This window comes from Labeo rohita, unplaced genomic scaffold (assembly GCF_022985175.1).
Source record: "Labeo rohita strain BAU-BD-2019 unplaced genomic scaffold, IGBB_LRoh.1.0 scaffold_468, whole genome shotgun sequence".
Taxonomy (NCBI): Eukaryota; Metazoa; Chordata; class Actinopteri; order Cypriniformes; family Cyprinidae; genus Labeo; species Labeo rohita.
The window spans coordinates 1-59,424 of record NW_026129388.1 but is presented as its reverse complement, the minus strand read 5'-3'; the positions used below and the strand labels follow the sequence as shown (position 1 = coordinate 59,424).

Genomic DNA, 59,424 nt, shown 5'->3' with positions numbered 1-59,424 from the left:
CCTGAGTTACAGCCACTTCCTTTTCATGGCGACACGTCAAAATTTGTCAGGCCGCCACGGACACGCCCCTCGACGAAAACTCAAAAGCTTCGCAATTTAACATCGCAAGGGCCTTATGATAACACTCAGCAAATTTGAAGATGATCGGATAAAAACTGTAGGAGGAGTTCGTTAAAGTACGAGGCCTGAAAATGGCAAAAACTGCACAAAAATCGTACAGGAAATTCGATATAACGGACTTCCTGTTGGGTTTAGGATGTTGTACCAGGAGACTTTTTTGTAGGTATTGGTGTGCTACACCTGTGTACCGAGTTTCGTACATGTACGTGAAACGCAGCTCGAGGCGCACTCCGTTGAAATTTTATAGGTGGCGCTATCGAGCCATTTTGCCACACCCACTTCTGAAAACCATATCAGATGTAAATTTTCACCAGGACTGATGCGTGTGCAAAGTTTCATGAGTTTTCGAGCATGTTTAGGCCCTCAAAAAGACTTTTTACTTTGGAGAAGAAGAAGAAGAACAATAAACAGAGCAATTCCAATAGGGTCCTCGCACTGCAGTGCTCGGGCCCTAATAAACGGAGCAATTCCAAGAGGGTCCTCGCACCACCGGTGCTTGGGCCCTAATAAAAATAAATAACTACACATAAATCTATGAATAAATAAATAAATAAACAAACATACATTGTGAATGTGTTGTTTGTCATTCTCTTATCAGCAGCTGCAGTATCTCTCAGCTGTATCAGTGCAGTCACTGTGACTCTGACTGATGGAGGTTTTTGTACGACTCTTTATCACTGTGTGAACACCCAGCTACTAGGACTGTCACGCTTGCACTTAGAAGAGACCAGAGACGGAAGTAAAACAGTATGAGTGAGTGTTTATTTAACAGATTAAGTGGAGAACAGCAAGTATGAGATGGCAATGGTTTAGTAGTTGAAATGACTTTCCTGAAATAAGAGTCCAAATGTAGCCTTGGGAGTGGAGTAGAGCAATCGGAGCACAAACCGGAGATTTCTGAGCAGGAGAGGGTCTGGAGCTAGCATCTGGGTAGTGAACGGTAGACCAGACAACAACAAAGTGAGGGAGCAGTCTATTTATAGGGCGTGGTAACGAGAGTCAGGTGATGCGAATCAGAACTCCGGTGAGGCAGAACGAGTGGGTGGAGCTGTGGGTGACGTGACAGATGGAGGTGGCTGTGGTGAATGCCTGACATTACCCCCTCCTCCAGGGGCAGCTCCCGACGCCCTAACACGACGCCGAGGACGGCCACGACCGCGAGGGGCCGGCCGATTGGGGTGGCTGCGGTGGAATTCCAGCAAGAGTAATGGATCCAGGACATCATCTCTGTTCACCCAAGATCTTTCCTCCGGGCCGTACCCGTCCCAGTCAATGAGGTATTCTAGGCGACCCCCTCGACGTCGTGAGTCCAGGATCTCTCGTACTGTGAAGACTGAGGGTTGTTCCAGTACTTCCAGAGGAGGGGGCTCAGCTTCAGCTCCAGGGGTGTCTGTGACAGAGGGAGAGAAGGGTTTTAAGAGGGATACATGAAACGTGGGATGAATTCTGTACCTGGGTGGGAGCTGAAGCTGATATGTGACGTCGTTGATCTGCCTCAGGATGCGAAATGGACCAATATAGCGGGGACTCAGCTTACAGCAGGGCAGGCGCAGACGTACATCACGGGAAGAGAGCCAGACAAGATCCCCTGGTTGGAAATGGGGTGCGACCCTCCTCCTGGCGTCCGCGAAGCTCTTGTGTCGTCTTATTGCCCGCTGTGGATGGTGATGAGCTGAGTCCCACACTCTCTCGCTTTCTCGAAACCAGTGGTCGACAGCTGGAACATTGGAGGGTTCCTCCGTCCAGGGGAACAGCGGAGGCTGGTAACCGAGTACGCACTGGAATGGTGTTAGGCCGGTGGTATCTTGGCGGAGAGAGTTTTGTGCGTACTCGGCCCACGGGAGGAACCTGCTCCAGCTGTGTTGGTCGTCATGGCAGTATGCACGGAGGTAACGTCTCCTGGATCTTCCTCTCAGTCTGGCCGTTAGTCTGTGGATGGTAACCAGATGATAAGTTAACAGTGATACCCAGTAGCTTGAAGAAAGCTTTCCAAACGTGTGAAGTGAATTGAGGGCCCCTGTCCGAAACGATCTCCTCGGGCAGACCATAGTGCCGGAAGACCTGGTGGAACAGATGTTCTGCCGTTTCCATGGCCGTAGGTAACCCTCTCAGGGGTATCAGCTTACAAGCTTTAGAGAACCGGTCAACAACGACAAGAACACAGGTGTTACCTTCAGATTCTGGCAGATCAGTGATGAAATCCACACCAAGATGGGGCCAGGGCCTCTCCGGGATGGGTAGAGGAACCAGTTTTCCTGTAGGGAGTTGACGGGGAGAATTAGACTTGGCACAGACTGAGCAGTTTTGGACGTACCTGATGGTGTCCTGGTGCATACTGGGCCACCAGTAACGAGATTGTATGAGCGAGAGGGTCTTACTGCTGCCTGGGTGTCCAGAGCCCGGAGTTCTGTGAGCTGTGCCCAGAAGTATCTGACGTTGGGAGAGGGGCACATAGGTCTTTCCTTCTGGGCACTCCGGCGGAGCTGGCTCCTGGAGAGTGGCTTGTTGAATGGCTTGATCCAGGTCCCAGATGATGGGGCTGACGATGAGCTCTGAGGGTATAATGGTTTCCGGGTCTGAGGTTGCTTCAGGAGAGAACTGTCGAGAGAGAGCATCTGCTGGTACGTTCTTGGAGCCTGGTCTGTACGTGATGGTGAAATTGAAGCGTGTCAGAAAAAGAGCCCAGCGGGCTTGCCTGGGGTTCAGACGACGAGCTTCCCTGAGATACTGTAGGTTTTTGTGATCAGTAATGATGGTGAATGGGTGAGTAGCTCCTTCCAACCAATGTCGCCACTCTTCCAGGGCCAATTTTAATCGCCAGCAGCTCTCTATTACCGATGTCATAATTCTGCTCCGCTGGAGACAGCTTACGGGAGAAGGCGGCGCAGGGATGGAGGACTGAGGAGTCGCCGACCGCTTGTGATAGCACCGCTCCCACGCCGATGGAGAAGGCGTCGACTTCCACGGTAAACGGATGTTCAGGGTCTGGGTGGTGTAGGACCGGAGCGGTGCTAAAGGTGGTCTTCAGCCGTTCGAATGCTTCGTGGGCAGCGGGGTTCCAGATGAGTTGTTTAGGTTTACCCCGCAGGAGGGAGGTCAACGGGGAGGTGATGGTACTGTAATCCATAATGAACCGGCGGTAGAAGTTTGTGAAACCAAGGAAGCGCTGAAGTTCCTTGACACTGTTGGGTAGTGGCCACTTCTGTATGGCATTGACTTTCCCCTGGTCCATTTGCACGCCCTCGGCACTGATGTTGTAACCTAAGAACTGGACAGTGGACTGATGGAACTCGCACTTCTCTAACTTAAGGAACAGACTGTGTTGGCGAAGTTTGTGAAGGACCTGCTGGACGTGCTGGCGATGTTCGGCCTGGTTCCGGGAGTAAATCAGAATATCATCGATATAGACCACCACAAACCGATGCAGGTACTCCCGGAACACCTCATTCATAAACGTTTGAAAGACGGAGGGACTGATGGACAAACCGTACGGCATAACCCGGTATTCATAGTGCCCCGTGGGTGTTATGAAAGCCGTCTTCCACTCGTCTCCCTTACGAATACGAATGAGGTTGTATGCACTCCGCAGGTCCAGCTTCGTGAAGACCTGGGCTCCACGAAGCTCTTCGAGGGCGGCAGGTACCAGGGGCAGGGGATAAGGCTGCTGAATGATCTGTGAGTTGAGTTGTCTGTAGTCAATGCATGGTCTTAAACCTCCATCCTTCTTGCCCACGAAGAAGAAGCTCGAAGCGGCCGGCGAGGTGGATGGTTGAATAAAACCCTGTTTCAAGGCTCTCTCGATGTATTCCTCCATCGCCTGGCGCTCCGGGATGGACAGAGGGTAAACCTTACCCTTAGTTAGTTTGGCTTCAGGCAGCAGATCGATCGCACAGTCCCATGGCCGATGTGGTGGTAGATGGGTGGCTGCTTGTTTACTAAAGACATCCTGGAACGCCATGTACTCCACTGGGATTTCTGGAGGATTTTCTGGCTCAGGGCTTTCCACTAGAGTCGACGACAGCATAACTGGAACAAAAAGTGGTTGAGGAATGTTGGAGAGACAGTATTCAAAACAGCGTTCGCTCCATCCAGTGACATCACAGGGATCCCAGCGGAGAGTGGGGCGATGTTGTTGCAACCAGGGGCGTCCCAGGATGATACTCACGGTGGAATCCTCCAGTACCAGGAACCGAATCCGTTCAGAATGAAACAGTCCAACTTGTAAAGTGATGTAAGGTGTAGAATGACGAATCCGCCCACGCCCAAGTGGTTTTCCCTGAATAGTTCGTACAGCATATTCGTGACAATGACGTTGACGGGATAGTTGTAGTTGATCTAAGCATTCTTGTGCAATGAAGTTGCCGGAGGACCCTGAATCAACAAGAGCAGAAACAGACAACGTACAATCAGCAGTACGTAATGTAACGGGTATAAGTGTAAGATGAGTGGTTTCAACGTCAGATTGAATGGTACTCACCACTGGGCGTGGGGGCCGAACTGGGCAGTTACGGATGTGGTGACCAGGTTGACCGCAGTAGATACATAATCCCATGGTGATGCGCCGGTTTCTTTCTGTGCGAGATAGTCGGGTGGAATCCACTTGCATGGGTTCTGGTACTGGAGAATAAGCAGCCACCGAAGCAGACTGAGGAGCGGTTACAGGTGACTGACAAGTGGCTAGTCGCTGGGAGACACGTGTGGTGCGTTGTAGGAAAGTCTCTAGTCCAATGGAGTCATCATATAAAGCCATGGAGGCGCGAATTTCCAGGTTGAGTCCTTGACGATAAGCTCCGAGCAGTGCAGTTTCATTCCAGCCACTAGCCGCCGCCAGAGTGCGAAAACGGAGTGTGTAGTCGTTCACCAAAGAAGTGCCTTGTTGTAACCTGAACAGCTGATCGGAAGTGGTTAGCGTGTCGGTGGCTGTGTTGAAGACTTCAGAGAAATGAGTCATAAACTGTTCAAATGAATTGATAATGGGATTATTAGCGTTCCAAATAGCTTTCGCCCATTGAAGGGCCTTACCAGTCAGGAGGGATATGAGAAATGCCACCTTCGCGCTGTCCGAAGGAAACTGTTGTGGTTGCATCTGAATAAACAAACTGACCTGGAGGAGGAAACCGCTACACTCAGCCGCTTCGCCCGCAAATGTTGCGGGCAGCGCCATGGGACTACCTGAGGCAGATGGCGGGGTAGGTGCTGGTCTTAAAGCCGCCTTGAAGGCATTCACCAATTCTGTTAGCGGATCTGTAGTAGAGGGTGTTTCGGTGCTCATAGTGGGCGTTAGTTGTGTAGGTCTGGTCTTCTGTCACCCTTGCACTTAGAAGAGACCAGAGACGGAAGTAAAACAGTATGAGTGAGTGTTTATTTAACAGATTAAGTGGAGAACAGCAAGTATGAGATGGCAATGGTTTAGTAGTTGAAATGACTTTCCTGAAATAAGAGTCCAAATGTAGCCTTGGGAGTGGAGTAGAGCAATCGGAGCACAAACCGGAGATTTCTGAGCAGGAGAGGGTCTGGAGCTAGCATCTGGGTAGTGAACGGTAGACCAGACAACAACAAAGTGAGGGAGCAGTCTATTTATAGGGCGTGGTAACGAGAGTCAGGTGATGCGAATCAGAACTCCGGTGAGGCAAAACGAGTGGGTGGAGCTGTGGGTGACGTGACAGATGGAGGTGGCTGTGGTGAATGCCTGACAAGGACAGTGTTCACTCTGACAGTAATAATCTCCTGTATCTTCAGTCTGGACTCCACTGATGGTCAGAGAGAAATCAGTGCCAGATCCACTGCCACTGAATCTAGATGGAGTTCCAGTGTATCGGCTTGTTGCATAATATATGAGGAGTTTAGGAGCTTCTCCAGGTTTCTGTAAGTACCAGTGTAAGTAATTTCTACCACACACTGTACTGCTGATTTTACAGTTTATTCTGACTTCTTCTCCTTGAGCTGCTGATATTGATGGACTCTGAGTAACAGTGTACTGTCCTCTACACTCTGAAAGAAAGAACAAGAAAAAAAATTAAGAAACAACAGTAAATAATTTGTATTTTACACTTTAAAGAATGAATATATATATATATATATATATATATATATATATATATATATATATATATATTTTTATTATTATTATTATTATTATTATTATTATTTACTAACATACCTTGAGCAAACAGTGTGAGTGTCCAGATGAGGATGATGATGTTGTTCATTGTTGTTGTTTTGTCTTGTGTGATGATGAAGATTCTGTTCTGTTCTGCTCTCAGTCATGAAGTGTTAAACTCACAGCACTATATGATTTACAACAGCCTGAGAAGCTAATAAGCTGCTAATAATATATATATATATATAAAGTTACTAATAAAATCATGTACGGTTTGATTTCAAGTTGATTTCATGCCCATTGTTGTCTTTTTTTAACATAAAATCAGTGCTGATACTTGCTGTATGAGAAATCTTTTCATGTTTTTCTCTCTCCATTTGTATAAAGATCATTAAGACACATAATTGTGTCAAATAAGTCTAGACTGAAAACACAGATCTGAAAAGTTCTGAATTACTGATTAATTTGTCTGAAGCTGCAGGTTTTTTTGTGAATCATGACGACTGAGCTGCACATGAAGAACAGAAGCATCATTATAAGAAACTACACAACCTTTTATCATCAATGATAAAAGAGGTCAAAGGTCAACTCAACTAGAGACACAACTAGCAAATGAATGAGAAATAAAGGATATATAGTCAGACTGAATCAAGTCAGTTGTAAATGAGATGATTAAAAAAACAGATTATGGAAAGAATTTAATAGTTATTTAAGCAATAACAAACAATTTGAATGTATTTTGTTTTTGTTCTTAATTTTTGAAAAGTATTTTGTCAAATTAAATGACTGAGTGTTGTCAACAGCTGAGGTGTTTCTACTATCAGTGTGACATTTTGTGTTCACTCGAGTGGAATATCGGTTTTTGTACAACCGTTTCATTAGATTGTGGTACACATTCGGTGGAGGAACTAAACTGGTGCTCAGTAAGATTATTTAATTCTTCTGTATAAAAACATTTAATTCAAAAAGAATTATTATTATTATTATTATTAATAATAATAATAATAATAATAATAATAATAAATGTAAAAAAAAAAATGTTAAAACAGCCAAAAATGCATAAATAAATGTTTAATTGAAAATTTTGTTGCATTAAGAACAGAATTATTTGAGCGCCTAAATCTCTTTTAAGCTCATTTTTACACTTTGTTCATAATTCTTCATTTTTTTGTTATAGATATACATGATGTGACATTTTAATAAAGATGTTGTTACTTTTGTAATTCAGTCAATGATTTCTCATGAATCTCATGTTGTGCTTATAAATCAGTGGTTTATATATCATGAACCTACAGAACGATAGTTTAAAAACAACAAAATACGCTTTAGGACTGGGCTAAAAATTGATTTCTCGATTTTAATAGACTCTCATTTTAATGAACCAATATCGATTCTTAAATCCCAATCGATCTTTTGGTTTATGTTGTTTTCAGTTGATGAATGACAGCACATAATGTGCCTCCCATCCAATAAATTGCAAAAGGCTGAGTCTGAGCTTTGTTACTTTTGATATGAAACAATGTCTCAGATTTCTAATTCTGTCCATTTCATTAGGAAATTCAAGCAATAAATACCATTTAGGTGCTCTTTAATGTGGATGATAGATCGCTGTAGCTGAAGTGTGTAGGCTACTCACCTATACGCAACCAAATGCATAGCAAAGGATTTGTGGCAGTTTTGTTTTTGTTCTGTATCCAGTGCTTTGCTGCCACACTGGAGCGCACTTGCCACCAACTGGACAGGAGTGGGAATTACAGCTAAAATTTACAATAGATCACCGTCTGTATAATATGTCAAAGTGACAGACAGCCAATTTTCGGTTAACGCGACCTCTGATACATATAAACGTTAAAAAAAAAAAAATATATATATATATATATGTGTGTGTGTGTGTGTGTGTAGATTTAGAAATTATGCTTCAACTCTTTCCTTTTTTGTTGTTTTCTTTCTATTCTTATGATATAATTTGATTTGAGCTGTAGTCACAACATAACAGACATTTTGGAAAATTGTAAAGAAAAATGTAAGAGCATATCTACTAAAATATTAGATCTTTATGTTTATGTTCCTTCAAATGTATATAGTGATTGTGTGTGTGTGTGTTGTATATTGCATAAATATATCAGCTGAAGTGATGTTGAATAAGAAGAACAATGAGATGTTTGCTCTTGAAAGTCATGTTGAAATGCTATGAATGATGCAGGGCAAAAGAGTGCTGGAGCTGCAGTGTGTTTTCTTAGTGTCTGTGAATGTGTTGTGTTTGTCTCCTGCAGCTGGTCCCACAGTGAAGCCCTCAGTGTCTCTGCTGCCGCCCTCTTCTCTGCAGATCTCTGGAGACTCAGCCGCACTGCTCTGCCTGCTCAGCTCTTACTCTCCACAGGGGGCGCTGGTGAGCTGGACACTGGACGGCTCAGAGGTCACCGATGGGGTTCAGACCAGCGCAGAGAGCGAGACGGCTGCTACAGCCGCAGTAGCGTCCTGACCCTCAGCAAAGCACGCTGGGAAGAGGGAGAGCTGTACGTCTGCAGAGTAACACATGAAGGAGCTCCTCAAGAGGCCTCGTTCCAGAAGAGTCAGTCGCAGTGCTGATGTTTCTCCAGTGAGCGCTGCTCTCTCCTGAAGATGAGGCGTATCTGAGTGTCCTGTGTCAGGCAGGATTCACATGAGTCTAGTGCTGCAGCTGTAGTCATTTACAACTCAATACTGAAAGAGAGCTCTAGTGTCAAAGCACTGGCTGATCTTTCAATCTGCTGTGTTTGCTGTAACATTCAATAAAGCTTCTCAACAAGCTCCATTTGTGTCTGACAACATCATTCAACTAACAGATGAAGATGCATGTAGTGTTTGTTCAGGTGCTCCCAGGATTCATATGTAGAGTTGGTGTTATGGATTAAAAAAGTATTATAATAAATTAATAATAAAAAAAATAAATTAACAACCAAACAAATAATGTTGAGAGAACTACCTGGAATGATGAAACAATTTCAAAACACTAAGTTTGTCTGTCAGATGATCAGTAATGAAACGTGCCAATAAAGTGACAAGTTTGAAATACCATGATTATAAAATGTTTATGAAAAATTTGATATGATTTATCTTCTGACTTTAAAACATCAGCTAGAATAAGCTCTTCAGATGAGAGTAGTTTCCCTAACTCAGTCTTCTTCTTTGTATTTTGAATCTTTATTATGAATATTCTCAAGGTTTCCTTGGATCAGAAAAAAAATATCAATAGAAGGACAATATTTGCTTAATATTTTCTTTCTCATTTGTTGTCTCTCTTACATCAGATAATTTATGACAGTTGACTGATACTTCCTTTGGTCCCACTTTTTATTAGCTGGCCTTAACTCTTATGCAGTTACATCAAAAAAAAAATAAGTACAATGTACGTATTGTGTTTATACTGTAGTGCAAAACACTTCTGCTGCTGTTGAGGTAGGAAACAGGTAAGTTTAGGGACAGGTTTGGTGGTATGGGTAGGTTTATGGGTGGGTTAAGGTGTAAGCAATGAGTCAACAGTGTAATTTATTAGAGAAATTAACTACAGATATAATTACATGTTTTTTTTTTTGTTTTGTTTTGTTTTTTGTTTTTTTTAAATATAAGTATGATGTAAAAACATGTATGTACACAATGAGTGTATGGTATCAAACTATTAATTTAGTAAAATTTTAGTAAAAGTCACCTAATATAAAGTGGGAAGAAAAAGAGTGTTGTAGGCGATGTACATTTACTGTATATTTGAGGGCACAATTAAAATCCACCTAAATGATTTTATTTAAAAAATTAATAAGATAATTAATTAAAATTAGTATTATAGTTTGTTACTTGTTTGTTATGCTTACATCAGCAGCTGCAGTATCTCTCATCTGTATCAGTGCAGTCACTGTGACTCTGACTGATGGAGGTTTTTGTACGACTATTTTTCACTGTGTGAACATCCAGCTACTCATATAGTAGTGACCCATACAGTAATAATCTCCTGTATCTTCAGTCTGGACTCCACTGATGGTCAGAGAGAAATCAGTGCCAGATCCACTGCCACTGAATCTAGATGGAGTTCCAGTGTAACGGGTTGATACAGAATGTATTAGGAGTTTAGGAGTTTCTCCAGGTTTCTGCTGATACCAAGACACACAGGTAGCACAGCTAGTAAGTGTCTGACTGGTTTTACAGCTGATCGTAACAGTTTCTCCTTGTTTGATGGATTTTATTGCTGGATTCTGAGTCACTGTCATTTGTCCACAGATCTCTGAAATAAGACATTTTAGTTGTTTAGTGAATATTTTGATCAAATATTATCATTCTAATGTATCATACTAGTGCATAAAATATGAGATATTGTAGTATAGTTTATGATTTATTATAAAATATATACCCTGAATGCAGAGAGTCAGTGTCCAGATGAGGATGATGATGTTGTTCATTGTTGTTGTTCTGTCTTGTGTGATGATGAAGATTCTGTTCTGTTCTGCTCTCAGTCATGAAGTGTTAAACTCACAGCACTATAAACACTCTCATGCAAAGTGTCTCTCTATGTAAATGATCTTCATACACAGAACAGGCAGCTGTCAGTCTCAGACAGCCTAATAATTTCTTCATGCATGTTCATGCATTAGAAACATTAGAGCATCTGCTTTGTAAAATCATACAGATTTTATACATATAAACCAGTTTGAAGCTAGACTGAAAACTGAGATGATATTTCAATTTATCTTTTATAACACATTATTTTGTGTGCAATTCCATGTTGAGATTTACTGTAATTGTTCAGATTTTGAAGTGTTTAATGATGGTTTGATGGTCTGGTGGTTTTGTTTGTGGGGGATTTATTAGATTATTATTAATCTGCTTAATATTTGGAGAAGTCAATAAATTACATATGTAGATAATATATATATATATATATATATATATATAGACTAAAATCTTTAATAAATTGTGTTAAACAATACTCAATTTTATTTAATAAAAATCCAATTAGCAAATACAATAATATTTTGTCTTAATGTCTTTGACTTATTTTTGTCTTTTTATCATAAAGCAATATTTGTGACCGTTCTGTAGGTTGCTGTGTTTGTTCACATTGTGCTTGAATTTAAATTGATCTGACATTTATACAGATTAATGCATTTAGGAACATTTTTAGGAACTATGAAAACACCTGCAGATGAAGGAAATTATGAAACTATTCTGTGTAGTCCAATTTGGAGCTGCTCTTTTCTGAGACAAACAAAATTCACTCAAATATGAGTTTGACTGTTTGACACTTTATTCTCTGAAATGAGTCACTTGAGTTTTCTGTGTATTCTGTTATCTGTGTCCTTCAGTATCTGTGTCACTCACAGCTGTTACTGAACTATGGTGGCCTTTTTTTATCCTTGTTGTTGTTTATTTTTGTTCTGATTCTGATTTTTGTTCTGAGACGAGGGAAATTTTGTGAAATTTTGTGGTGGCAAGTTTTGCATGAACAAGCACCACACATTTTTTTTTTCCCTTTTAGGCTATGGGAAATCCAGTAACTGATATATAGTATGATTATATTAAATGTCCTTGGTATTGTCACACCGACTGCTACTTCTTAACTCCACCACCAGATGTCACACTCACCTGAACTCTTATGTCATTGTTTTTAGGTGTTTCTCATCAGCCTAATTAGACCGGCCTATTTAAACCCTGACTGCTTGTTCACTCACTGTAAAGCTTTGTTTGCTTTCTTCTTTCGGTTTTATGACTCTGGATTTTGTAACCTTTGCATTCTGATCTTACACAGCCCCTGCATGTCATTTGCTTCTCTGCCTGTTTGTTTTGTGTTTGACCATTGCCTGGTTTTGACCACTCTCTCCTTGTTTCTCCTAATGAATCTCTGCACATGATTCAGACCCTCACTCTCTGTCTGATGGTTCACAACTTTGTCGTATAAATAGTCTCTGAAAACTTTAATACATTTTGTGATTTTGTTTTGTCGTCCTCCCATCAGTGCAGTCACTGTGACTCTGACTGACATAGGTTTTTGTATGATGAAGGTTTTGTTGATGACGAAGATTCTGTTCTGCTCTCAGTCATGAAGTGTTAAACTCACAGCACTATAAACACTCTCAGAGCACTGAAGCATGTGCTGACAATGCAAAGAAGTGGGCAGGATTTACAACACCTTGTGCTACTGACAAACCCATACAGTATACATTGATACAGAACTACGAATTTTACATTCTCACAAATGTAATTGTTCGGTAACAATTTTCCAAATGTAGGTTTGGGAGGAGCCTAATCATTCAGTCCTGTCGATCATCATTACGAGCCTATATAAGCAGCTCTCATTGCACCGTCCCAGCATCAGTTATTCCAGCATACGACCCCGCCCTGTCCCGTGAACAGCCTCCCAGCCCGACAAACTCTCGCACTTCTCCAACTAACAATGCTCTGCAAAGTCACGCTTAATTCGGCTCCATATTAAGCTTCAACAGGGGAAATAGAGCTCGTCAACGATGTCCCGCAGATTTGCCCAGCCGCCTCGATGAAACGTGATTCTCCCGCCCGGGTATCGTAAGTTACTACAGCCGCTACAGTTCCTAACGTTATCCAAATTACAGCTAAACCACTTTTATCCGTAAAATTTACCGCTCTTAAAATAGGAACCCAGACAGTTGAATGTTTGAGGCACGCTCGCCGCATCAAACATCCATTTCCCACGAAAAAAATTTGAAATTCAGCTCTGTTTACCTTATCCGTCGCTCCTTCCGGCCCAGTCACTGCTCAGAGCAATTTCACTTTACATCCCGAAAGCGTTTATAATGATCTCATTCTTAAGCAGTATTCCTAAATGTATAATCTATAATCTCTGTATAATCATAATTTACACTGAACAAACGATCTAATCCAACACGATCCAGCTGTTAAACAGCGTCCGATTGGTCTCCACATATAATACCCACTCACTGCATCGTAGATCGAGCTCCCTCTGGTCGGATTACTGTTGTTTTTCAAATTATGTTTTTAATTTTGAATCTTCATTGCGGCCTAACCGAATCCCGGAAGTCTCAGCTTTAGTCAAATAGCATGTCACCCACTCCTTAAACATTTGACTCCTTAAAGATCTATACGTCACTTTATATTGTGAATAGGCTCGTTTGATTAGAGATGAACCACTTTAAAAGTGCAATTATTATGCCTTATATTTTGTGTTTTGTGAAGTTATAATCTAAATCTGTAATCTATGTAAAGTTTTGTGTGATTTTGTGAAGTTATAAACTAAAACGCTGCACAAAGCCTAATGGGTTTACCATTTACATTCATGTACATGGCATTTTCGTAAACAACATTTAAATCACATTTACTCGGTGCATTCCACTAACTGAGATTTTAATAATATTTATCCTGACTATCCATTGTCATGCTCTTTCAGATCTCCATCAACTAAAGTGGTAATTCTACTTTTTATACCACAAAATAAAAGTAACCCTGGGTTTGCATTGTCGCATTGCTGGCCAGCTGAGCTTTCCAAAGTCGCACTTAAACTTAAAATGATGAGCCATCCACCTTGAGATTTCTTTCAGGCAAATGTACGTCTTGGACCCCCGCCTCCCTCTCATACAGTCTGTCTCCCAGCAAATCTTCAGTGTGTCTCTGGCACAGCAGTGACATTTCCCACCATTCTCAAATCAGCTCTGTTATTGCTTAGTGACACTGCAGAGATTTACCATAACAAATAACTTATTACTTCACTGCCACAGCAGTGAATTCCCCCCTACAAAAATTTCCAATTTTACTCCCACTAAACTTTATTTCCCACTGTGATTTAAATCCCACAGCAGTGATTTCTTCCACCATTCTCAGAGAGGATACGATACCAAACTCTATTACTCCCCTCCTCAGCAACGTTGTTTCCCACCTTTTCGCAGCAGACATCATACCAGCTCCTATTTCTCACTGCCGCAGCAGTGATTTCTCCCACTGGCCTCAGCAGATGTCATACTAAACTCCTTTGCTCACCACCACAGCAGTGGATTCTTCTACCGGTCTCAGCAGATGTCTAGAGGTCAGTATTTCTTCCACTGGTCTCAGAGGAGTTTCCATACTAAACACCATTTCTCACTGCCACAGCAGTGATTTCTTCCACCAGTCTAAGAGCAGATATACTAAAACTCTTTCTCACATCCACAACGATAACCTCTCCCACCTCCCTTGCAGCTGGTGTCATGCTAAATTCCATTTATTACTGCCACAGCAGTACCCGGACTAATTTCATATATAAATTTTCTTCCAATTTTGCAAAATCAGAGATTTCTCCCCCAATGAAAATTTTATTTTGTCACTGCTGCAGCAGTGTTTTCCCACCCCTCTTCTTCAGGAGCGATCTCGTTTGTTAGCCCCTCACCTGCCTTATATTGCCCCAATGTTGCAACAGGGAAACATATTGTGCACATTCTTGGGGAAGAGGGTTTGAATCAATAAAGGCTTTCTCTACTTGTATCACAAAACTACTTGCAGTTGATTGCTGAGCTTGCTGTCTCTTGTAAGCACTTTTTGGGGGGTTGAACTCGAGCCTTCTTTAAGGACAGTAAGCCAAGTTTGTTTACCATTGCCCATCAGGACTGGATGGGCAGGCAAACTCATGAAACGAAGTTACAAAGGTAGGTTCGGGAGGAGCCTAATCATTCAGTCCTGTCAATCATCATTACGAGCCTATAAGCAGCTCTCATTGCACTTTCCCAGTGTCAGTTCTTCCGTCATCCCTCCACCTCCCCTTCTTCTCCTCTATTTCTGTTATTCTGCTTCTAAGTAATATCGTAATTGGGGACTGAACTCTACGCAGCAAGCTAAGTTTGTTTACCATTGCCAATCAGGACTGGATGGGCAGGCAAACTCCTGGAATGATAGATAGACAGACAGATAGATAAAAACATGCCTTCTGTGAAATTTTTCAAAAATGACTTTTTACATGTATCATGGCAGTTCCAAAGTGAAATGACAACTGGTGAAAAGGTGTGTTCAGTATTCTCAGGAACACAACAGTATGCAAAAGCAAACGTGAGATATAGTGATGTAAACACATAATTTTACCTTCCACATCTAAAAGTATCTGTGTATATTATACACTGCTTTATCATTGGTTGATCTGTAGTCTCTACATTAGTGAAACGTTAGTCAATATTCACGTTAGTTCTACATTAGTCAATATTCACTTGAACAGTTCATGGCAAATTTACAAAAAGTCTAATAGAAATTTGTAGAATATGCTTGACAGTTATGACAACTAGATCAAAAATTTAGGATTTTTCTGTAAAGATATATGCAATGAGCTAATGACTTGATGTTTTGAGGGGTAAGACTATAGCACAGAGAAATATATACATGTAATACATTTTATTATGTATATATATATATATATATATATATATATATATATGTATGTATATGTATTTTTATATATATATGTATATATATATATATATATATATAAAATTATTATTTTATTATTATAATTTATATTTTTTGCACACGTGCCTTCTGTGCACTTTCAATTTCGAAACAAGTGTGAAGAATTTTGAGTGACTGTGTGTTAACGATGACAGCCGTGTTGCAGTTGTGCTTAACTTTTGCTTTCTTGTGTTTAGGGTTTTGCATCACAACTTCATCACAGAGCAAACTGTGTCTTATTGAGTGAGAATATGTTTAAAGTTTTGCAAAAAGAGAGCATGAGATCTGCAAACAGTGTCTAAACTGCTTAAACTTGTTTAAGGTTTTGCAGAAAGAGTGATTTATTTGACAAATTGATTTAGGCTATTGAGAATTTGGCTTGGAGTATGAGGTTTAGTGTTTTAGCAAATGTGAAAAACTGTAAACTGACAGATTTATGAGGAACAGCATCAAATTCATCACTAATCGTGATTAATGTTAAAATGTAATTTTAATTTAAAGTATAATAAGACAGATATTTAAAGTGACAAGTTCCATGAAGTCAATAAATCTCCACCGCTGGACAAAACACTTGATAAATGATCATAAAAACAGCTTGACCCAGTATGGACAAAAACAGCACGTTACTGAGCACTAATGAACAAATGATTGAAGTGTAAGAGAATATTAGAAAATTTAAATATCCACATTAGAAACTGAACTTTGTTTAATATCTCAGTCTAAATTTTAGAATAATTTTAAATTGGAGTCAGATTAAACACAGAGCTAGAAGCAACTTGAAACTAAATTAACAAATAAAGTGATCTTTACAAAAGTGCAAGTAAAAGATATACATGTATTATACATTCACACACACCACTGGATTATGTCCTTGAGCCAATGGGTGATTTTTACAAAAAAAATGTGCATAAATACAAGACTGATGATGATTGTGATGATGTTGTGTTATTAGTGTTTGTGTTGATCAGTGTTGTGTGTGATTGTGTTGTAGAGCAGCTGCAGTTTCTCTCATCTGTATCAGTGCAGTCACTGTGACTCTGACTGACGGAGGTTTTTGTACGACTCTTTATCACTGTGTGAACAAATAGTTACTGTTGAAGTAGTGTGCACCCAAACAGTAATAATCTCCTGTATCTTCAGTCTGGACTCCACTGATGGTCAGAGTGAAATCAGTTCTGGATCCGCTGCCACTGAATCTAGATGGAGTTCCTGACTCTCTTTGGTTTGCAGAATGAATCAAGTGTTTAGGAGCTTCTCCAGGTTTCTGCTGGTACCAGGCCATACAACTATATGAACCTGAACAGGCATCTCTCACTACAGTGTTTGTTTTGCAGTTTATAGTGACAGATTCACCAATCTGAACTGTTTTAACAGAGGGAGTCTGAGTCACAGTCACCTGCCCACTGAAACCTAGAAACATAGTTAGAAAGAGCAGGATCTATGTGATTGCGTATCATTCACTGTTGATAACTATAGTTATCAACAGTGAATGATACGCAATCACATAGATCCTGCTCCTCACTTCTGATAAATATAACATTATATTTTAATTTATTTAAAGTAATTTAATTTACCTTGTATACATAAACAGAGTGTCCAGATGAGGATGGTGATGTTGTTCATTGTTGTTGTTTTGTCTTGTGTGATGATGAAGATTCTGTTCTGTTCTGCTCTCAGTCATGAAGTGTTAAACTCACAGCACTATAAACACTCTCAGAGCACTGAAGCATGTGCTGACAATGCAAAGACGTGGGCAGGATTTACAACAGATTGTGCTGCTACAAGACTAATATACACTATTATATTACTAATGATTTTATATTCTCAAAAGTATAATTGTTCAGAAACAATTTTTGAATCATTGTGTGATAACTAAATGGTTTAAATGTTTGATCTTTAAAAGAACACCAAGGCATTTTTTGTGGATATTTCACTGGATCTTATTGCAGTGGTTTATAGTGACACATCAGCATGAATGCAGCATCTCACAGAAGTCACTAGTAATATCCTCTTCACAGGTGTATTTCTCCCCCAGATCAAAAAATCAGTGTAGTTGAACATCTGATGTTGGTACAGTACTCTTCATGTAGCATTCATCTGTGGTGCAGGAATCAGATCACTAAAGAAATAAAAAACATCTGTGAGCATGTTAATATCAGGAGCATCTGTAATATATACATATAGAATGATTTTGTAGTCATAGACTCACACATGCTTTATACCATCTTTAAAAAATGGCATTTTATATCTGAGAAACTAATTATTATTGTTTAGCACGTTAAACATCTATTCATGAACAGAGTATTAATGATAAACTAATATTATCCTATTGTTATACGATAAATAAATAAATAAATATGATTTTATAGCCATAAACACAAGCATGCTTTGTAAGTATTATACAATAAAAAACCATTTTATGTCTGGGAAAGTAATGTATTATTGTTAAGCACGTCATAAACATCTACTTGTGAACAGAGTATATGACAGTAGTTTTGTCTAAACAATCTTAGACTCTATCGTTCAGTTTTACAGTGTAAACACTATTACTTTTATATCGCGTCATTTTTATTTTATAGAACATTAAAAACATCCTGGCATCCTGAAACATTTCGATTCAGTGAAATGAATATTTCATACTTCATAACGTTTCACTTGATTGCATATGTAGTCAGGAATTATAGTTTGGAAAAAATCTAACTACTATAATGTGTACAAGTTATATCACAGTAACAGAACAACTAACATAAGTAGGCTAATAAAAGAAAGACTTACTCTTTCTGTGGATCTCGCCGTGGGTCATCGCGCTCTTCCTCTGAGGGAAATATAAATCTTACTCCTGACAGCGCGTCTTCTTCCAGTAACAAGATGCAAGTAGCCGAGATGAACAATGAAGTGAATCTCCCGCTTTGTTTACGTTGATGTGGGCAGTTCGCCGCGCGCGCCTCCACGTGGCTGATTATAATAACAAACCGAAAGTAGCTCGTGGGCGTGATCAAATTAAAAATAATTAGGTCTGACGAGAAAGACTGGACATGGGGTTGGTTTCATACAGATTACTTTAACACATGATATTTGTTTTCGATAAGACCTATTTCATTTAAAAGTAGGCATATCAGGCTTTCTATATATATCTCACAGAGAACAACGCAGCAGACTGCATACCCTGTTTGTTTGCTTTATTTCACAAAACCACAGAGTGTTATGCATTATATAATGTTTGTTAATACTTTATAAATGAAAGTTATTAGAAAGTGTTACTTTTTTTTTTTTTTTTTTTCAAAATGGAAGCAATAAAATTTTGGTTTTTGGTTTCAATCAGTTTGGACCAAAATGGTCATATATAAAGATCATGAGGACTCTCTATCTGGTCATATGTGTCTAGACTGAACAATGTACAATGTGCAAAGGGTTGTCCCTGTTCTCTTGAAGGAGAAGTCCACTTCCAGAACAACAATTTACAAATAATTTACTCACCCCCTTGTCATCCAAGATGTTCATGTCTTTCTGTCTTCAGTTGTGAAGATATTATGGTTTTTAAAGAAAACATTTCAGGATTTTTCTCCATATAATGGACTTCATTGGTGCCCCGATTTTGAACTTCCAAAATGTAGTTTAAATGCAGCTTCAAAGCGCTCTAAACGATCCCAGCTGAGGAAGAAGGGTCTTATCTAGCGAAACGATCGGTCATTTTTTTCGGAAAATAAAAATTTATATACTCTCGGATGCGCATCCATGACGCTAAGTACTATTGAATCACGTCGAAAGGTCATGCGGAACTACAGACCCAGTGTTTACAAAGCGAACATGCAAAGACTAAGGAAGTGCAAGTAAGTCAAATGCTGTTTACAAACAAAAAGGTACAACAATGTCGGACAATTCTGAAGTTGTAGGAGAAAATGAGATGGAGTTTTTCACCATATTCTACCTTTTTGAGCCGGAGTACACAGACCATGAACTTAGCTAAAATCAATTGCCTCATGCCGGATGCATGATAGGGCCCATTGTTGGGTTGGCAGGTTAAAACATTGTTTTCATGCAATAATAAACATTCTTTCATTATTTTTTAAATAAATAAGTAAATAAATATGGTCAAAACTAAATTATTAAGTATTGTTAGGTGTTTCTACTATCATTGTATTGAAGTGTTGTTTTCTCTGTCTCTGCTGGAGTTTGTGTTCACTCGAGTGGAATAGAGGTTTTTGTACGACCGTTTCATTAGATTGTATCGCTGTGGTGGACTTTCGGTGGAGGAACTAAACTGGTGGTGAAATGTAAGTCTGTCTTTTTTAATTCTCCATTAAAAACATACAATTTAGATTGTATAAAATGTTTTAAAAATTTAAACAACACAATTATTATTTTTGTAACAATAAATATCTGTCACACTCACACACACATGGGGATGGAGGAGACGAGAGATGAGTGGCAGTCCAATCCAATAGTTTATTTACAAGCATCTTATTTAAAAGACAAAGCATAAAGTAGTAAAATAAGTTCTTAACTGAATGCTCTTGTAAATACGAGAAGAACTCGAGTCCAGAGGATGAGCCACGCCACACAGTCCGTAAGCAAACAGGAGGGAACGAAGAAATCAGCATGTGAACGGTAGATGTGCAATGTGCAAATGACAGAGAGTTCTATATATATAGGGTGTGGCTCAACGAGGAACAGGTGAAAGCAGTTAGTATTCGGGTGATGATGATCGAGTAGGCGGTGCTACTGGAGGTGTGTCAGATGAGGGTGGCTGAGGTGAATGCCTGACAATATCATTTACAATATTTATGATTAAGATTTTTATTGCTTAAAAAATACATTGATATATTGAGAAGAACTGAATTATTGTTACTACTAGTTTATTAGCATGCATATTACTAGTATATTGGACTTTTTTTATTTATTTATTTATTTATTTTTTTAATACTGATAAGGTATTTATTAATGCCTTTAGATCCCTTAATCTAACCCCATAAATATACTTAACAACTACCTTACTAAATACTAAAAAGCAGCAAATGTGAAGTTTGTTGAGGGAAAGTTTGTAGTTAATAGTTAATAGTAAGAAATGTAAGTGTGACCAAATTACTTACTTCGAAGAAACAATTGGTGTCTAAACACTTTTTCGTAATGTGTCTCATAATTTTTTATTAGGTGTGAGTTTTATCAGTTCATCACATTTTTTTTTCTTTCATTTCTACACTGAATGTGGTCATATATAGCTAAACTTTTTTATTGCATCATATAATAATCAGTAAAATAATGTTCAGTTGATCTGAGCTGCAGTCACAAGATTTCAGTCTGAAATTGAGTTACATTTTTAAACAAGTGTAAAAATGTAAAAGTCAAAATAAAAGTGGAATAGCTAACATACAATTGCAATAATTTTATATGGAATATGAAAAGAATTGAAACTGAAGCAGTAAATGTCTTGGTATGTTTAGATTAATTGATGACTGTTTTCATTAAAATGTATAGTGATTGTGTAGAGGCGTATCTGAGTGTCCTGTGTCAGGCAGGATTCACATGAGTCTAGTGCTGCAGCTGTAGTCATTTACAACTCAATACTGAAAGAGAGCTCTAGTGTCAAAGCACTGGCTGATCTTTCAATCTGCTGTGTTTGCTGTAACATTCAATAAAGCTTCTCAACAAGCTCCATTTGTGTCTGACAACATCATTCAACTAACAGATGAAGATGCATGTAGTGTTTGTTCAGGTGCTCCCAGGATTCATATGTGTAAAGTTGGTGTTATGGATTAAAAAAAAAATAATACTAACAAATAAATCAATAAATTAAAAATAAATCAATCAAACAAACAAATAATGTTGAGAGAACTACCTGGAATGAAAACACTAAGTTTGTCTGTCAGATGGTCAGCAGTGAAACTGATAGTGAGGTGTGGATTTTCCTTTAACCTTTGGTGCCGATGAAGTGACAAGTTTGAAATACAATGATTATAAAGCTTTTATGAAACATTCAATGTGATTTAACTTATGATTTTAAAAGTTCAGCCACACTTAGCTCTTCAAATGTCTTCTTCTTTGTATTTTGGATCTTCATTATAAATATTCTCAAGGTTCCCTTGGATCAGAAGAAATATCAATAGAAGGGCAATATTTGCTTAATCTTTTCTTTCTCATCTGTTGTCTTTCATCAGATAATTTATGAAAGTTGACTGTCCTTAGGACTGATACTTCCTCTGGTCCCACTATATATTAGGTGGCCTTAACTCTTATGCAGTTACACCAAAAAACAAGTACAATCCACTTATTGTGTTTATACTGTAGTGCAAAACACTTCTGCTGCTGTTGAGGTAGGAAACAGGTACGTTTAGGGACAGGTTTGGTGGTATGGGTAGGTTTATGGGTGGGTTAAGGTGTAAGCAATGAGTCAACAGTGTAATTTATAAATGTAATTACAGAAATTAACTACAGATATAATTACATCATATTTTTCTTTTTTTAAATATAAGCACAATGTAAAAACATGTATGTACTATTACTATTAATTTAAATGTTAGTAAAGGCCACCTAATATAAAGTGGGAAGAAAAAAAAAGTGTTGTAGGTGATGTACATCTAATGTATAGTTGAGGGTACAATTAAAATCCACCTAAAAGATTTTATTAAAAAAATTAATAAGATAATTAATTAAAATTAGTATTATAGTCTGTTACTTGTTTGTTATGCTTATACCAGCAGCTGCAGTATCTCTCATCTGTATCAGTGCAGTCACTGTGACTCTGACTGATGGAGGTTTTTGTACGACTCTTTTTCACTGTGTGAACATCCAGCTACTCATATAGTAGCGACCCATACAGTAATAATCTCCTGTATCTTCAGTCTGGACTCCACTGATGGTCAGAGAGAAATCAGTGCCAGATCCACTGCCACTGAATCTAGATGGAGTTCCTGACTGGAGGCTGTTTATGTAATATATGAGGAGTTTAGGAGCTTCTCCAGGTTTCTGCTGATACCAAGACACACAGCTACTACAGCTAGAAAGTGTCTGACTGGTTTTACAGCTGATCGTAACAGTTTCTCCTTGTTTGATGGATTTTATTGCTGGATTCTGAGTCACTGTCACTTGTCCCCAGATCTCTGAAATAAAACATTTTAGTTGTTTAGTGAACATTTTGATCAAATATTATAATTCTAATGTATCATACTAGTGCATAAAATATGAGATATTGTAGTATAGTTTATGATTTATTATAAAATATATACCCTGAATGCAGAGAGTCAGTGTCCAGATGAGGATGATGATGTTGTTCATTGTTGTTATTTTGTCTTGTGTAATGATGAAGATTCTGTTCTGTTCTGCTCTCAGTCATGAAGTGTTAAACTCACAGCACTATAAACACTCTCATGCAAAGTGTCTCTCTATGTAAATGATCTTCATACACAGAACAGGCGGCTGTCAGTCTCAGACGGCAGATGAATTTCTTTATGCATGTTCATGTTTTACAAACCATGTTTATTAATCTGATTATTATTTACAGAAGATACAATAAAAGCACATATAGGCGAAATGTTCCTTAAATCTATAGATTAAAATTCTAAAAGCTGTTTTAACTTACACTGGTTATTATATAATCAAATTTCATAAATATCAAAGTAATATTTATCATTATGTCTTCACAAAAGATTATTTGTATAAACATTTGTGCACATAGAATATACCATCAAAATAATCAAAAATTGTTCATTAAAAAATAAAGACAAAAAAAGTAAATATATCACTGTGAAAATATGTCACTGGAATTTTTAATTTCCTGAATATAAACAACGTGTATATATATATATATATATATATGCTGTACTTCTTCTGAACCATCATGGATTATTTGTGGCCGTTCTGTAAGATGCTCTGTTTGCTTACATTATGCACTAATTTAAGGTTTATAAAGATGCACTAAGGAACATTTTTGTGTGTATGGATCGTTTTTATGAATTGTTGGGTCATTTTACACACATCTTTATAAATGAGGCCCCAGAACTCAAGCTCATATTTTATAATCAAATGTCAAGTGAACATTTTGATGCAACTATGCTGTTTAGTCAAATGATGACCCTTGAACACTGAAACATTTTCTAAGATCAATATCGGTTCTCTGTGTAATGACTGTGTGTTTTACTGTGTCATGAAGCTCCAATGAGGACGCTGAACATCTGCTGATGGAGCTGCTCTATTCTGAGAGGAACAGAATCACTCAATTATGAGTTTTACTCTTTGACCCTTTATTCTGTGAAATGAGTCAGCTGAGTTGGACTAATGGAGAGATGAGGTTTGTTCATATTCATCAGTTCACACTGAGGCTCTCAGCAACAGTGCCACCTAGGGACCCGCCTTAAGGGGAGGTTGTCAATTGGATTTGTAGGTACGTTTGTCTTGAAGTGGTGCTGAGCAGAAAGATCTGTGTTTAAAATCAAAGTTCCGCAAGAGCTATAGAGTGCAGACAGCTCTGCATGCTTTAAAATCGCTCTTACGGTACTTTCATGTCATACACCGCAACTTCAAGCCGCACACACCTTCTGACTACATAGCTAAGGTGATGTACCAGGGCTGTACAGTGCGGCATATGTGTCGAATGTATTAAAAAAAATCAGTCCGTGCATTCTAATTTACCTCAGTAGAACGCGTGCATGGATTTTGCATAGGTCTGAGTCTGTTTACAAACCTGTTGTCTATTGAGAACATTTTAATGACTTTTTTTTTTTTTTTTATCCAGATTCATTTAATAACATCATTCGAGTGTTTGAAATAACCTCCTTTCGTGATCTGACGTGGTTTCACATCACAGAATGAGGCGAAATCATTATATTATATAGTATTCTATACAGTGATAAAGGCTGTTGATTAGCATTGAGTTACATCTATAGCTTTTTCATATAAAAATACCATTTAGTCGCAGTCGTACAGATACGTCTCCATGTTTCATCAGTTAAAATGTCTCTGTCTGAGTTTTATTCAGCTACGCGATAGCCTATACCATTGTCCATATTAGGGATTTCCTGTATGAATGAAACATTATGGCGGCATCAGTGGCGATTTCTTTAAGACTGCAAGGGAAGCTCAGCTTCCCCTATAATGTCACAAAATTAATGGTCAAATTATGTACTATTGTATTAACATTTTATTGACTAAAAATGCGTTAGAAAACGTTCATCTCAAAGACGAGTTCGTTCAGAATCAGTTAGATATAGCAGGTCGGCTGACTTGATTTTCTTCTCATACATTCCCGTAGCGTCACAGTGCATTTCCCCGTTGAAGCCCAGCGTCCATTGACTTCAATGCTGCTGCTTTGAACGTTTTTTTTCAGTGCTTTGAAACTAGACGGTCATTGGATAAACGCTGCGATTATGTCCCGCCCACGGACGCTCAGCGTCTCTGGGGGTGAATGAGGAGCAAATGAGGAGTGGGCTGGCCTGGACTCCGAGCTTCTGCGTGATGATTGGAGGGTCTGTCGAAAGATTGCATCTCCTTTTGACTGACAGCGATTTTGTACTATAAGAAATCGCTGAAGCTATTCGCGCTCAGTCCCATCGCGGATTTCTCAAGTTCAGTCGAAATAAAAACTGCTGCAACCTATTTCTTTATATTTGCTTGGCGAAATTGCTTGATTTTCATCATACATTTCACACAATTATACACCACATTCCTTGTTTCACTTTTACAGAGTTTAATATTTTTTTTAGATCGTTCTATATATATATATAGATTACTACATTAAATATTAACATGGAGGATGACTATAAATTAATATAAATATATATATATATAGTAATCTTGAAAAATTTTAACATAACATAATGAAACCTTATATTTCTATTAAAATACTTTATAAATAAATAAATAAATAAATCTCCATAATAACCTTATTTAAATTGCAAAATATTTATACTATATAGTAGCATCTGACTAAAAGAAAAAATACATCATATTTTGCATAATAAAACTAAAGCTTTTTTTTTTTTTACGATTGTTTGCATTGTGACTTACTTATGACAATAAGGCACATTCTTGTGAATAAATAAATAGACAATTTTATGATGTAGGCCGAAAATGAGCTTCCCCTATTTGACAGACCAGTAGCCGCCACTGGGCGGCATGCACCTCATAAGTCATGGTTGTAATCCGCCATAAAACTAAAAGAAGAAGAAGAATGAACATTATATTACGTTTGCACTCACTAATGCGCACAACACCTTATTTTCAGTAAAAATAGGAATGATAATAAACCTCTCTTATTTTTTTTCCTCCAGTATAGAGGAGTTTTTCTCTCTCTCAGTGAATGCATACAATTTTCTGACAAAAAAAAAAAAAAAATTACAAAAAAGTTTTGTTTTTTTTTTTGTCAAAGATTTTTAATCATAATATTATAATAAATCTTCATACCTTAGTTAGGCCTCCTGCATGTTCACAGGTCATGCTGCAGTTTTCTGTAAAATATACTGATAATCATTAACAATAATTATTGTTTTGTTTAATGTTTTTGTTTAGTAATAACAGGCCGGCACTGCTCAGCAGTCATACTGACCATCTGAATGTTTGAATCAACTGTTGACTCTGTGATGAGACACAGTGAATGATTCATTCTGATGTGTGTCCTTCAGTATCTGTGTCACTCACAGCTGTTACTGAATCACTCTGACTCCTAGTGTCATCTGCGTAAGATTTCAATTAGAAAATCTTTTCAGCCTGGTGCCACAGAAGAGTCCACAAAGAGCCTCTACTGGTGCTTTAAAGTAACTGCTAATGGTGCCAGAAATGTCATCTTGTAATATTGGTTTAATATCAAATTACTAACTATATGACTGTATTAATCAAATCATAATCTACTGTGGCATGTTTTGATGCAATGGAAAATATTAAATCAAATTCTAAAAAAGAGAGTCAGTGTCATATTGTATCATGATGAAACTGCTGTTTGTTACATACTGTAGCTCCTCAAGTGTGTCAATACTTTTCCAGCACTGATTTGAAGAACCTTTAATGACACATCAAGAACTTTTTAAATCTCCAAAGAACCAAAAGGAAAATATATAATAGAAAAAGTAAATGTAGATCACATCTGTTATGGAAGCAGACGGACAACTGAGGTAAGTGAAGGTAAACAATATTTATTTACAGCAGAGCTACAGATGAAGGATGACGTGCAGGAATAGGTGAGCATAACAGTTCAGGTTTGCAAAGTTCTTGAATGGATATCTACGATCTGAATGATGTTTGTTTCCTCTGCAGGAACGACGGGAGATGAACTTCAGAACGGATGATACACCGTTGGCTGACAGCTGACAGACTTACGACACACACACACCACTGACTGGATGCGGCTCGACTGGACAGACTGGAATGAAGCAGAGATAAAGGTAAGTATATTCAGGTAGGTAGAATGTTGTGAACTCGGAGAGAGCTTCACAATGAGTCCGCTTCGTATTAACGAGCCCGGACAATGAGTGGTGAGTGGTGTGTGCTTTTATGTGTGTGTGACTGATTGAGTGCAGGTGTGTGTGATTAGAATTCTGGTGACTGTGATCGCTGCGTGCGAGTGGTTGCAGAGCCTGGCCAATCCGTGACATTACCCCCCTCCCCAGGGCCCGCTCCTGAGGGCCGAGACCTCTGGCGCCGTGGTGGTCTACCTCGTCCACGAGGTGCAGGGTATTCAGGATGATTGGCGTGGAAGTCTTCCATGAGAGTGGGATCCAGGATGTCGACTCTGGGGACCCACGATCAGTCGACAAGGTATTCCAACTGACCACCACGACGTCGGGATTGCAGGATTTCTCTGACCGAGCAGATGGAGCCCTCTTCCAGCATCAAGGGGGGAGGGGGTTCCTCTTCGTGGCCAGGCTCTGTGGAAGGAATCAAAGGTTGGTGAAAAGGTTTAAGAAAGGAGATATGAAATTTGGGATGAATCCTATATTGAGGTGGCAGATGGAGTTTGAACGTGACGGGGTTGACCTGTTCCAGGATGGTGAAGGGGCCAACAAATCTAGAAATAAGTTTTTTAGATGGCAGGCACAGATGGATGTCTCGGGTGGAGAGCCAAACCTTTTGTCCAGGAGTATAGGCAGGACCTGGGATCCTCCTCCAGTCTGCGATGGTTTTGGATCTACGCACTGCCCTCTGCAGATGGTGATGAGCTGCGTCCCAGACTCTCTCGCTCTCCCGAAACCAGTAATCCACTGCGGGTACCTCTGATGGTTCACCATTCCAGGGGAAGAGCAGGGGTTGGAATCCGAGAATACACTGGAATGGTGTGAGCCCTGTGGTCGGTTGCCGTAGTGAATTCTGGGCGTATTCCGCCCAGCCCAGAAACTGGTTCCAGGAGTCCTGGTGACCGTGACAGAAGGTTCTGAGGAACCGCCCCACCTCTTGGATCTTCCTCTCCGTCTGGCCGTTGGTTTGAGGGTGGTATCCAGAGAAAGGCTGACGGTCACACCTAGGAGCTTGAAGAATGATTTCCATACCCTGGAGATGAACTGGGGTCCTCTGCCTGAGACTATATTCTCTGGGATGCCGTAATAGCGGAAGACATGATTTAAAAGGGTTTCAGCTGTCTCCAGGGCGGTAGGAAGTCCTTTCAGGGGTAGAAGACGGCAGAATTTTGAAAAGCAATCAATGATGACTAGGATGCAGGTATTTCCATCTGAAGAAGGGAGATCTGTCATGAAGTCGACTCCTAGGTGTGACCAGGGGTGGTTCGGGATAGGCAAGGGATGGAGTTTTCCTGCAGGTAAGTGTCGGGGGCTTTTTGACATGGCACACTCCTTACAACCTTGAACATACCTTCTCACATCCCTTGCCATGGCCGGCCACCAGAAGCGTTTGGATAGCAGCAAGAGGGTATTGTTGGCCCCTGGATGCCCAGTGCCCAGGGAGGTGTGCGTGGAGTGAATAAGATCTACCCGTTGGGTCCTTGGAACAAACTGATGACCTGGTGGGCAGCCCGGCGGAGGTCTGGGTACCGGAGTGGCGACAATTGGAGGAGCGGACCATTCAATAGGACTGACAATGATGTGTTCTGGAATGATTTTGGTGGGAGTTTCAGATGTTTCTTGGTGATCGTGAAGTCTGGAGAAGGCATCTGCTCGGATGTTCTTGGGTCCTGGAAGATATGTTATGGAAAAGTTGAATCCGGAGAAGGATAGTGACCAGCGAGCTTGACGAGGACAGAGCCGTTTGGCGTCTCGAAGATATTGCAGATTTTTATGATCAGTTATCACCTGGAAAGGATGGATAGCGCCCTCCAGCCAATGTCGCCACTCCTCCAGGGCGAGTTTGATTGCCAGTAGTTCTCGGTTTCCGATGTCGTAGTTCCTCTCCCCTGGGCTGAGCTTTCAGGAGAAATAGGCGCATGGATGGAGTAATTTGGGAGTACCATGAAACTGGGACAGAACGGCTCCTACTCCAGTGGTCGAGGCGTCCACTTCCACCACGAAAGGAAGATCAGGGTCAGGATGAGTCAGGAGTGGAGCTTGTGTAAAGGCGGACTTAAGGGAATGGAAGGCTGCGGCAGCTTCGGGAGTCCACAGGAGAGTCTTAGGTTTACCACTGAGAAGGTTAGTGAGAGGAGCGGTGATGAGACTATAGTCCTGGATGAAGCGTCTGTAGAAATTGGCGAATCCGAGAAATCTTTGTAGTTCTTTGATAGTAGTGGGTTCTGGCCAGGAAACAACTGCAGTGACCTTCCTCTCATCCATGCGAACCCCCTAATGGTCTATAATATATCCCAGGAATTGGACGGATGGAAGATGGAATGAACATTTCTCAGCCTTGAGATAGAGCTGGTGCTCTCTGAGTTTCTGAAGGACCTCCGCAACTTGGTGGCGATGTTCTGCCTCACTCCGGGAGTAGATCAAGATGTCGTCTATGTAGACAATGACGAAGTGGTGAAGGAACTCCCGGAGTACTTCATGAATGAAGTTTTGGAATACAGAGGGGGCGTTGACCAAACCATAGGACATGACCAAATATTCATAATGGCCGGTAGGGGTCACGAAGGCGGTCTTCCATTCATCCCCCTCATGTATTCTCACCAGGTTGTAGGCGCTGCGGAGGTCCAACTTGGTGAATATCCTTGCGGATCGGAGTTGTTCGAGGGCCACAGGGACGAGAGGAAGGGGATAACGGAATTTGATGGTGCCTTGATTGATGATCCGGTAATCGATACACGGCCGCAGCCCTCCATCCTTCTTCGCCACAAAGAAAAAACTGGATGCTGCAGGAGAAGTGGAAGGGCGTATGTACCCCTGACTCAGAGCCTCTTGGATGTACTCCTCCATGGCCTTAGTCTCCAGAAGTGGCAATGGGTAGATCTTACCTCTGGGCATTGGAGCATCCAGAACCAGGTCAATGGCACAGTCCCATGGCCGATGAGGACGTAGCTGGGAAGCTCTCTTGGGGCAGAAGACGTCCTTGTAGGAAGCGTAGATGTCAGGAATCTGAACAGATTGTTTCTCGATGGGACTTTCAACAGATGTGGTATAGACGGGCAGAGATTTTTGGATCGGTCGAGGGAGCTCAGGGAAACAACCTGTGGTGCATCCTTCACCCCATTTTATAACTTCCCCAATACCCCAAGAGAGGATGGGACCATGCTTCACCAGCCACGGGCGCCCTAAGCTGATGTCCACGGTGGCACCCTCCAGAACCGGAAGTTGAATATCCTCCTTGTGTAGGAGTGCAGTAGAGACTGTTTCTTGGTTGGACTGGTAAGACTTCATACGATCAGAACAGCGGAGAGATTGTTGAATGCATTTCTCTAACCCCATGTTGTCATCCAAAGCCGCCAACTGCAAACGGAGCTTCAGGTTCCAAACCAAGCCGTTAGGTGGTCAGGAGGGATCGCTCATTCCATCCGCTGGCAGCAGCTAGAGTGTGAAAACGAAGAGAATATTCGTGGGTAGTCATTGCTCCTTGTTTAAGATGGTATAGTTGCTCACCAGCAGATACTTTCCCATCAGAGCGATTGAAAATCTCCTTAAAATGAGCGATGAAAGCCTGGATGGAATGGGTTGGTGGCCCGGCTTGGTGCCAGATGGTTTCAGCCCATCGGAGAGCTGGTCCGGTAAGCAGTGACGTAATGAAGGCGATTTGTGACTGATCTGTGGGGTATAAAGCAGATTGCATAGTAAATACGAGAGAACATTGTAATAAAAATCCATTGCACTCCTCAGCCCCGCCAGAGTAGGGCGCCGGTCAGGCCATGGGACTGGAAGGAACGGTGGCCGAAGAAGTGCTCGGTGCTGGCGGTGCGTCGGGAGGTGGTGCAGATGGCATGGTGGTTGGAGACCTCAGCAAAACCCTCCGTAGCGAGTCCACCAGTTCCTGGAACGGATCGGGATTGCTCATGCTGTTGCACTGTTTTTCGGTCCGGGCTTTCTGTTACGGAAGCAGACGGACAACTGAGGTAAGTGAAGGTAAACGATATTTATTTACAGCAGAGCCACAGATGAAGGATGATGTGCAGGAATAGGTGAGTATAACAGTTCAGGTTTGCAAAGTTCTTGAATGGATATCTACGATCTGAATGATGTTTGTTTCCTCTGCAGGAACGACGGGAGATGAAATTCAGAACGGATGATACACACACCGTTGGCTGACAGCTGACAGACTTACGACACACACACACCACTGACTGGATGCGGCTCGACTGGACAGACTGGAATGAAGCAGAGATAAAGGTAAGTATATTCAGGTAGGTAGAATGTTGTGAACTCGGAGAGAGCTTCACAATGAGTCCGCTTCGTATTAACGAGCCCGGACAATGAGTGGTGAGTGGTGTGTGCTTTTATGTGTGTGTGACTGATTGAGTGCAGGTGTGTGTGATTAGAATTCTGGTGACTGTGATCGCTGTGTGTGAGTGGTTGCAGAGCCTGGCCAATCCGTGACAACATCCTCCCATCAGCAGCTGCAGTATCTCTCAGCTGTATCAGTGCAGTCACTGTGACTCTGACTGACGGAGGTTTTTGTACGATTCTTTATCACTGTGTGAACACCCAGCTACCACTGATCTTTGTAAACTCTGACAGTAATAATCTTCTGTATCTTCAGTCTGGACTCCACTGATGGTCAGAGAAAAATCTTTTCCATATTTCTCCAGGTTTCTGCTGATACCAGGCTAAGTCATCACTGTATAGTTCTACATCCAGACTACACTCTATTGTAGCTCTTTGACCGATCTGGACAGTTTTAACTTTAGGTTGAGTCACAGTGACTCCACTGGATTCTGAAGAAAAGAAAAGAAAACCAATGAATGTGTAAGTCTCATTTATAGCACAATATTGGTATATTACAATGCTATAAAACAACAGCATAATATTATTGTCAAAAATTGTCATTCCACCTTGAACAAACACTGCAATGGTCCAGATGAAGATGATGATGTTGTTCATTGTTGTTGCTTTATCTTGTGTGATGATGAAGATTCTGTTCTGTTCTGCTCTGCTCTCAATCATCACATGTTAAACTCACAGCACTATAAACACTCTCAGAGCACTGAAGCATGTGCTGACAATGCAAAGAAGTGGGCAGGATTTACAACAGATTGAGCTGCTAACAAACTAATAACATCTTTATCTAAAATATTTTACTTTCAGAGTAATGTTTTTTGAAGCAGTTAATGCTTCAAAAGTGCAGTTAGTGCTTCATTACATTTCATGTTGATTCATTGTAAAATATCTGTTTGTGTATGTTTTACTGGCTGATATGACATTCATTTTGACTCTGTATTGACATCTATTAGTGTGGATGCAGCATTTTTAGCTTTCAGTGTTGCTGTAAAAATAACCTATTCACAGAAATGCATAATTCATTTATTTATTAGGTTAAAGAATCTGATAAAATATGTGTCAACCAAAATAAAGTGAGTACTTTTCATCTGATCATGTGATCTCAAGATGGTGACCAGCATAAGGAGGAACCAACATTATGAATAAAAGACACTTTTTCCTAAGTCATGAAATGACTGGAGTCTTAATGTCATTAGTTTAGATCATTTTAAACATATTTGTCAAAAGCGTGACACTACGCTGTCAGAGAAGCACACAGGAACTCAAATAAACATCAACCACCACTGACCTAACACAATGGAACATCCACAACACAGGCAGGATATGACACATGTAAACATCCAGTAGATCCGACAAACGTTAACTGAACAGAATAGGGTTTTTAAACATAGGATAACGAGACAGGTGCGGGGGCTCAACTAATTAGCCAGAGGGGAAACTGTGTCACGGGGCACATGAGGAGGGAAAAACACCACAAAACAGTCCATGATGTGACAAAAAGCACTGACCATTTACTCATTAGTAAAATTACATATTACTATCTAATTATCTAAAAAAAAAATAGTTTTACTGTATTTATATTAAATCAGTAAACGTTGATCAGTGTTGACATAGTGTTATATGGGAGGTCTTTTCATGTGGCCTAATTATAATGTCAAGTGAGTCTGGATTTGATGAGTCTGAAAAGTTCAGAATTAGTGGTTCATTTGGTTTAAAAACAAATAAAATAAACTGAAATATTTATTACAGTTTTTTTTTTTTTTTTTTTTCATCGATTTCAACTCTATGTTCATACGTAGCTGTTGTGTGTGCAGCTGCAGTTTCTCTCAGCTGTATCAGTGCAGTCACTGTGACTATGACTGATGGAGGTTTTTGTACGACTCTTTATCACTGTGTGAACAGCCTAGTGCTGCCCGGATAGTGGTAACTCTGACAGTAATAATCTCCTGTATCTTCAGTCTGGACTCCACTGATGGTCAGAGTGAAATCACTGTTAGATCCACTGCCACTGAATCTAGATGGTGTGTTTGACTCTTTTTGATTTGCTGAATGAATCAAGCGTTTAGGAGCTTCTCCAGGTTTCTGCTGGTACCAGGCCATACAAGTATATGAACCTACACAGCTATTATACACTACTGTGTTTGTTTTGCAGTTTATAGTGATTGATTCACCAATCTGAACCATTTTTACAGAGGGAGTCTGAGTAACAGTCACCTGCCCACTGAAACCTAAAATCATAGTTAGAGTTAGAAAGAGCAGGGTCTATGCGCAGCATTCACTCTTGATAATAATAATATAATATTTTACTTTAATATTTTCATAAAAACATTACCTTGAATACATAAACAGAGTGTCCAGATGAGGATGATGATGTTGTTCATTGTTGTTGTTTTGACTTGTGTGATGATGAAGATTCTGTTCTGTTCTGCTCTCAGTCATGAAGTGTTAAACTCACAGCACTATAAACACTCTCATGCAAAGTGTCTCTCTATGTAAATGATCTTCATACACAGAACAGGCGGCTGTCAGTCTCAGACCTCATTTTATTGTCACATTCATGTTCTAAAAAATATTGGAAGCTTAATACTTAGTGATGAATGTGAACTACAGAAATTAGACTGATACTATTGTTTGTTTATTTATTTTACTGGGTTGATAATAATACTACAACAAATAATAAACCTAATAATATCAAAGGGCATGTGCTTTCTAAAATAATGTAGATTCACATATAAACCAGTTTGACACAAGACTGAAAACTGGTGTGGTATTCCTATTGTACAATACATTATTTTGTGTGCAATTCCATTTTGTAAATTTATTGCGTTCTTAATGTTTGGCTGTCAATCTTTCAGTTTTCTTTTGTTATTTTAAGAGTTAAAAGTTCAGATTTTGAAGTGTTTAATGATGGTTTGGTGGTCTGGTTGTTTTGTTTGTGGGAGATTAATATTTGAAGAAGTCAAAAGCACAAATGGTGAAATGTTATTTAAATATGTAGATTAAAAAGATGTTAAACAATACTGGAGTTTATTTAATCAAAATCCAGTTATCAAATGCAATTTTTTGTCTTCACTGTATGTCTGACTTATTTTTGTCTTTTCGACTTTAAAAAAAGGTCATGGGCCTCACAAAATGCAATTGGATCCTAAATGAAGTAGGATTTCATAGCAGTAAGAAACAAATTAAGGTTTACAAAGGGTAAAGAAGGAAAGAGACTTCTTCTGAAGCATAAAGGGATATTTGTGACCATTCTGTAGGTTGATGTGTTTGTTCACTTTGTGTTTGCATTTAAAATGAACTGAGATTTATAAAGATTAATGCATTTAGAAACATTTTGTGTGTATGGATGGTTTCTTAAATAGTTTGTAGGGACATTTCAGAAATTCTACACATCTTTATAAATGAGGCCCCAGAACTCAAGCTCATATTTTATAATCAAATGTCACTCAGTGAACCATGAAAACACCTGCAGATGAAGGAAATTATGAAACTATTCTGAATATTATGAAACTCAAACACTGAAACATTTCCTCAGATCACTATTATTTCTCTGTGTGTCTGTGTAGTTTTACAGTAACTTGAAGCTCCTGTGAGGACGCTGAACATCTGCTGATGGAGCTGCTCTCCAGGCAATCCGGTGGGCTGTTTTGGCAGCAAAAGGGGGACCAACACAATATAAGGAAGACGTTTAGTAGGATTATATTTTATGTCCTTGGTATTGTCACACCCTCTGCCACTTCTCAGCTCTACCACCAGAGGTCACAATCACCTGAACTCTGCTGTCATTGTTTTTAGGTGTTTCTCATCAGCCTAATTAGACTGGACTATGCTTGTTCACTCAGTGGCCGTTTCTCAAACATAAGGCTGCATCCTCTGGAGGTTGCACAAGAAGATCTTATTTACAATATTAACAGTTATAAATTTGACCATTATTTTTAGTGAAGCGTAAATTGTTGTAATATGCTTATGACTCGTGGATGTAATACTCACTTAACTGAAATAAACCAGGCTTGATGACGTATGCAGCCTGCAAATGCGACCTCCGGAGGATGCAGCCTTCCATTTGAGAAGTGTAAAGTTTTGTTTGCTTTATTCTCTTGGTTTTATGACTCTGGATTTTGTAGTCTTTGCATTCTGATCTTACACAGCTGCTGCATGTTGTTCAGTTCTCTTCCTGTTTTTGTGTTTGACCATTGCCTGGTTTTAATCACTTTCTCCTTGTTTCTACTAATAAATCCCTGCACAGGGATTCAGACACTCACTCTCTGCCTGATGTGTTACAACTTTGTCATATAAATAGTCTCTGAAAAGCTGAATGTGTTTTGTGATTTTGTCGTCCTCCCATCAGCAGCTGCAGTATCTCTCAGCTGCATCAGTGCAGTCACTGTGACTACAGAGGTTTTTGTACGACTCTTTATCACTGTGTGAAAACAGGTTTACTGTTGATCCAGTGGTAACTCTGACAGTAATAATCTCCTGTATCTTCAGTCTGGACTCCACTGATGGTCAGACTGAAATCAGTTCCATAATCGGCTCCATTTCCACTGAATCTAGATGGGGTTCCTGACTGAAGGGTTTTAATGTAATGCAGTACAAGTTTAGGAGTTTCTCCAGGTTTCTGTAGGTACCAAGAGACACAAGACTTACAGTCACCGTCTGACTGACGTCCAATGGAGCTGCTGGTTTTACAGGTCAGAGTGACTGTTTGTCCGTTCTGAACATGTTTCTCTGCTGGAGTCTGAATTACAGTCACCTGTCCTGTAGATTCTAAAAAACAATTAAAACACTTTAAACTTTTTTCCAAAATCTTGATATTTTAACTGCAAGATATCTATGCATTAAAGAACTTCATCTTACCTTCAAAATGCATCCATAAGATCAAGAAGTAGATGATGAATGTCATTGTAGTCATTGTGTCTGTTATGATAAACCATGTCAGTGCTATGTTAAACTCAGCACTATAAACACTCTCAGAGCACTGAAGCATGTGCTGACAATGCAAAGTGACTTTCACTATTAAAATCACCTAGCTGAAAACTGTAGATCAACCACAAACACATTTCAGACAGTTACCAATATTACATGAACAATTAAACTCCTTTGTGCCATACCATTGTTGTCTTATAGTCAAACATTCCTAGTGACAATCATTAAATAATGTTGTCTTTTATATATTTACACTAATAAAATATCAGACCAGTATTCCTACATTGATGTCTTAATGTGCTAATTAAATATTAATTTTCACAGCACTATATACTATATCTTTGAACCCACTGAGTCTTAAACACTTCCAGAGCACTCAAGAAGCCAGTGTCTTTTTTTGAATTAACAAAACCGTATGTAATACACAACAATAAATGTTTCAAATAACAGCATACTACTCTGCTGAAAATTTAATTTAATAATTCATTACATTTTACATAATCTCACAAATAAATAGTTATTTAAAATTGATAAAGTTTCTGTTTTGACTGCTTATGAAATGAAAGTAGAAAGTTTAAAAATCATGGCTGAAATTACTGACAGTGCATTTGGGATACTGGAACTAGAAAGTCAAGCACATTGCATTGTAGGAAAGTGTATTCCACATAGCATGATCTGTTGCACACTTCATATTTTGGCAAATAGTGTTTATCCAGTCATTTTTATATTTTTTGATTCCTTTTGTCAAAATAAACCATGAAAACACATGCAGATGGAATAAATAACACACCAAGAGTGGCATAACACCTCAAACCTGTATTTGTCACGCTCAGACTAAGCACACGAACAACGACGTAAATAAACGAAGGTATTTAATGAATCCATGGGGAACACAGGAGACACAGGAACACAGGGTAGTAACATCAACGTCCGACAAAGCAAGAGGGGAAACACACGCTATATATACACACAGACTGATTACAGACACAGGTGTTGACAATGAGGGAGAAACCAAAATACACAGAACTGCAGGGGAGATGATGGGAGAAACCAACTAGAAAGCCCAGGGGTGTGACATTACCTCCCCCTCCCGGAAGGCGCGTCCTCTCGCCGACAAACAGGGACAACAAGATGTACAAAGTCTTAGGAGGGGGCTTCGGTGGAGGACGGACTCCCGGGAGGAGGGCAAAAGATGGAGTCCAGGGTGATGACGGGATATTCCATGGAGGTGATGATGGAGGGAGGAGCCAAGGAGGTGACAGGAGGGGGCTGGAGCAGGAGGAGCCAGGTGAGACCCAGATCGCAGCCATGATGGAGCCCCATAGGCTGGAGGCGAGCCATGGTGGAGGGATCCTCCAGCCCATGGGGCACCGACGGAGGCGGAGCAGGGTGGTAGAGCCCGAGGCGGAGACGGAGAGCCGATGATTCTGGACGACCCCGAGGATCCGGAGGGCCCAGGCGGAGCCCAAGGCTCTGGCGGCGAGGCGGAGATCCAGAGGTCCGCGGCGGAGCCGGAGCGACCCACCCGCGGGAGGAGAAGGTCCACAGAGCCGGAGGGATGGAGCAACGAGGCGCAGCCGGAGGAGTGGAGTCCAGAGGTGAAGGTGGGCTGACGGTGACCAGGGCGGCCGGATGGGCTGGTGGATCCAGGAGGGCAGCAGTGGCGGGACTGAGGCCGCAGCCATGACACCGAAGACAATAGACCCAGACAGATGGTGGGCTGGGGTTGGGCTGCCAAATGGCCAGGCAGTCAGGTAATTTAATTTAGATGGTGGAAGAAGAGCGGGCATGTCTTCATATACATCTTCACAGACATTAGTCAAATCTTGTTCCAGAAAAATTTGTCCCAGATCCAGGCGTTGCTCACCCTCAGCGGTGGTGCAGTGGGCGGTGCTGTCCTCAGCACCCTCACGCCCATCAGGAACGTCCACCGTCGCAGGCTCTGTGGCCGGCTCTCGCACCTGGTCAGACGCAAATTCCTCCAGCTCCGTGGCGATCGCTCGCTCTGTCGCTCCGATGGGCGATGGCTCCTGGGTCGCGCTGGTAGCGTGGGATCTGTCTGTGGTGGGCTCGGGCTCATGTTCCGCGTGTCGGGGTGGTGGTTGGCTGGGTTCTGGGTTCGGAGTGGCACTAGTGAGATTCTCCAAGGAACAGGCGGGGAACGAGGGTTTGTTTCTCGCCAGTGTCCACTCCACAAACGCGGCGAAATCCGCTCGAGGGCCGTCCTCGGACGACGGCGCTCTGCATGCGCGTTGAGGCTGGCGTTATAAAACGCACAGAGCACGTCGTCCGGGTAGCTGGTGGTGTGAGTTACAAGCTGGAACATGATGGTATATCCCTTGAGCGGAAGATCCCCCTGCTTCAGCCGAAGGAGGATGAATTCTGGACGGAGTAAGGAAGCCATAGGGGAAACACAACGGAAACAAAAAACTGAGGAAAAAGTAACGAAAAATAAAACGGAGGGGAAGGCACGAAAAAACTGTTTCGGTCGGACGTTCTGTCACGCTCAGACAAAGCACACGAACAACGACGTAAATAAACAAAGGTATTTAATAAATCCACGGGGAACACAGGGTAGTAACATCAACGTCCGACAAAGCAAGAGGGGAAACACACGCTATATATACACACAGACTGATTACAGACACAGGTGTTGACAATAAGGGAGAAACCAAAATACACAGAACTGCAGGGGAGATGATGGGAGAAACCAACTAGAAAGTCCAGGGGTGTGACAGTATTGACCTTATACAGTACTGTTTGCTTATACAGATTTTTTTTTTTTTTTTTTGAAAAATAAACATCACATTTCATTAATCTATTTGTCATGGAGTTTCTATTTATGCCTTGGCTCGTAACTTTAAGCACCATCATCTGGTTGGGCCAGACAAAATTATAACAGACAAAAGGTTGACAGTAGGTAATGGGTTCTGGAGAGTAAAGACAGTACATAAAGCTTTTGATCAGAGAAATGATTTGATACAGCTCAGAGAAAATTTTATTTTACATATAAATAAAGAGTGAACATCTTCAGCTACAGGCTGATATGGTCTGGTGCAGGAGGCACATTTAGGGACATAATACAAAGAATAATAAAATAATTCCTTTTTCTTGCTCCAAAGGACCTAAGATGAAAAAGCAAATAAACTCTCTGCCTTGTTGTATTATATATACAGTCTCTATGTTGATGATTTTTGATTGCAGTTTACAGTGCATATTGTTATTTGTGCTGATCAGTGTTGTGTGTGATTGTGTTGTAGAGCAGCTGCAGTATCTCTCAGCTGTATTAGTGCAGTCACTGTGACTCTGACTGATGGAGGTTTTTGTACGACTCTTTATCACTGTGCAAACACCCAGTTATCACTGATCTTGTGTGCACTCTGGCAGTAATAATCTCCTGTATCTTCAGTCTGGACTCCACTGATGGTCAGAGTAAAATCTCGTCCAGAATCTCTTGTTCCAGTGCCACTGAATCTAGATGTTCCTGACTGCAGAGTGTTTATGAAATATATTAGGAGTTTAGGAGCTTCTCCATGTCTCTGCTGATGCCAGGCTAAATAATTGTAGCGTATCCCAATGTCAATATTACATTCTATTGTAGCTGTTTGACCCTGTTCGACAGTTTTAACTTTAGGTTGAGTCAATGTGACTCCTCTGGATTCTGAAGAGAAAACAAAAACAATTAGTGTTAAAAACCACATCATATACTTTTATAAGAACACCAACACAAATGTGAAATTGTTTATATCTTACCTTGAATAAAAGCTGCAATGGTCCAGATGAGGATGATGATGTTGTTCATTGTTGTTGTTTTGTCTTGTGTGATGATGAAGATTCTGTTCTGTTCTGCTCTCAGTCATGAAGTGTTAAACTCACAGCACTATAAACACTCTCAGAGCACTGAAGCATGTGCTGACAATGCAAAGAAGTGGGCAGGATTTACAACAGCTTGAGCTGCTAACAAACTCATATACTGCACTGCAGACATTCTGCTCTGCACATTTTGTATGTCTATTTTATCTGACACGGTCAGTTCAGTTCATGGAGATCTCTTCTAACATGCTGATGATCTGCATCAGGTGCATTAAATAAGGAAGACACCTCTGCACTATGAGCACATACTCTTTAGTAATCATTATAGGTAGATGAGGAGGCTAGTAAAATGACTACTTTCACCATGCTTTGCCATTAACTCCTCTGTTAGCTTGAGTCACCATCTGAATCATCCAAGTGGCATATGCAGCTTTCAGGGTTTCAATGAAGGAGACACAGTCTGTCCCACACAGACTTGTGTGCAGTCTTTTCATTGTAATCTTTTCATTGTAAAATCACTACTCTCAAATAATTTGCAAAATGTAATAAGAAGAAACAGGATTATTATAAAAAAGCAGCGGTCCGGTGGCGGCGATTTCTTCCACTGGTTGTGCTGGTGGCAGTACATTGGGGAAAGGAGCAGGAATCCGTTTCGACAGCCTTGAAGATGAAGCGCTGTAGGATGCTGATCTACTGGAGCACCAAGGGTCCTAAGATCTGGAACACACAGATGTGGCCCTGGAGTAGGTGCTGAAGGTCTTTAGCTTGGAACACGCAAGCAAAAGTACCTGAAGTGAAGGTTTGCTCGCCAGTGCTTAACCTTGTTGCAAATGTCTGTGTGTCTTCTGGGCTAGAGACTCTTGGTCAATCCGCTTTGTCTCTCTAGGATGGAGACTCAGGATGCTGCATCAGTTGTTGTCTCGACGGACGAAGACTCTGAATGTAGATAATCTCTTTCCTCGCAGGCTGGAGGCTCAGAACGTGGTCGTATCTGTTGCTGCCTCAAAAGCTGGAGACTTGGACTTGATATCTGTTATTGTCTCACCTGTGCAGGCCGGAGACTTAGAACGAAGGTTGTTCTGTCAGTGTCCTTTCTTTTAGACTCAGACTCAGAACTGTGTATCTGTTACTGTTTCTCTGAACGGGAGACTCAGAACAGAGGTGTTTCTGCTATTGTCTCACCCTCGTCACAGGACTTAGACTCAGAACAGAGGTTTATTCTGTTTGTGTCTTTTCCTTCACAGGTAGCAGACTCAGAACTTTGTTGCTCTGTTTGTGTCTTTCCCCTATGGGACTCAGACTCAGAACTGAGGTTGATCTGCTATCATCTCACCAGATGGGAGACTCAGAACAAGGAGTGTCTTACAGAAGGGTACCTTTATCCCTTTCCGATGAGGAGGAGATTGCAATTTGGCACTTTTCCATTTCCGTGCTGTGATTGGCTGGTTTCATCAGAGTTGGGGCACACGTGGTGGCCCACCCTTCTTTACTCCTGTGGAATTTATTTGCATAGTCCAAACAAGTTAGGAAAGTGTCACTGAAGTTTTACCCGTGCATTTCTCACTTTTCAAACCATAACCAGAATGCATTTGGCAATTTTACGAACACATTAAGTCCAAATATGATGGCAAAAGATTGAACTGTTATGCATGCATTCATTTGTCCATTAACAGCTGAGTTTGTGTAAGATGTTGCACTACACATAGCTGTCACCAAGAACACTTATTTCTCTGAATAAGTATAAGATGTGTGTGTTGTAGTGTACATCAGTTTTAAGGTTTGAAAACATAGTTACGAATGGATTTGGATGGATCTCCATGATCTCTCTTTGTTTCACCCACTGCTGCTGCATCTGGAGGTCCTAAGGAATTTTTATGGTCGGTCACAGCCCAGAAATCAGTCTCAAGGTGAGTGAAGGGCACAAACTGTTTTTTGACCAATTGGAAGTTCTGTCCTTCCCGGGCTTTGTACCAAAGGTCTTCTACTTGCCCTCTAAGAGATGTCTGGCTGTTGTCCTGGCATCTTTATCTGATGCCGTTGGACAGTTTGTTTATGTTAGTTCACCAAGATCCAATCAAAATGGAGCAAACATTTGTCCACTATGTTGGTCAGGGAGGGCTCCTGCCATAAACTGGGCGCTGGGATGTGCTGTCCACTACAGAATGAATGAATGAATGAATGTAAATTAAGTACATCTGAGAACTTCAGAATTTCTGATTCATTTGACTGAAGCTCCACGTTCACACAGCAGCAGAATATGGTTGTCAATACTGTATTTGAGTCCTTAATATGGTTATGTTCACACACAGTGCGGTTATTTACTGGTGTAACAACCGTATTCTGTAACCGAACTCACACCCGTACATTTTCAGGACTCACAACCACATTCTCAGAACACATGCGGTGTGTGAATGGAACAGGACTGGACAACTAGTTGTCTGTCACATCACAAATGCACAAACGAGCATCTAATGTGTGCTGCGTGTTGTAATGTGTGGTTTTGGTAACTTACAGTGACAGAGAAATGAGCTGTGTCTCATCTGAAAGTTTTATATCCAGTCTCCACCAGAGCTGCTCCCTCCCATCAGTTTTGTGTTCTGCGTGTGGATCTCCACTCATATGTAAAAGCTGATGTCGGTTAATGATGATTTGATGGATGAACTCGCAGCTTGATTGGACTCGTCATGTCAGAAAGTGGTAATAGTTTTAGTTTTACGGACGTCGCCATCTAAGATATTGCTTTGGTCACTGTTGCTATGGTTACTGGTAAGGAATACGGGCTTGACTCCCATTCCATGTTCATACAGACAGTATTCAAAAAGCGACTGTAAGCTGCTGTGTGAATGGGACGTTTCGAAACTCACACTTGTAAGTAAATGCGGTTGTCAATCCTGAAAACTGACAGTGTGAATGTAGCCATAATGAGACTTAACAACATCATCAATAATAAAAGAGTTCAAAGGTCACATCAGAGTTCATCAAATACATTTCCTAAAAAAAGTATTTTTCAGCACACAACAAAAGACTGAATGAGAAATATAGGATAATATAAAGTCAAACTGAATTATGTCTATTGTCAATGAGATGAATATACTCTTCAACTGATGGAAAGAATTGAATTTGTCTTCTAGACATAACAAACATTTTGATTATAACAATTAACAAATAACAATGATTTTGGAAGTGTTTTGTTCATACTTTTTGAAGATTTTTTAACTAAATGACCGCAGTAGCGTCCTGACCCTCAGCAAAGCACGCTGGGAAGAGGGAGAGCTGTACGTCTGCAGAGTAACACATGAAGGAGCTCCTCAAGAGGTCTCGTTCCAGAAGAGTCAGTCGCAGTGCTGATGTTTCTCCAGTGAGCGCTGCTCTCTCCTGAAGATGAGGCATATCTGAGTGTCCTGTGTCAGGCAGGATTCACATGAGTCTAGTGCTGCAGCTGTAGTCATTTACAACTCAATACTGAAAGAGAGCTCTAGTGTCTGCACTGGCTGATCTTTCAATCTGCTGTGTTTGCTGCAACATTCAATAAAGCTTCTCAACAAGCTCCATTTGTGTCTGACAACATCATTCAACTAACAGATGAAGATGCATGTAGTGTTTGTTCAGGTGCTCCCAGGATTCATATGTGTAAAATTGGTGTTACGGATTAAAAAAAATAATACTAAAAAATAAATGAATAAATTCAAAATAAATCAAACAAACAAATAATGTTGAGAGAACTACCTGGATGAACACTAGGTTTTTCAGTCAGATGGTCAGCAGTGAAACTGATAGTGAGGTGTGGTTTTTCCTTTAACTTTTAGAAGAATTATCAATAAAAGGACGATATTTGCTTAATCTTTTCTTTCTCATCTGTTGTCTCTCTTACATCAGATAATTTATGACAGTTGACTGATACTTCCTCTGGTCCCACTTTTTATTAGGTGGCCTTAACTACTATGTAGTTACATCAAAAATAAGAACAATCTACTTATAGTGTTTATACTGTAGCGCAAAACATTTCTGCTGCTGTTGAGGTAGGAAACAGGTAAGTTTACGGACAGGTTTGGTGGTATGGGTAGGTTTAAGGGTGGGTTAAGGTGTAAGCGATGGGTCAACAGTGTAATTATAAATGTAATTACAGATATAATTACAAGGTTTTTTTTTTTTTTTTTTTTAGATATGATGTAAAAACATGTATGTACATAATAAGTGCACGGTATCAAACTATTAATTTAAATGTAAGTAAAGGTCACCTAATATAAAGTGGGGCAGGAAAAAAAAAAGATGTAGGTGATGTACATCTACCGAATTGTTGAAGGTACAATTAAAATCCACCTAAATGATTTTATTTAAAAAATAAGATAATTAATTAAAATTCGAATTATAGTTTGTTACTTGTTTGTTATGCTTACATCAGCAGCTGCAGTATCTCTCATCTGTATCAGTGCAGTCACTGTGACTCTGACTGACGGAGGTTTTTGTACGATTCTTTATCACTGTGTGAACATCCAGCTACCCATTAAGTAGTAACTCAGACAGTAATAATCTCCTGTATCTTCAGTCTGGACTCCACTGATGGTCAGAGAGAAATCAGTGCCAGATCCACTGCCACTGAATCTAGATGGAGTTCCTGACTGGAGTGTGTTTATGTAATATATGAGGAGTTTAGGAGTTTCTCCAGGTTTCTGCTGATACCAAGACACACAGGTAGCACAGCTAGAAAGTGTCTGACTGGTTTTACAGCTGATCGTAACAGTTTCTCCTTGTTTGATGGATTTTATTGCTGGATTCTGAGTCACTGTCATTTGTCCCCAGATCTCTGAAATAAGATATTTTAGTTGTTTAGTGAACATTTTGATTGAATATTATAATTCTAATGTATCATACTAGTGCATAAAATATGAGATATTGTAGTATAGTTTATGATTTATTATAAAATATGTACCCTGAAAGCAGAGAGTCAGTGTCCAGATGAGGATGATGATGTTGTTCATTGTTGTTGTTTTGTCTTGTGTGATGATGAAGATTCTGTTCTGTTCTGCTCTCAGTCATGAAGTGTTAAACTCACAGCACTATAAACACTCTCAGAGCACTGAAGCATGTGCTGACAATGCAAAGAAGTGGGCAGGATTTACAACAGCTTGTGCTGATAACAAGCTCTTCTCACCTTATATATCAAAAGAGGTAATATTGTGTTTATTAAGAACCTTTACTAATGTATTGTTAATGCACAAATCTGAAAATCATGAAACAGGCACAACCACCAGTGTAAGTACAGTACAGCTTTTCATGTGATTTTTCCAGAAATGAGTCTGATATAATTTTACCAGTTATTAGATAAAAGGTTTCATTAATTTAATACTAAATCAAACTATATTATATATACAATAACAACAATTCAAAAAAAACAAACAAAAAAAACAAAACAGTCATATAAATTAAAAATATAAAAATTCTTCAATTATTTATATATATATGCCATTAATCAAGTATTATCAATGTATAAAGGGGCCAAAGATTCCTAGCCACCAAGAACTCTAACTGTGTATCATGCGTGCAAACACACATACAACAGAAAACTATAAATATCAAGTTATACTGTATAACTCTACAGAAACAACTTTACAACATTTGCCTATTGTCAAATCCAGTGTGAAGTTCTTGTAGAGCATTTGCATTCTTCTGATTTAGCATACTTCAATTAATCAATTCAATCTTAAAGTTCAGTATTGTGAAGGAAATTTGTATATCTTATATTAGGCGTTAATTGTAAATAATCCAGTAACCCATTAAGAGTAGATTCTTGTCAGAAGATAGCTATAAATAGGATAAATTAGTATAACAAACAGCCCTTTTCAGCATGCTTGCCTTAAATATAGTGGGGCTATGTACACAGAAGTAAGCACATTGTTTAAGAGGTACAAAGCATAATGAAATATAAATTATTTACATTTTTTTATTATATTGTTTTTATATAATATTTTATATATTCTTATTGTCTTTACCAATAAAGAAGTACAATTAATTTATTCTATGTTATCTCTTTTGTACTTTGAGAAACTTTTGAAACTCTACTTTGAGACATTATGTTGTATAACATCCTCCCATCAGCAGCTGCAGTATCTCACAGCTGTATCAGTACAATCACTGACTCTATAGATGGAGGTTTTTGTATGACTCTTTATCACTGTGTGAACACATACTGTGAACAATTTACTGTTGATATAGTGCTCACTCTGACAGTAATAATTTCCAGTATCTTCTTTCTGGATTCCACTGATGGTGAAAGTAAAATCACTTCCAGAGTAAGATCCACTGCTACTGAATCTAGATGGAGTTCCTGACTGCCGAGCATTTATGTGATATATGAGGAGTTTAGGAGCTTCATCGGGTTTCTGCTGATACCAGGCTAAGCCATTACTGGATATTCCTACATCTATGTGACACTCTATTGTAGCTGTTTGACCCTGCTGGACAGTTTTAACTTTAGGCTGAGTCAAAGTGATTCCTCTGGATTCTGAGGAAAAGAAAATAAAAACAATCAGTGTTTAAAACTACTATGCTTTTACTAAAATGAGTAACAATGCCACATATGCAATAACAAGTTAATGTACAGTCTTATGCTTTACCTTGCATAAAGACTGCAGTGGTCCAGATGAAGATGATGTTGTTCATTGTTGTTGTTTTGTCTTGTGTGATGATGAAGATTCTGTTCTGTTCTGCTCTCAGTCATGAAGTGTTAAACTCACAGCACTATAAACACTCTCAGAGCACTGAAGCATGTGCTGACAATGCAAATTGTGGAAAGGATTTACAACAGCTTGTGCTGTTAACAAACTCATGTACACTACATACGGTATGTGTTTGTGTGTGTGTGGCATATATGTTTTTTTGTGGCATATCATTTTAATTGGCATATCATATTAAGTGGCAACCATTTAACAATTTTAGTAAAAATTATAGGCTAATTTACACTCAATATGTTATTTGTTACGGAGCGAAGAGATGTGAGGTGTGCAGATCCACATGCGAGGCTTTATTCAGAGACATGGTCAAAAACAGGCAGGGTTGACACCAGCAAATAGGTATGTTGAGGGCAAGACAAAAGAGTGGTCCAGTAAACAGGCGTGGGTCAATCGACGGCGAATGTTATCCAAAGGGCGAGACAGATGGGTGGTCCAACAAACAGGCAAGAGTCCAGATGAGGTGCAAAACAGTGTCTGAAACAACACGACAAAGGGATTATCCAAGACAAGTGATAATTCCAGAGCGGGCAGCAGACAGACAAGACGAGGTAAACAGGCTAAGATCAAGACACGGATGAACAGATGTAGCAATATGCACTAACAATGCTCGGCCCTGAATGGTGTTTAGGGTCTCCTATTTAAAGTGTGTGTGATTGGCCGCAGGTGAGTGCATAATCAGTGCAATGGAACAAATGTAGTCCAGGATGACATATAACAGTCTGATTGGTGTGAGTGTCAGTATATTCAGAAGGCGACCTCTGGTGGTGAACAGCCGGAAGACCACAGACAGGATTCATTATTATTTATGCATACTGTTTTACAATGTACTACAATACTGAGGTGCAAATATCCGCTACTTCCACTATGTAGTATAAATAGCATCTAAATAATATTATTGCAAAGAAAATATGGCCATTGCATTTTTACATTTTACATTTTTACAATTTACATAAATAGTGTCTATCACTGTTTGCACCTAATGTAAATAGCATCTTTCTATCTCTAAGAAAATATGCTATAATCTCATGACCAGCATCACTGCTTCACTTCCACTAGATGAACCACCATTATTATACTGTAGTGACAGATCATGAATCAAGAGTACATTCAAAAAGTATCACTAATTTGTAAATATCTAATCATTCATTCTTCAAAGAGAAAATATGAAATAATTTTATGTGAAAATATTTTATTTATTTATTTTTGCACAGACTAAATGATTAAGTGTTGTCAACAGCTGAAGTGTTTCTACTATCAGTGTGTTGAAGTGTTGTTTTCTCTGTCTCTGCTGGAGTTTGTGTTCACTCGAGTGGAATAGAGGTTTTTGTACAACCGTTTCATTAGATTGTATCACTGTGGTGCACATTCGGTGGAGGAACTAAACTGGTGATCGGTAAGTTTCTATTTGTAATTCTCTACTTAAAAATAAATAATAAAAAAATAAAATCTAATTTTATAACAGTGTTTTAAAAAGTTGGGAAAAGAACATAGTTCATATTTTTATAGAATAGATGTTTCATCTTAAAAGTTATTGTCAGGTTTAAACCTTTTAACAAATGTATTATTCACTGTCAACAAAAAATACCTTTCTTAAATTGGAAAACACATTTCCATAATGTGTCTTACTATGAATTTCAGTTCATCTCAGGTTTATTTATTTATTTTAGTTTAGTTTTTGTAACACTTTAATTTGTCCTGTTTAGACATTACTGACTATAAATAACTTTGCAACTACATGTCAGTTTATTTTACTAACCCTAACCACCCTAACTATAAACTCTCATTAAAGTATTAGCAATGTTACTTGTAGTTAGTAGAATGAGTAAAGTGGACTATCAAAATAAATTTTGTGTATGTATGATGTATAATCAATCTTTTATTTTAAACATCATACATTAAAAAAAAAAGGTAACACTGTATTTTGATAGTCCACTTTAGACATTCTACTAACAGTAAGTAACTTTGCAACTGCATGTCAACTAGTCATTCGAGTATTAGTAGACTGTCTGCTTAATATCTTCTAACACTCTTCTAAACTTTGTAAGTATATGTCAACTTATTCTACTAACACTACACCTAATCTAACAGTCTGCTCTGAGAGTTAGTAGACATGTAGCTGCAAATTAATGAGAATTAGATGAATTTCGTATGTTCATGTTGTGTTACATAAAACAACATACAACAAAAAAATATGTACTTTGAGAAATTCAGTTTATTTAGTTGTTTCTACTTCTGAATATAATTTGTAGTCACACCAATTATTTTTGAAATTGAGCTACATTTTGAAAATGGTAAAAATGATGAGCCAAATGTTTCATTTAACTAAAATATTATGTTTGGATATAAAAATTACTGACATTAAAGCAGTCAGTGCCTTTAGTTTAATTTATGAGCTTTATAATATGCTATATCAGCTGTAGTGATGTTGAATTACATTATTGATATGAGATTGTTGTGATTTTGACTGCATTCCACATGTCTGCTCCTTAAAGTCATGTTGAAAGGCTATGAATGATGCAGGGTAAAAGAGTGCTGGAGCTGCAGTGTGTTTTCTTAGTGATTGTGAATGTGTTGTGTTTGTCTCCTGCAGCTGGTCCCACAGTGAAGCCCTCAGTGTCTCTGCTGCCGCCCTCTTCTCTGCAGATCTCTGGAGACTCAGCCGCACTGCTCTGCCTGCTCAGCTCTTACTCTCCACAGGGGGCGCAGGTGAGCTGGACACTGGACGGCTCAGAGGTCACCGATGGGGTTCAGACCAGCGCAGAGAGCGAGCGGGGCGGGCGCTACAGCCGCAGTAGTGTCCTGACCCTCAGCAAAGCACGCTGGGAAAAAGGAGAGCTGTACGTCTGCAGAGTAACACATAATGGAGCTCCTCAAGAGGTCTCGTTCCTAAAGAGTAACTGTTAGTCGCTCTGAGTGCTGATGTTTCTCTCCTGAAGATGAGATGTATCTGAGTGTCCTGTGTCAGGCAGGATTCACATGAGTCTAGTGCTGCAGCTGTAGTCATTTACAAATCAATACTGAAAGAGAGCTCTAGTGTCAAAGCACTGGCTGATCTTTCAATCTGCTGTGTTTGCTGTAACATTCAATAAAGCTTCTCAACAAGCTCCATTTGTGTCTGACAACATCATTCAACTAACAGATGAAGATGCATGTAGTGTTTGTTCAGGTGTTTTCCAGAAGCTTGATCAGTAGCAGTAAATGTAGTCAAATAAAGCTCTTGGGGTTTGAACATGGTCTCTGGAGACAGAGCTGCTCTATTCTGAGAGGATCAGAATCACTCCACCCTGACAATGCAAATGGGATTTTCAGCCCACACTCCCAGTGTCACTGTTTGATTGGTTACATGATCTGGACTGAAACAGACCAGTTTCACTTCTGTTCTAGTCAAGCAGCACACAGACACACAGTGTTGGTAAAATTAAAAGCATCACATTCCAGAACATTATGATCATAAAATAAAATAATATAATGGTTATTGTCACAATTAATAAAAATAAATAAAATTGAATTGTTACCATTGTTGTGATTCACGTGCTGAATGTTGAAGTCTGTGACTTGAGCACATTACCATAAATATTAAAGGACTGTCTTAACCCAATAAGGTTTCTCAAGGTGTTTATGAAGAACAATAAAACTGTAAAAGATCATTAATAAACATAAAAAATACATTAGCTAAAGAATTAAAAGGTTTAGCTAATCAAAATATCAGAATTAGGTTACCTTCTAAAAGCAACCTACTTATTACTTTTCTTCCCTTGAAATAAAAAATGATGACTTCATGTTGCATTGCTGCATCAATAGGAAGAAAATTATAATAAGAAAAGCAAAGTTCCAAGTGCCCAACCAAAGAGAACATTAATCACTATAATGGTAAAAAAAAAAAAAAATAATAATAAAAAAATAAATAAATAAAATAAGACACACAAACAACATTTTACGAAAATCAACATCAATTTATGAAGTCAGCTTATGTGATGTTCTCTCAAATATATAGCTGTATTGAAACAACATTCAAGATGACTTTGGGAAATGAGTGAAGGTAACTAGTGAAAATAACTGCAGATTAACAATTGCCACCTCTTTTCTTCTTCTTCTTCTGTTGTTATTTTGCAAATTAGCAACATATTAGTGCACTGCTGCCTCTCACTGGTTTATTAATGTCATTGGTTCCTTTGTGGCTACTTGAATATTTTAAGTAAGCATCACTCAAAGTAGTAAGTAAACTGTTTTACTCGCTTGAAATTAGCTGTAACTTAATAAAACCTAGTAAGTATAGCAACTAAGTAAAGATAACTAATTATATCTAAGTAAGGTAAACTATTGGATTTTACAGTGTAGCAATTTATGCAACCAGCCACAGGACTAAATGTATCATTTTCATTTTTTTGTCCTGACCAAAAGAACCAAGAGAACCAAACTATGAATGTGAACACATGAATTCCTTGTGAATGGCAAAGTCTAGACCGAAACTTCTCAAGAGTTCTTCTTACAAGCCATGTTTTTAACACTGTCAACGGCCACAGTATCATTGACAAGCTTCATTCACTTTCAAGATCAACTGGGAAATAATTACAGTACATAATGATGGAGTATATGTAATACAGCTAATACAGAATATGGATACCAACATTCATCTAATTGCATATGACATCTCCAGGACACTGGGCATTTACGCACAGACATAAAACGAAATGACCCTGGTTTACCACAGATCTGTTTGCGTAAAAACAAATTGCCTATTGTTTCCAAAAGTTCCTGGAGATTTCTACTAGTGCTGAAGAGCTGCATTTTTGTGTTGGAAACTGCTTTTTTGCTACAGATTTACCATATTAACTGCAAGTGTACTGAAATTACTAAAATTATATTATATGACTGAGTGCTTGTTAAAATATGTTACATTTTCTGAGAAAAACAACGGTATGAGCAAATGCATAATAGAAACCACATAGTTTTATGTTTGATGTCTAATATGGTTTGATGTTGTCTAACTGTTGGAACTTTTAAGTCGTTGCTTAAGACCCATCTGTATTCTTTAGCTTTTACTTCAAGTTGAGTTGAGACATCGTGACTTTTATAACTGTATTTGGCTAGTTTATGTGTGAGTGCCAGACATTGTTAAGCACTTTGGTCAACCCCGGTTGTTGTTAAATGTGCTATATAAATAAAATTGAACTGAACTGAACTGAACTAATTTGATTTAATGGGCTGTAATAGGTTATGTAATGGAGCCTGAAGTGGTCCATTGTGTTGTAGAGCAGCTGCAGTATCTCTCATCTGTATCAGTGCAGTCACTGTGACTCTGACTGATGGAGGTTTTTGTACGACTCTTTATCACTGTGTGAACACCCAGTTATTGCTTACATAGTTTAAAGCCAGGCAGTAATAATCTCCTGTATCTACAGTCTGGACTCTACTGATGGTCAGACTGAAATCAGTTCCATGATCGGCTCCATTTCCATTGAATATTAATGAAGTTCCAGTATGAAGGGTTTTGATGTGATACACTAAAAGTTTAGGAGTTTCTCCAGGTCTCTGTAGGTACCAGGAGAAACAATTCTTACAGTTACCGTCTGACTGGCGTCCAATGGCGCTGCTGGTTTTACAGTTCAGAGTGACTGTTTGTCCATTCTGAACATGTGTTACTGTTGGAGTCTGAATTACAGTCACCTGTCCTGTAGAATCTGAAGAACAATTAATAGACCTTGAAAATACATCACTAATATCAGGAAGATGGTGAATGTCATTTTGGTCATTATGTCTGTTATTATGAAAAAACAGTGTGAGTCATGAAGTGTTAAACTCACAGCACTATAAACACTCTCAGAGCACTGAAGCATGTGCTGACAATGCAAAGTGACTCTCGCTATTTACATCATTCATCTGAAGACTTTAGGTATCTCTCAAAGACAGTTATCAGTATAAACCACAGATTTCTCATGCCACAGTGTGTTACTGAGACACTGCCAGTGACTAAATATGTTGTTATATTACAATTTATAACTAAATTTATGTGGGGAGGCATCAAATTAATCACTGACAGTTATGTGAATGTGAATTTTAATTCAGTGACTCTAGGAAAATAAGATGGAGATGTGTAAACTGATGAGTTTCATGGAGTCAATAAATCTCGACAGCAGGACCAAACACTAGATAAATGATCATAAAAGCAGTTTGACCCAGTATAGACAAAAATGGCAGGCTATATTCCTCAATCCATTTAACATCTCTTTGTCACTGAATGTGTTTACATACACCTTCATAAGAAGATTATAATGGGATTTTAGCAATACTGCAGTTTAACTTGTGATTAAGATCATAATCGTTGCAATCATAATCACATCAATAAACAGGCATGTAAACACCTTAATCACATTACAGCTCTGGACAAATTGTGCACACGGATGCCAAACGAAAGCAGGAGCATCCACAACTGAAACTGTAGAAATAGGATATTGGCGAAACAGATTTGGGAAATGCTCCAATGCATATTTGTGTTTGCACTCAGTAGAGCTTCCAAGGTTTTTATTTACAATGTGTTTTTGCAGTGTTGAGCAAAGGCCAGTCAGAGGCGTTTAAGTTTAAGAGTTCCCTCACCATTAAAAACACAGTAGTTTTATTCAGTGCATGTTTATTAGCTGTTACGTGTTTGATTCCCTCCTGTTCATGGTTTCTGTCATCCTGGTTCCAGTTACTTCCAGTTAATATCACATTATCAGTGTACTGTACATGTAAAATAAGTCACTGTTTGACATTTAGATTCTAATTTAGATTCCACAATTTCACATGTTCCTAAATATTTAAAACCGTAAAAAAGGTTTTCATTTATAAAGCTCTAAAAACCTTACTGACTGATGTTTAAGTGCACTTCCTGCAAATGTGGAAAAAAATAAAGGGTCTCAAATAAATAGGAGTGTTCGACTTCATCTACGGCTATAGCCGGCGATCAACGAGAGTAGCCGAGAGCAGTCGGGGGCGGAGTTGAAAACGGAGGCGTCAAGACGGACACTTTCTGCTCTCGTTAGTGAAGCTCTCGCGGTGTTTGCCTGCTCTATCGCAGATGAAGTGAATTAAATGCAATATCTATGAAATACACTGACTTTTCAAAAGCGTTTTCATGAGCAACAGAAACACGTGTCATATACTGCTTAATACAGCGCCATCTGAACAAGAATAATTATAAACACAAATATATATACAATTGAAATACTAATAAAGTGGGGTTATATATGCTTTTACCAGTGTTTTATGATAGATCTGACTCAATATAACATTGCGACTACAGTAAAAACACTTTTATTGTTTTAAAAACACAGATTTGTCAGCATTATCGGACTTGAGGATGTTTAGAATAAACCTAAAACACACGTGATCGTTGTCATGCGGTGAATCTGGCCAATCGTGAAACAGCCATGTGGTCATCAGAGCTCCTGCAGCCGCTCTGAAGAAACTGCGCCGGCTGAGTCAACCGGGTGCTCTCGAATCGCTATCGCGGTACTTTGATGGCACACGTGACAGTCACGAGGCGTCGGCGCCGCCTCAAGTCGGACAAAATTTCTAACCGGCATGCACTGCTTCAAGTCAGAATTTGATCGAGCTGCGCAGCGCTGCGTTAAGTCGAACACACCTACTATGTGCAGTTTCACATGATTAGTGCAAACTGTCACATGACCAGAGCAGTTTATTTCCTGTTTGCACCTTGAGAAGATGACGACTGCATCAAAGCTCCAAAACGAAAGGCTAGTAAAGTATGTTAACATAAAGATATGGCAAAGATTTTTGGTAGGGATGTGCTAAACGAGGCTTTTGACGCAGTGAGGCTTCTACAACAAAGTGCGTTGATGCTTCGAAGCTTTTGATACAGTTCTCTACTACGCCATCTGCTGGTCAATAAAAATTCTTATACAAAATGTGTCATTTAGATGTTTTGTTCATTGGGGTGTTATTGTAAGGTTTATTTGTGAATTTTATAAGCATATATGTCATTAGCAAGGTGGCATGTGTGTGCAGCGATAGAGTTTCAAAAATGTATTGTATTTTGCACAATACAATTACAAAGGCTTTATATGTTTTATTTTTTACATGCATCAAACTTCTGTCTTTTCACCTCCAAAATAGTGTTTAATACGCCAATAGATTAAACTAACGTAATTTTTCATTGCACCATTTTTGTGTCGTCTTTACAATAGAACAAACACATTGTTTTAAAAAAAATGCACAAATACAAATGCAATTATTTGTTAATTATATATATTTTGTGTGTGTATAATATATATATAAAATCAAAAATGTTTGTGGTTGAGGAAGGATCAAAAGACTTCAAAGACAAAACAAAAGACATTCAATCACACGTCTTTGTATTTTAATAGTAGTACTTTAACAACGATACACCACGTAAAAAAACAAAAACAAAAACAAAAACAAAAAACTACATACCATGGATCGCGGAACGTACCAAAAGAAGGGGGGGCCCGGGAAGGTGTGGGTGTGTGTGGGGGGTGGGGGTCTATAAAGTCTGTAAGTTTATACATTTTACATGCTAGTCTACATTTTAATATAAAAACAATACCAATAGTATAGTTATTAGTTGAAAATGTTTTAATTAAATTTATAAATAAGTCCATTTATAAATGTCTAAAATGTTATAAATGAGTCCGGACAATTTTCACGTCATAGTTTAGACGCGGGCCGGGCTTCGGGCCAGTTTTAGGCTTCTCCTTATTTTTTTTATACCTACACCAATTATAATGATGAAAAAAAAAAATTCCCGCGCTGGTGGAAACAACAGGAGACTTTCACTTTTACTTTCAAGACCGGCTCGGAAAGCGTTTAGTGTCTCCGCCAGCAGCAGCAGCAAATCAGCGCAGCTGGAAGATCCGCGTTCAAGCGCACACAATGGGCAATAACTTGCCACAAAGCACCGGCAAAAGTCATAACAATGTCGGGGGAAATAGTAAGAAGATATCTGAATTATTTATTAATAAACTAATCTTTTCTGAGTTTTAGTTGTTTTATTTCGTTAAGTAATCATTTCAAGCTTTCTATAGATATATGCATCATGTCTGTGAGGTTTGTATTCGCTGAGTTTCGTTTAATTTTTGTGAAGCGCTCCTATTGAGGCATTAGAAAGTGCTTCATGTTTGCTTTCTTTATTTAATAAAAGCACTGTTTGCAATGTTTTGTGGATATTGTGAGTGCACACAAATAAAACTAGACCCTTAACAGTTCTGAATGGTGTATTACTTATACCTTTATGAGCAAAAATGACGGAATATTTTAAACTGTTGTTACTGAAAAAAATGCAGGTTATCGCGCTGGCGCCTCCATGTCCTGCACAGCGGTTTTAGCTTCCCCTCTACGCATAAACGATTGGATATGCGCCTAAAAGCATACATTTATCTAAGTTTAACGTGGAAACTAACATTGTTTTATACTTGAACTCTTTTAGGCCTTTATCTATAGATTTTATTTTAGACAAGTCGTAATGATTTGAGAAGGCAAATTTTATCAAACAGACTGGGTCTGGTTGATCAATGTGTCAGATCAGTCTTCCGCTGACCGCTTGGTCGTTACTTGAAAAAACAAAAACTTAGCCTATATTTAATGAACAAAAATGCTCCAAAAGTTTTTCTACATTAACTTAACAAAAGAATGAAACGAAATAAAATCACTTTGCCATTACATACAAAACTGAATTTTTGGAGAAGGGGGGAGAAAGTCGGACATTTATCCCAATACTTTAGTTATTATTTAATGTTTGCAACACAGAAATGTAGCCTATACCGTGTATTCTGCTGGTGAAGCTTGTTCAAGCAAAGCTTAACTTACATGACCAGAGCTCTCTCTGAATCAGCGGTTGCGGGAAAGCATGTTTAAATTCCGATGCGATTGCGATTTCAAAGGTTTTATAGGCACGGCGAAGTCATAATCATAGCAATAAGATTGTGTGTGTTTGAATCGAGATCGCGGCAATCAGCGCAATCGATGCGCTTTGCATTTGAGCCTGGCGTGACGTGTCAGTGAGGTAAAGAAGCTTCGTTTTCAAAGATCACGTGACAGCCTCATTTCGAGCAATGCTTCGGAACACTAGTGTGTCGAAAACTCGAAACGTGTGTCGACACTAGGTGTCGATCTACCCATCCCTACTAAAATGTGATCATTTGTGTGAAAACAATTTTTATGACTGCAGAAATATGTTAATTCTTTACACACATTTTCATTAATTGTGACACAATTTTACACACACTTTTCCAAAAAAAAAAAAAAAAAAAAAAATATATATATATATATATATATATATAATTGATTATTTCAAAGGGTTGCTAATGACACATCATTTTGATGTTTTCATGTCTGGGGAAAAAAATTGGGATTAAACGGTTTAAGATTATGCTTTACTCCATCTTTGTATATGCACTGCACTCAATCCTTTATTATTGTATTTATGAACGCAGTCCAAAGTGATATGCTGAATATATTTGATCATCGCTATTTGCCAAATGCTCATGTCAAGTGAGATTCAGAAAAGCATTCTTTCACATGCTAATGATGCCCCCTTCTGTGTTTATGGGGAATTAATATTGTTATTGTTAATTAATATTGTTCTTGAATTAATATTGTTCTAGAAATATTTTATTGATTTACTCTGTTGTTAAATTCAGACGAAATGTTCTATTTTTATTTATTTATTTATTTGTTTGTTTGTTTGTTTGTTTTTATTTATTTATTTATTTTGCACAATACTATGAATGTATTAATTAATTTTTTATTGTTAATTTGTTTAAGAACCACCCATGTAGGCTATGCACAACTTTTTTGGAAAGGTTTTTTTTTTTTTTTTTTTTTTTGGAAAGGTCAGGGCTGAAGCTCCTTTTTTATAATCAAATGTCACTCACTGAACCATGAAAACACCTGCAGATGGAGGAAATTATGAAACTTCTGTGTAGTCAAATTATGAACCTCAAACATTTAAATATTTCCTTTAATCACTACTTACCCAGGCTAAGTGAACTGTAAATTTGTGTTTTGTTTGCTGGTTCTTCTGTGTGTTTGCAGTTTTACTGTAACATTAAGTTCCTGTGAGGACGCTGAACATCTGCTGATGGAGCTGCTCTATTCTGAGATGAACAGCATCACGCAAATATGAGTTTCATTATTTGACACTTCATTTTCAGAAATGAGTCAGTTGAGTTAGACAAATGGAGAGATGAGGTTTGTTTATATTCATCAGTTCACACAGAGGGCACTATTTTAACGATCTAAGCGCTTTGTCTGAAGCACATGGTGCAAGTGCACTTAGGGCATGTCCAAATCCACTTTTGCTAGTTTAACGATGGAAAAAAATTGTCAATACCAGGCACATGGTCCAAAACTTTGTACCTATTCTCTTAATGAGTCATGGGTGTGTTTTGGGCATAACATGCAGTAAACCAATGATACTGTTACAGTGGGAGTGAGACGAGAGGCGAGCGGATCCATTTGCAGACTTTTATTGTAGGGACGAGACAAAGACATGGTCAAGGCAGGCATCTATCTCTATCCTACAGGAAAATGACAGTGATCCTAAATCTATTCTAAATGTACAATATCAAAATCCTCTCCGATTTTTAAATTCTGGGATTAGGTCATTATGCAGATAGAACCTTCTATTTCTAAAAAGTCCACTTGAAATAAGGTTCTATCTTGCAAAACATTAACTGAAGCAACAATTTTCAAGAAATACAAATAGTTTACTTGTAATTTGTTTTAAAACATAAGATTAGTGTTGTAACAATGTGTCAGCATGTATGAGGAATGTATCACATTTATTTCATATTTTAGGACGAATATATATATATATATATATATATATATATATTATATATGTATTGTTTTTTTTTTTTCAATTTAGGCATAAAAAGCAGTGCTTGTCCAAAGTATATGTTAATTTTAGGTAGGATTATAGTGGGTAAATTTTTGAAAATTTTTGAAAATTAGTTTGTTTGTCAAATATATAAGACCAAATGTATGATCTTTACAGACTGTGATTATGAGTTAAATATATTAACATGAATAATTTGTGAAGTGCTTAAAATGACTAATTAAGCCATATTTTCACAACATTTGTAAATGTAAATATGAGCATTATGTGAACTGAAGTTGAATGGCATTTGTAAGCATTCAAAAGTACATTAACAAATAAACTTGTAATCACTGTATAATTTCTGTTAAAATCATTTGTAGATTTTTAAACACATTAAAAGTTTAATGACATTGTAAATATTAACGAATGATCCATAAAGCATTATATCATGTTTGTTAATGATTCATTAATGATTTATTAATGAAACTTTTAATAATTGTAAACCATGTCAAAATAGTTTGAAGACTTTTTAAATTATGTATGATCTAATGAATTACATTTTTGATGACATTTGTAAACATTTCAAATTACATTAAATAATGATCTGTTAATCATTTGGTAATGTTTAATAAAGTGATTAGTTGACATTAGCAAGCACATTATCTCATATTTCTAGAT

At 38.9% G+C, this 59,424-nt stretch overlaps 1 long non-coding RNA gene and 5 gene segments (V, D, J or C); 1 reads left to right on the top strand and 5 right to left on the bottom strand.

The window, feature by feature from the left end:
* Nucleotides 1–5,719: 5,719 nt before the first annotated feature.
* Nucleotides 5,720–6,393, bottom strand: LOC127160833 (immunoglobulin kappa variable 1-39-like). The segment is given in 2 exon segments: nucleotides 5,720–6,111; nucleotides 6,281–6,393. Coding segments are annotated over 2 exon segments (441 nt in total).
* Nucleotides 6,394–22,414: 16,021 nt separating this feature from the next.
* On the bottom strand, nucleotides 22,415–22,988 carry LOC127160832 (immunoglobulin kappa variable 1-39-like). The segment is given in 2 exon segments: nucleotides 22,415–22,740; nucleotides 22,867–22,988. Coding segments are annotated over 2 exon segments (375 nt in total).
* Nucleotides 22,989–33,324: 10,336 nt separating this feature from the next.
* LOC127160830 (immunoglobulin kappa variable 4-1-like) lies at nucleotides 33,325–33,934 on the bottom strand. The segment is given in 2 exon segments: nucleotides 33,325–33,665; nucleotides 33,770–33,934. Coding segments are annotated over 2 exon segments (390 nt in total).
* A 1,920-nt stretch (nucleotides 33,935–35,854) lies between these two features.
* LOC127160829 (immunoglobulin kappa variable 3-15-like) lies at nucleotides 35,855–36,355 on the bottom strand. The segment is given in 2 exon segments: nucleotides 35,855–36,204; nucleotides 36,295–36,355. Coding segments are annotated over 2 exon segments (405 nt in total).
* Nucleotides 36,356–39,701: 3,346 nt separating this feature from the next.
* Nucleotides 39,702–40,307, bottom strand: LOC127160828 (Ig kappa chain V region 3381-like). The segment is given in 2 exon segments: nucleotides 39,702–40,024; nucleotides 40,117–40,307. Coding segments are annotated over 2 exon segments (372 nt in total).
* Nucleotides 40,308–48,182: 7,875 nt separating this feature from the next.
* Nucleotides 48,183–50,015, top strand: LOC127160834 (uncharacterized). Its single transcript, XR_007826861.1, has 2 exons — nucleotides 48,183–48,300; nucleotides 49,498–50,015. It is a non-coding gene; the product is annotated as an uncharacterized LOC127160834 (long non-coding RNA).
* The last annotated feature ends 9,409 nt before the right edge of the window (nucleotides 50,016–59,424 follow it).